Below are 72,089 nucleotides of genomic sequence, written 5' to 3'. Positions count from 1 at the left end.
GACAATCAGTAAATGACTAGGTACATGCAAGAGATACTGAGTAGATGAAAAAGGCAGTCTAACCAGGAAAGGTACAAGCAGATGTAAGGACTGAGGCAGAGGGGAGGGAGCAGAGCATTAGGGCATGGATGTCAGCCACTGGAAAGATTAGGAGGCAACTGATGAACAGTCCTGTTCAAGGAGAACCTTACAGCAAGACTGTAAAGGTTATGAAGAGCTTTAAATACCAAAAAGAGAGTTTATGTTTGATCCTGGAGGTTATAGGTAGAAGTCAGGTGATTTAATTCCAAATCCAAGAGAGCCGCTCCAGTTATAATAATAATGAATCATTAAAATAGCAATAAGAATAGCTCGCTGTTGTTTGTGTATACATACATACATACATACATACATACATACGTACATATTGGGGGTGTACTTTCCTTCCCACAATCCTCTCCAAGCTTCAGTTTCTTAATCTACCCTATAAAATAGATGGTTCCACTAGTATTGTCCCCATTTTACAGAAGAAGAAACTCAAGAAGAGATTTGCCCAAGTTCACATAGCTCATAAATCTCTGAGCCAGGGTTTAAACCCTGGTCTTCTGATGCCAAGTCCAATGTTGTTTCTACTACATCGTTTTGCCTTGGATGCTGAAGGGTAGGGGTGAGATTAGGATTAGAATTTGTGATATAAAGGGAAACTCCAGATCAGTGCATTATTTAATTCTAAGCAGAAAATAATTTCTCTATCAACTCAGTGCACAATTTCACTTAAGTGAAGGTTAAGCAAATGTGTTTCAGTAACCAACCGTGATTCTTTGCATTTCCATTCAGTACAACAAACATTTAAGAACCTATTTACTACAGGTAAGGTCCTGGGCTAGGGGCTGGGCATGTTCAGATGAATAATAACATAATACCTGCCTTTGAGGAGCTTATAATATTATATATTTGTACTAAGTTGATACACTCTTCTTTTTTTAAAAAAAAAGTATGCTTCTTTAAAGGGGATGAAAGCATAGCTCCCCTCCAAAAAAATAGAATTGATATGTATGATAATGGAATCTAGCAAAGGAGACTGAGAAGGAGCAGTCAGATAAATGAGAGCAAAGATAGGAGAGTCACTAAAATCCAGAGAGGGGACAGTAGCTCAGAGAAAATACAAGAAATACAAGCCATGAGAGCATACCTTCAAAGAAATCCAGTGAATTTTAAGGTATGGGATCTTCTTGGTGTCACCAAGCTTCAAACTCAGAATCTTTCCAAGACATCTGAATCTTCACCATATTTTAGATAAATCCATTCCCTGCCAACCCCTCTGACCACAAAAGCCAGTCTGGGTCCAATGGTCTATGATTCTATGACCACAGAGGGTTGCTCTAAGCTCTCACCAGTCAGACCAGGGGCTGAGTTCTAGTAAACATGAAAAGAGGGAGCTGGACTGATCCCCTCAAAGTGACACATCTGAGAGCCCTTGGAAAAATTTAAAGTGCCCTATAAGCAGAAGGTATTATTATTAAACCATTAAAGCTCTGGCATTGACGAGGTAGGGATGGAGCTCCTGACCTGTTAGACCCTCTTCCCTTCAGAGCAGAAAGGCCACTGGATTTGTCCCATAGTGCCTATGGCCAGTCACATCTGAATAAATTCTTCCCCTTGGAACAGAGCCATACAACCTGGAACTTTCTGAGGGGAAAAAAAAACCCCTCTGTCTTCCTAGGTCGAGTTGTGCCCTGAAGACAGGTGTGACTCTCAGTCAGGGAGAAGCAGGTGTGTCCCGCTGGGCCCTAGGCAGCAGGCTTTAGCATTCCTTTCCCTGACACCCAGAAAACCCCCCAGGGAACACAACCATCTGAAACATCAAAGGACCCTCTACAGAGTTCTGAGCACTGCCACAAAAGGCTGAGCCAGAGGAGACAGGGGGCTGGGGCAGCAAAATTCCATAGCGTTGAATGGAGCCATTCTCATCCTACAGTGGGATGTAGCATATTTTCCTGGCCAGTGCATCCGGCAGAGAGATACCCTTTTCTGTCATAATACATACACACAAGGGGGCAGAGTTAAGGTTTCTGTGGGAGGCTTAATGTAGTTTTTTTGGCATCAAGTTCTTCGAGAGCGTCTCTCCTTTTCTGCCTGTTTTAAGAAGAGAAATGGAAAAAATAGCTCTGGCTTCACATCACAGACTCTACCAGAGACTTAAAAAAGGAAAAAGAAAAAAGGAGAAGAAAAAGAAAAGGAAAGAAAAGAAAGCCTTTTACAATTATCCCTAATAACTATAAAGTAAAAAATCATCCTCTGTTTCCTCCTGCCAAGACCATGGTTCGCAGATCCCTGAGCACATTAGAGCCTAGATTATCCTTCAGGGATCTTTTCAGAGCCACACTGAAACCAGTGCCCATCATAAGAATGATTATTTCCCCACCAGATGCTTACAGCTGCAGAGAGCATTCAGTGAAAATGGCAATGTTGGATTGCACCTGAGCCTAAGCGGTAAGACTTCAGAGTTCTAGGGCTAAGTTTAATCACTTGTCAGTGGACAACTGAACGCATCCTCATTATCTTCTTTTTCCTCTTCTCCTCCAAAGTCAAATCATCTCACAAGTTGGGCACCTGAAGTCATTTCAGTACCTCTCCAAAAAGCACTTAAGCAGTCAAACCTCAAGGAGGAAGAGGAAGAAGAGGGTGAGTGGAGCAATGGAAAGAACTCCAACTGTAGAATCAGATGGCTGGCTTCATATCTCAGCTCTTTGTGTGGGCAAGCTGCTTCTGTTTGATGTAACTCTGAGCACCGAGATGGTCTGAGTTCAGATCCTCACCCTGCCATTTAGACTATAAGTGACCTTAGTCCCATCTGTCACTTTACCGGTCTTCAGTTTGTCTCCTCATCTGTAGACAGAGAGGGTTGTTCTAGATGACATCCAAGGTTCCTCACCATCAGCCACATATCCATAGCTCTGGGTTTCAGATCTTTCAACTCTAAGAGATTTTGCATCTAAGGCAAATGGGGTAGAAGCCTCTGTTAATAAGATTCTCTCACCATGCAGGGCTTGGTATGGAGTGTTAGAGAAGAACTTTAGCTAGGTGGCCAAGTAAGATTATCATGATGCTAAGCAATGAAACAGTTTCTAAGGATTCAGGATACTGCTACTCCTGCCTTCTCCATCAAAAAAGTAGAGGCTATCCCAAGAGCCATGGGTCTAATTCCCTAGAGATAGTACAACCCAGCAAGAGATTTTAACAAGGGGCTGTTAGAGACAGTTTTGGTGGCCTAAGGGGTTGGAGCCTGGGGAAGAAAAGTCCCCTGGATTAAATTAAAGCAATGGCTGCTGCTGGTGAGTTTCCAGTTCAATATCATCACTGAATTTAATGAGCATGCCAGGCCCTTCTTAGCATCCAGATCACTAATGGGGAGGTTAAAGAAAACAAGACCTGACACCCATTCTGATGGGCAACCCTCTGGACAAGTTCCCACCAACTCAATCCATTAACCTCTGCCCAGTGTCCTTCACCCCTCAGTCCACGCCACAGGGCTCGTCTCCAAGTCCATCTGAGTGACTGGAAGATTCCGGAAGGCTGCGCACTACATGCTCTCCGAGAGCTAGTATCGAACGTTACAGCTGGTCTCTTTGCTCCATCTGCTTATTGTGAGATTTTCTTTAAGTGAGAGGTCTTGTAAAGCAGGATTTTTTAAATGTATATAAACAGCATAAACCCACTGGACTTCTTACTACTATTGCTTGCCTTCACCACATACACAGATTTAATGCCTCCACTTAATAGCCTCTTTTCTCCTTTATTAATGTAAGGCTTGTTTGTTTGTTTGTTTTTTGTCTTTGTATGCTGATACCATGGTAGAGCAGAAAGAACACTGGTTCTGGAATCAGGGAACCTGGGTCCAAATCCTATCTTTATATTTACCATATGGGTGATGTTAGGACAGTCATTTAAACTCCGTTGCCTCAATTTCCTCATCTGTAAAATGAGGGAGTTGGACTAAACTACATTATTTCTATGGTCCTTTCCAACTCTTCATCTATTATCATCACATGATATGTTTATCAAATTGAATTTACCAGGAGCTAAGACTAAGTTATCCACAGAATCAGACTACCAATTATCCTTTGACCAAAAAAAAGGTTGAAAAAGAATGAAAAAATCAGTATCTTCTTTACACTCCTCATTCATCTGGAAAATATTCACCTCCTTATTTTCCTTCCCTGAGCCTCCCTCACCTCCACCCCCAATTCTCTGTGACTTTGAAAAAAACAAATAGCCATGGTTTGGGTGATTTCTTTCAGTAGGTCTGTTCCTGTGTGTTTGTGTTTCCAAATGATCCTTTATCTGCTTTTAATAAACCCATTGTATCGACAGGGTCTTCATCGTGTCCAAATCAAGAATGCCCTTTTCCTTCCATTTTTCTTGCTAGAGCAACTCATGAGCTTTACCGTTTTATAGCCTTCATTGATTTTGCCTCCTTCCTCATTTATTAATGGGTCTACTTTCCCTCTAGAGTTCTTTTTTTCCCCTCCCCTGACACATTTCAAGAGCCCTTCTCCTCCCCTCCACCCCCTTGGGCTAATATAAGTAAACATCTGCTAAATTTAGTATTTGATATTATATAGTATTTGATATTATATGGGTATAAATAAAATCCTAGGCACCTCTCTTAGCAGCCAGGGTGCCCACAGGACTCTGGGTTACTTCTTCAGCATATGTTTAATGTCTAAATTACTTTCAGTTTTAACAAAAAGTTCCCAATTTTATTTAATATTTACGAAAAGAGAATCCAAATGCACAGAGTTCACAGCTCAAACCACCCGAGAAAGGGGCATTTGCATATGCTAATCGAAAAAAAGAAGGGGGGAAAAATGTGTGAGTGAAACTCGAGAGTCCTGTAATTGGAACAAATCTGGGAGAAATCCAGATATTGTACTCCGCAGCCCTCATCCTGGGAAAGGAGAATCTGAGGTATTAAGTGAGTACACAATAGAGATTGGGTTTCAACGTTGTGTGCATTGAATGGGTGTGAAGGCAGAGAAAGAGTGCAATACAACCCAATACTCAGTGAGCGCAATCCAGCAAACAAGCATCATATCCTAGCACAGAATGGCATAAAGCATGCAGGGAGAAGGGAGGGAGGGAGAAATGGAGAGAAGGAGAGAGAGACAGAGACAGAGAGAGAGAAGAGGGAGAGAGACAGGGGGGGGGAGGAGAGAGAGAGACAGAGACAGACAGAGACAGAGACAGAGACAGAGACAAAGAGACAGAGAGAGAGAGGGAGAAAAAGAGAGAGAGAGAGCAATGAGTTCCATACATATCATAGCACAGGCCTGGTCAACATTAGCTAGTCTGCCCACCATGCTTCCATCCCGAGGGTAGGCAGATTCCAGTCTTACAGATGAAAAAATGGAGATGATACATCTGTTAAAACTAGACCACACAGCAAGCGGAGGGGTCAGAGCAGACAAAACTCTTGACATCCTTGACCCAGGCTGCTCTGCATCAAGAATGAAGCAAGGTCACTGAAAAGACCATCCTTTGGCCGACTTGTAACACTTCAACCTGCCCAAGACTCTGGGAGAGGCTGCTTAAATGCTGAGTTCAGCGTGCAGAAAGGCTCCTCTAAGCAACTCTACCTGCTGTTACTTTAAAGCCTACTGTGTGGAATCAGACCACACTGGAGACCGCTCACCTGCCAAATCCCCTCAAACCCCATCCACTGTGAGGTCTGCAGAAGATTTGTGGAAGCCACCACCCCACCCCCTTCCCTAATCCTGCAAGCTCTTACTACTCAAAAGAATGGAATTCTTTCCAAGGTCATTGGTTATATTACCTAAAACTTTATAAACTCCCTTGACTCCCAAAGGCTTCTGTAATTTATTCACCTAAATTCAGTAGAAACCCTTCCTTTTAAAGTCCATTAATTGAGATTGCATGATGATTTGGATAAACTAGACCAGTTTCCTTTTCTATGAATTCACCCAATTCACCAGAAATTTACTAAGGGATTATGCCAAGGCACTGGATATACAAAGATGACATAAAACAGAGTCCCTTCCCTTAAGGAGCACAGACTAGTGGGAGAGGTAAAAACATGTACACAACTACCTATTGTAATGAAATTTGGATTATATTAAGCAGCAAAAAAATAAATAAATAAAAATTGTATGAGAAATCTACAGTGATTTAAGCCTTGCAACACTATGGAAAAGGGAGGATAAAAGAATGAACTCATCGTATAAACAAGGATGGAAGGGGAAAGTGACCCAATTAGGAGAATAAACTATTTTCAATACCTTAGTAACAATATTTGCTTTACAATTAATGTGCTAATTACAAAGTTTGTTTAAACCATTCATCCACTTGAAAACACTTTCTCAGGCACTGGGCATTGTAACACTGTGGTTTATCCCAAAAGCAATAGGGAGTCACCCATTTTTTTTAAGTAGGGAAATGACAGTCAGATCTATACCTTAGGGAGATTACTTTGTTCTGTAAGATTTCTAAAGTATTGGAGATGGGAGATGGGATAATATGGAATCTGGGAAAATAGGAGTCTGTAACAGTAGTCTGTATGAAGGTGATTTGGATCTGCCTGAACTCTGATGAAGGCTGAGTAGATAAAAAGGGAAAGATGCCAGATAAGACATATTATAAAGGTAAAATTGACAGAATATAGCAATAGGGTAAATGTGGAAGGGGAAGGAATGGGAGGGAGGAGGAAAAGTCAAGAAAGACTCCAAGGTTTGAAGACTGGATGGTTGGAAGGATGCCATTGACAGAAATAATAAAGTTTGGAGCAGGGGTGGGCTGTAGGGGGAAGATAATGAATTCTAATTTGAACAAGTTGAGTGTGGCATATCAGTGGACAACCAGATAGAGCTATCCAACAAATATTTGAGGATATAGTAAAATAGTTGAAGAAGAGGAATTGAGGTTGGGTACATAGATTTTGGAGTCATATGCACTGAGATAATTAAACTCATAGAAGCAGAGGAGACCACCACAAGAGAGAGGGAAGAGAAGAAGGCCCAGCACAGAACCTTAGGGTGTATTTATGCCTAGAAAGCAGGAGACAGACAACGATCCAGCAAAAAAAGAGATAGTGCGGGAGCAGTCGGTCAGGTAGGAGAGCCAAGAGAACAAAGTGTCATAAAAACCAAGGGGGGAAAAGGGCATCCTGGAGGAAGGAATAGTTCCCTGTGTCACAAGCTACCGAAAGGTCAAATAATATGAAGGCTGAGAAAAGGCCATCAGATCTAGTATTTAAAAGATCGTTGATAACTCCCGAGAGAGCAGTTTCAGAAGACCAGAAGCCAGACTTCAAGGAAATGAAGAGGAGATGAGAAAGTATAGATAACACGTGTAGATTATTTTTCCTGGAAGTTCAGTCTTTTCTTGAAGATCTATAATGAGGAGCAATCCACTATCTTCCAAAGTAGTCACTTCCACTTTTGGATAGTTTCCATTGTTAGGAAGTTTTATTATTTAAAAATAATGCAATAGTACTTTTTCTCTTTAAAAAATATATACTTCAGAGTTTTTTTAAAAAATAATAGAGAATCAGCAATGTTATGATATTGAAGGAGATGCCCAGTCTGTGGGTATTTTCCTTTGTTGCCACAATGGTCTGCAAAATGAAAAATAAAATCTGTTCTCTCTCTACCTATCCCAGTACTGATTGGCAAGGAAGTTTTGACTTGTTCCATTTCCAGCCTGAGACCCTACTCCTCTGTAAGCAACTTAGGGGTCACCCATCCCCTCTCCAGAGCTCAACATATCGATGCTGAAACTAGTACAGATCAGCTTAGTCTACCAAAGTACTAGTACAAAGATCAGTACCTGATCAGCTTAGTCTACCAAAGTTCAGAACTCCACAGATCCTTTAGCCTCAGCCTCTTGGGTAGCTGGAATTTCAGGGGTGCACCACTATTCCCAGCTACCTCTGCCCTCTCCTTCAACTCCCCTAACAATGAGGTCTAGCCAAAAGTGGAATGGACTGCCTTTGGAGGTAGTAACTACCCCCTAAATGGAAGTTTTCAAAGTCAAGATGACCACTTATTGAGAATGTTGTAGAAGGGATTTTTATTCAGGTAAAGGTTGTACTAAATGGACCCCTTCAGCTCTGAGATCAGGAGTAGGGACTGGGGCAACCCCTTTCTTTATGAATTTCAACCACTATGGCAGGGGGTTCCTAACCTTGTTTTCCTGTCATGGGCCCCTTTGGCAGTCTGCTGAAGGCCAGTGACCAGTTCAAATGAATGCTTTTAACTGCTTTTAAATAAAATACATAGGATTATAAAGGAAACCAATTATATTGAAATACAGTAATCAAAAAGTATTTTTTTAAAAACCAAATTCATCATAGACCCATACCTGACACCATACACAAGAATAAAGTCCAAATGGGTACGTGATTTAGGTATAAAGATTGATACCATGAATAAACTGGAAAAGCAAGGAATAGTGTATTTATCAGATCTATGGAGAAGGGAAGAATTCTTTACTAAAGGAGAGATAGAAAGCATTATGAAATGCAAAATGGATAACTTTGATTACATTAAACTGAGAAGTTTTTGCACAACCAAACCCAATGCAACCAAAATCCGGAGGGATGTAGTAAATTGGGAAAGAATTTTTACAGCTAAGCTCGGGGATAAAGGCCTCATTTCTAGAATATATAGAGAACTGACCCAAATGTATAATCATACAAGTCATTCCCCAATTGATAAATAGTCATAATATATGAACTTCCAGGAAGTTTGCAGAGGAAGATATTAAAGCTATCTATAGTCATATGAATAAATGCTCTAAATCACTATTGATTAGAGAAATGCAAGTCAAAACAACTCTGAGGTACCACATCACACCTATAAGATTGGCAAACATGACAGAACAAGAAAATGATAAATGCTGGAGAGGATGTGGGAGAGTTGGAACACTAAAAACCAAATTCATGAACCCTAAGTTAAGAAACCTAGCTCTATGGAAAACACAAAAGGGTAACAAAATTTAGATCAAAGGCACGGGCAATGTTGATAACACATGATTAAGTTGAAGTTGAATGATTTGCCCAAGGTCACACAGGTTAAACAACATTAGAGATGAGATTTGAAGCCAGGCTCTCTAAACTCCAGAACCAATATAGGTATATTCCTGTGTGTTGAAGTGGTCAAAGAAGGCTTACCAGAAGAGATGGGGCTTGAGCTAGACTTTGATAAGTGATGAGAATTCGGATAAGAGTGGGTAGAGAGAAGGAGGGGATATTGGCAGGAAAAAGGGGCTGTGCCAAGGAGGAAATGAACCTTTCTTTTAATTAAGTAATCTCAGAATTGGAAGGAACATCAGAGGTCTAATCTAATGAGTTTAATGTCCCTGGAAACAGTTGGCAAGCAGAGGGAGCAAGTAGCTAGAGCATCCACAAGAATGCCAAAGAGATGATGACAACTTTCCAATATTTAAGTGGATCCATGATCCTATCGATGTGAGGCTATACCCCTCAATGGTGTATGACTTGGAAACCACTCACACGTTTTCATCCACTGTAATTTTTATCCACAACCTCCCATAAATCCTCAAGAGGAGGATTCCTCATTCCTTATGGGCTTTCCTCTTTTAGCATTTCATGGATGTGGCAATACCACTGCTTGACAAACTCCAAAGAGATCAAAGACAGAGGAAAAGGATACATACATACACACATACATACATATATGTATATAATAAAATTTGTTACCTATATATAATGTAATCTACTAGATTTACATCCTAGAGAACAAAGTAAGAGGGAAAGGACCTGTTTTTATACAAAAATATTTATAGCAGATCTTTTTGTGGTGACAAAGAATTGAAAATTGAGGAGGTGCCCATTGGGGAATGGTTGAACAAATTATGGCATGTGAATGTGATGGAAAACTATAATAATATAAAAAATGATGAAGGGCACAGTTTCAAAGAGTCTGATGCAAACCAAAGTGAACAGAGGGGCAGTTTGGTGGAACAGTGGATAGAGCTGGGGGATGTAAGCCCTGGAGTAAGGATGACATCTTTCTTAGTTCAATTTCAGCCTCAGATACTTTCTAGCTATGTGACCCTGCGCAAGTCACTTAACCTTGTTTGCCTCAGTTTCCTCATCTGTAAAATGAGCTGAAGAAGGAAATGGTGAACCACTTCAAGATCTTTGCCAAGAAAACTCCAATTAGGGTCACAAAGAGTCAGACATGACTGAAAATGACTGAACAAGAACAGAAGTGAGAAACGCCAGGAGAATATGTAAGAAAACAACAATATTGTGAAGACAAACAAACTGAAAGACTTGGGAATTCCAATCAACACAATAGTCAACCACAATTCTATGATGAAACCACAAGTCATTACAATTCAAGATGGAACCAACTAATCACCTGCTAGAGAGGAGAAAAAGGTGGCAGATTGAAACATTTTCCTGAACGTGGCCAATGTTTAGAAATTTGTTTTGCTTGACTATATATATGTTTACAACAAAGATTTTGTTTTTCTTGCTTTCTGGGAAGGGACTGGAGATAAGGAATGCAGATATGAAAATAAAGTAAGATTGATTATTTTTAATGGAATGGAATATTATTGTATAATAAACAAGGACAGATTCAGAGATCCTGAGAACACTCACATGAATTAATGAAGAGCAAAATAAGCGGAACTAGGAAAAGAACATATAAGATGACTAGAGCATTATAAAGGAGAGCAAACCATTTCTGGAGCCACAATCAAATCAACACTTTCATTTCTGCTAACACAGGCATAGCTCCATTCACCCTGCATGGATTTCAAACCAAAATATCTGACCATCACTCCCAAATAGTGTGGTCTCTCCATTAGAATGGAAGATCCCTGAGGGCAAATGTTTCCACTTTTCTATTTGCATGTTCATACCTTCGAGCAGTGCTAGACAGAAAGTAAGTATTTAATAGCTTTTTCATTTACTTAAGAAATCAAATCAAAAGAATGACAGCCACCACTGATGGAGGAGTTATAGGTGGGGGGAGGAAGGTAAAATGTTAAAAAATGATGCTAAAAAGAAGAAAAGAAAAGAGCATTAATGAAACATTTATAAAATATACAGTATAGCGCATAAGGGAATTCAGAATGAAACACCAACAAATAGGACAGTATTAGAATTGCAGTTAAATTTATTATATACTTTTTTTAAAAGTTGTACATAATTGATATCAATAGTTTCATATTCAATTTTTTTCTGTTCTTTGAATATGGAAATAATCACATTTGTTGATGACTGTCAAGTTCATAATGACCCCCCCAAAAAAAACCCTGAAAAAAAATTTCATGGATACCATGAAATACTCAGACTATCCATCTGTTATCCAACTCTCCTATCACATGACCAGCCTACTTCCTTACTTCCACTGGCATATTTACATCACCATGCATCTTCTTGGAGAGGCAGTGTGGTATAGTAGAAAGTGGGCTACATTTGGAGTCAGAAGACCTGAATTCAACCTTTGCTACTTACTATCTGTGCAATCTTGGACAAGTCACTTAATCTCTCTTGGCCTCAGTTCTTCATCTGTAAAAATGAGGGGGTTGGACTAAATGTCCTGAAAAGGTCCTTTCTAGCTCTGTCTATGGTTCATTGCACTTTGGGTCACTCACAATTTTCACATTTATTGAATGTGATGGTGTTCCATGACTTAAAGTGCTATAGGCTCACAACAATGCTCCTTAGCATAGTCCTGCTGCCCTCTGGTAAAGCCCACCTCATCCCCCCTATTACCCTTTCAATATATAGACAGAGGAAAAACAGTGAGATGAAGAGACTTCATGATGTGTCCAAGATGACACACCAACACCTTAAGTGAAAGGGAATTAGCATCGAAGAACACTAGTTCCTTCAGTCCCCATCCCCCCAAAATCCCTATGAAACTCATTATGTAAAAGATGGTGATTGTTCTCCATGGCTCCAAAGGGTAGAACTACAAGCAATGGTTGAAAGTTAAAAGGGAGTCAGATTTTAGTTCCACATACAAGGAAAAACTTCCTAATTAATAGAGTTGTCTAGAAGTGGAATGTACTGATTTAAGGAAGTAATGAGCTCTCTGTCACTGGAAGTCTTTCACTGAAGACTGGATGACAACTCATCCTGAATGCTAACAGAGGTAGGTGGCTTGGGGAAGAGGCTGGTGTCAGTGAGATCCCTTCTAACTCACAGATTCTACAGTTTGAGTCTTTTTAGATTTTAGTAGATTAACTGCATGCTTTTTACCATGGCCCCATTCTCCAGCCATCTCTACCCCCACAGGAAACTTGTTCTCCACCCCTGACTCCACAGGCTCTTCTCTTGTCAAGGCCTAAGGCTTCCACAAAACTCCCTCCACTCCCTCTGCTTTATAGTATTCCTTTACTTGCATTCTTCTTCCATTAGAATGTAAGGTCCTTGAGGGCAGGGGCTGTCTTGTTTATTTGGATTTGCATACCCAGAAAATACCACAGTAAGTGTAATCATACATAGTAAGTGCATAAATTCTTTCTGTTTCTCTCTCTGTGTCTCTGTCTCTGTGTCTCTGTCTCTCTCTCTCTGTCTCTCTCTCTTTCTCTCTCTCTCTTCCTTTCTCTTTCTCTCTCTCTCTTTTCTCCTGACATAAATGGGACTACCTTCAGACCCACAGGTGCTGCATATGGAAGGCATTTTTTGAAAGAGAATATGACCAGCCTCTCATTCTGTGGAAGGAGATGTAACAGAACAATCCGTTGCTACCTAAATTACGCTAATTAGTGCATTTGCATATTGACTACTCCCTTCTGAACCACTTCTGGCTAGTGAGGCTTCCTGCATGGTAGTGTGAGTACCACATGGGGTGGATATAAAGCTGGAGACAGTCCAAATCCAGCTATTGTTTCACAGATGATCACTTCTCACCTGGCTCTAAGTCTTTGCAGTTGGACAAGTTCAAACCTTCTAAAGCAAGTCTTGGGGCCAGTTCTCTCCTCATCTTGGTGCCCAGAAATAAATTAAACCCACAACCATATAAATAGTCAAAATCTATACCTAAGGAATATGACATCAAGACTGCATGGAAAGACCCTGACCTCTCCCCTCCCAAAAAAAAAGTCTAAAAAAAAAAAAACCTCTACTCCTGATGCCTGAATTTCAAACATTCCTTTGGTTCAAACCAGGGATTTTTTTTTCTCTGTTAAAATACAAAAACCCCTGAGAGGCCAGGTGGCGTGCGGCTGAGGTATCAAATGCTGCATGCAGTCCACAACACTTCGAGTGCCACTTGAACTAGATTCATATGTAATTGGGAAATATTTAACAAAGTAAATAAAAATACAATACATAGAAGCTACACTTTAAAACTAAGTCAATAGGTGGCCCACATGATCCTTATGTACAGTTAACGAACAGCCCCCATTTCTATTGGAGATTTGCACCACTGACGTAGAGAAAAGAGTTCTAAACATGGAGTCAGAAAGACCTGGGTTCTGACCTCTGGCCTCTGACACTTATCACCTGTGTGACTGTGGACACATCCTTTCTCTGAGTCTCAGGCAACTCTCGAAGACTATCTACTAAATTTTAGATAGGTTACAATTGGCACAAAACCATGGATCAATAGTAAAATGATCCCTGCAAGGATCAGTAATCTAGTGATCCTTACTATTCGGCCATCCTTGCCTCTCTGGGCCTCAGTTTCCTCATTTATAAAATGATGACTTTGGACCTTATTATCTCTAAGATTCCTTCTAGGTCTGGATCATGTGATTTTTAAACAGTAATGAATTATTTGTCATTGGAAATATGATCAGAATAAACTTAACAGATCCTTCACTGGAAGTAGATTTTTTTGAGGACAAAGGAGGAGATATCAAAAGGAATGGGAGATAGAGGAAAAGAAGGAACAGAGGGAAAGAAAAGGAAAAAAATCATGGAGAGGCTATGAATGTCAAAGCCTAGTTTTGAGAATGTCCCAGTTTTTAAATTAGAGGATTCAGTAATTAATGAATACTTGTTGATGGATTGGGTGAACATAAGACAAAGTCTAATCCAATCTCCTTATCCGACAGACAGGAGAAAGCAAGATTCACAAAAGTCACTAGTCCAAGACCACTCAGCACCACAGTTCAATTAAAGTGACTATTATGTCAAAGACACTGCAGATCAAAAGACAAAAAGAAAAGTCAATCCTTGCCTTCAAGGCACTTATGGTCTACATTGGGGGTAAGGATAAAAATTTACAATGGGTATCCAGGAAAGCAAATGGGTGGCAGAATAGAGGCTCAAACTCAGGTCCCTAGAGTTCCCATCTAGTGTTCTACCAACCAGGCTGCTGCCCACTCAGGCTGATGCAGTAGAAATATACCTCTCCCCCTCTCTTCTCCCATACCTTCCCAACTTCCTTCCCAGCCTCTCTCCACACAAGCTAGAAGGAATCTGTGTTTTGACAGAAGCAGCAAGGTGATGGCTAGGGTGCCTGAGTGCCCATAACTTGGCACACAGAGCTGGGAAGCAGACTTGAAGCATCTGCTTTAGTGCCAATTCCCCCTCACCACCTTCCGGCTCCCTCTCGCCCCCACCCTGAGCTGCAAGTGAAACTCTTTTCAAACAGCAGGCAGTAATAATACAGCAGGAAAAAGAGAGAGCAGGAGCAGGCTCTCCTTGTTAAGAGTGTCCTGTGCTGTCTAATAACACAAGGTGTCATTGTACACCAGAATCAGCGCCTGGAGCTTTATTTATAACAACTGAAATACAAGGCAACTGGCCAGGAACCGGGAGGGGGGATGTGGGAGAGGGAGAGAGCAAAGAGAGATGAGAGGAGAGTGGAGGAGAGAAGAGAGCTCCCTAACAATTCCTGTGTACCAGGAGTTTCCCCAGGACCTCCTACGGGAACACAAGAGGAAGAGAGAGGAACAGGAACAGTGGGAGAAGAGAAGGGGAGGCAAGAACAAAGTACAAGATGGGCATACTGATGTCACGAAAGTAGACCTAGATCAGCCACAGAGTTCAGCAACTCATTTTACAATTCAGGAAACTGAGGCCCAGAGTTCTGAAATGGCTGGCCCAAAGTTATTATATAGATTTTTTTCCTAGTCTTTATTGCTGAACCACAGGATGTAGAAAGCTTAGAATTTTAGAATCATAACTAAGAGTCTATATAAGTATGTATTGGAAAAGGCATTAATCTTAGCACTAGGCTTGACTCCAATACATGCCAGCTGTGTGACCTTAGTCACATCTCTTCACCAATCTGACTTTCAGTTTCTTCATCAGCAAAATTGGAATAATACTCATAGGATTGTTATGAGGGTCAAATGGATGAAATAGTAAACATAGTTAAACTCTGTACTGATGCAAGCTAAGCATGAAAAGAATGCTGGATTTGGGATAATGAAGTCCCAGTGCTGCCACCCACACATCAGTTAAACTCTGCGACTCATTTTCCTCATCTGTGAAATGAAGAGATTGGAGTAGATGACATAGAAGATCCCATCCAAGTTCTAAATATCTGGCAGAGGACGGGGTTAGTTGTTGTTGTTGATGAAGATGATGATGAAGATGATGATGATGATGTCTTCGTTCTTGTTCGTCCTTCATTTTCAAAGAAGATCAATGGCATCTGTTGTCTTGATTTGTGAATGAATCAGATTTAATGCAGCCACAGCTGTGCAAAGTCATCAGCTTCACTCTCTCCTCCAGAGTCATCAAAGTCCAATGGCAAGACAAAAGTCAAGATGGCAGGCCATGGCCTGGGAAGCAGTGGATGACCTTGGCCTTCCACAGCCTCATGAGTCAACTTCCCAACCAGTATAAAATTGTCTTTACAACCTTGTTACCCACTGAATGGGCACTCCGTCTGAACACTTCAAGTAACTAGAAATTTTCATCCCTATAATCTCCTCCAAACGATCGGTGTTCTACCCTCTGGGTTTCTACAGAAAATGTCTGCTCCCCCTTCCACATGACAGCCCTTTAGATATTTGAAGAGAAAAATCAAGCTCCCACTCCAAATCTCCTGTAGCCTCCAAAGATATGACTCCAAGTTCTGGAGACAAAGCATGGTATGGTGGGAAGCATGCTGGATGTGCAGCCAAAAACCTGGGTTCAAATTCTAGTTTTGCCACCTATGTGACCAAAGTCACTTAATCTCTCTGGCCCTCAGTTTCCTCATCTGTAAAAACAATGAGGTCGAACTAGATAGCTTCTAAAGTCTCTTTAAGGAATAAAATCCATGTTTTTCCCCTTCAGCACATTAGTCAAACATCCCCTGAGAGGACATCACAATGCAGTGCAGGCCCTACTAGAATCCCTTTCTATTTGAGTTTTGACACCAGTTATGAAAAAGAGAGTGCTCTAGAACCAATCCAGTTAGCAGGATTCTTCTCAACCTGTGGTGCCTAAAAGTGACCACCGTTTTCTGGCCACAAAATTGTATAATGGAGCTATCACATTAATCATCCTGGGTGCTGCACCTCCAGATTATATTCAAGACCCCAAGGTCCTCTCCACACCACAATGAGGCTATGCCAGCTCTAGCAGGTTCTACCTTCTAGAAAGTTTTCCAGCCCAGACATGGAGTCTGCTGGCTAAGAATCAGTCTCACTAACTGATGTGGAGTTCTTCACCAGTAGGTCAACTGGGGGTGAATTCTATGACCAAAAAAGCCTAGAAAGAAAAAACACAGCTTTTCTGAAGGCCTGTGCTTTCAAAAGGTAGGAAAAAAAAGTGATAGAGAATCTTATCAATTCCTTTGGAAGACTCTAGAAACAATTTCAATCACTAAATAGACATTTATTATTATCTACCAACCTACCTGAGGGCAAGGTGTTGAAAATTTATTGTCATTAAATCATTTCAGTCATGTCGGATCTTTGTGACCCCATCTGGGGATTTCTAGGCAAAGATGCGTCAGTGGTTGCCATTTCCCTCTCCAACTCATTTTAACTCATTTACTGAGGAACTGAGGCAAACAGGATTAAGTGACTTGTCCAGGGTCAGTAAGTGTCTGAGGTCAAATTTGAACTCAGGTCTTCCTGACTCCAGGCCCAGCACTCTATCCACTATGCCAGCTTGCTGCCTGTGTAAGAAGTACAAAGATGAAAAATTATAGTCTCAGTCCTCATTTGGCATATATACAGATCAGTAGGTTAACAAGAGGACAGCATGATAGGCCTAGTGGAAGAACAGATTCCATTAAAACATACAAAGACATAACAGAAGCAGTGCTGTAGAGTGGATTCAGGCTCAAATCTTAACTGCGATTTCAAACAAGCACCTTTCTCTCTCTGGGCCTTGGTTTCTTCAAAAAGAAAAGGTTGGATTAGACGCGGGGTTCTTAACCTTTTTTTGTCACAGATCCTATCTACAATCTGGGGAAGTCTATGGATCTTTTCTCAGATTGGTACTTTTAATCAAATAAAACAGACAAGATTATGGAGACCAATTATATTGAAATACCATCATCAAAATATTTTTTAGAAACTAGTTCATAGGGCTGGGTGTGGTGGTTCATGCCTGTAATAGTAGCTACTGAAAGGAAGCTGTAGTTGGCAGATGACTTTGATTTAGGAGTTCTGAGCTACAGGAGGGCTAAAGATGAATGGGACATCCACACTAAGTCCAGAACCAATATGGTATGAGTCCCCAGGAGCGTGGGGCCAACCAGTGCCTAAGGAAGGGTAACAGCAGACTCCTGGCTGGTGCACAAATAAGACTTTGCTGCTTCTTTTAAGTCTCAACTAAAATTCCAGCTCTCTACAGGAAGCCTTCCCCAGCCCCTTTTAATTGTAGTGATTTCCTTCTGTTATTTCCTATTTACCCTGTAGATAGTTTGTTTTGTATATATTTACTTGCATTTGATTGTAAGTTCCTTGAGGGTAGGGACTGTCTTTTTACCTTTTTTGTATCCCCCAGCACTTAACACAGTGCTTGGTATATAGTAGGCACCTGATACATGTTTGTTGAGTGACTGAACTGAGCCAGCTCAGAAATAGATCAGGTGAAAGTTGATGTGCCAATCAGTAGTGAGAGACCCAGGCTTTAAGAAAAAAAAAAAACCTTTAGTTAAGATCCGTTGGACTAGATCATCTCTAGGAAATCTTCTAGCCTTAAGCCCTATGAAGCCATGCCATGTAAGGATCAATGAAAGAAACTGAGGGATTTGGAAAGGGACAGAGTTTGGGAAGAACTAACCTAACAAAACATCACAGCTTGACAGCAGTTTTGTCTGTTCTGCAAACAATGTGTGAGGAGCATTCTTTCTAAGTGTGGTAGAGAATGCTTGTGAAAAATAATATTACTTCCTCTGACTCCCATTTGAGACTACTAGGCAAATAAGAAACCCGAGCCAAACCGCTGCAATAAGGTGCCTGAAGCCAGTTGACCCTTTGGCCCTAGCCTTCCTACCCTATCCATACTTCCCCACCCCCAATTTAATTCCAGATTCCTTCCCTATCTCTCCACACACACCCTCATCTTTACTACAGTTCTGTCCACTTCCCAAGCAGATACTCTCCTCCCCATCTCACAACACCACCACCCCACCCCCCAAAAAATTCTGCCTTTTTTTTTTTTTTCCAATTTACCACCTCTTTTGCATAGGACCTGAGCAGCCAGTTTTGCTCCAAGAAGGGCTGGGGGTTGGGGGTTGGGGAAGGAAAGGAGGGAACAAAACAGTTTCCATTCTGTGCATGCAAATTCCAACAGAAGAGAGCCAATTGGATATCAGTGATATATACTTAGAGCTAAAGTGAATGAAATTTAGCTCTTTACATATTAACTGATGAAATCCACAGCAGGGGAGGGAAATGATTCAATCAGCATTATGCCCTTCCTGCCTCTCCTACAGACTAGAGAACTGAGAAGTTAAATCAATTATCTTGGGTCAGCAGGTTAGAATTCCTAGCCCATCAACAAACCAGATACCACTCAAGATCCTCCTTCCAGGCCCCCTCAAGGTTGCAGTCCCACCTTGCCATTCCCCTGGGAGCAGAATGCTTTGAATTTGTTTGGGAAGGTTGGAGTGTGTTACATCACTGATAGTAAGTACCTGAGTCTTTAGGGAAGTCAGTGAACTCCTCAGGACCTCTCTTGCCGTATTTCCAAAATGAGGGGTTTAGAGTAGATCAGAGGTGGTCACATGTATGTGGCCTTGAGGCCACAGGTTCCCCACCCTTGCACTAGATAGTGTCTGAAATCTTTTAGCCCCAGATCTTCGATAGCCTATTTGGGGGTAGGGGTGTGTGTGTGTGTATGTGTGTTTTAACCTGGGAAAAAAGGATTAGAAGAGTAAAATTATAATCCCAACAGAAATCTGATTCTCCTTGTCCTGAAATTCCCACCAGTCCCAGTACACTTACACTACATCTTTATTGCCAGTCGACAAACATTTTTTAAGTTCTTACAAGGAACCAGATATTATCTATACCCTAGAGATCAAAATACAAGCCAAAAGAAAGAAGATCCCTGCCCTCAAGGACTTTATATTCTAATGGTGAGACACCATTAGAATATAAAACACCTCAGACACTTGACACTCACTAGCTGTATGACCTTGGGCAAGTCACTTAATCCCAATTGCCTCATCCTGGGTCATCTCCAGTCATCCTGATGAATATCTGGTCACTGGATTCAGATGGCTCTGGTAGAGAAGTGAGGCTGGTGACCTGCACAGCCCTCCCCCACTCAAAACAAAGTCAAGTGCCAGTCATGTCAATCGTTTCTCTGATGGCATGGTCTTCTTCCGCAAGGAGGGATGAACACACATTCTAATGGTGGAGGAGAGGGACATAACACATAAAGGGAACTGGAAGGGGATTGGGGGAGAAGGTACCCATATAAGGTCATAGTGGTAAAGTCCAGCAGGTCAGAAACAGAGCTGGAAGAGGAATGAAAGACTGGGTCCAGGAGGAACTCACCAAAGGTTGAAAGACCCTGCAAATTCCAGAATGGGAAGGCAACAGCAACTGAGAAAAGTTCCAGGATGAGAAGACCTCTGTGGAATGGTGAGAAAGTCCCTAGGAGAGGAAGTTGAGGCAAATACTTTTAAATACCTTAGAAGTATTTAGATTTTACAAACAAATGAGTCTCTTCACATTACTTTCTGTTTCTTTAGATGAATGAATTGGAAAATATAATCAAAAAGAGAAATGCTCAATGTTGGAGGGACATCAGAGAAGACAAGGCACACTCATGCACTGTTGGTGAAGCTGTGGATTGGTCTAACCTTCTAGAAAACATTTGATACTGTGCAAGAAAGTAACTGAACTCTAGGCCCCAGGATCCCACTACTGAATATTGACGTCAAAGAAATCAAAGATGAAAAAGTCCCATGTATACCAAATTATGGGCACTCTTCGTGATTACAAAAAGCTGAAAACAATATGGGTGTCCACAGATTGGGGAAGAGCTGCACAGTGACATGTGAACCTTGTAGAATATCATTCATTGCACCATAAGAAATGACGACTATGAGGGATTCCAAGAAACCTGACATACAGCAAAGAAAGCAGAAGCAGGGGAACCATAGGCACAGTCACCAGTAATGCACATGAAAACAGCACTGATGGCGTACTGAACTCAGATTCAATGAAATAATCAAACTGGACTCCAGAGCACAGATGATGAAACACACTTCCCTCCTCTTGGGTAGTGGTGGATTGGCTACATTTGCTGTTTGATTCAGTCACTGAATCATCACTTTTTCCTTATTACAGGGAAGAGTCAGGGATGGATGGTAATACTAGGAAATTACTATAGTATAAAAACCAAAAGGCATCAGCAAATATTTTTAAATAAATATAATCAATGAGATGGATGGAAATGGGAGGGAGTTAGCTAAGATTGGTAACTCACAGGATCTCCTCCCAATTTGGCTAACGGTGTGCTATGGGACTGACCCTTATTTTCCTCCTCTGTAATACCGCCTATGGATACTTCATGAACTAAGAGTCAAGGAAGGGGCAACCTCTGACATAAACACTATAGACACTCCCCTAATAACCATCTCACCAGATAATTATGATAAAGCCCTTACAAAAAGGATGAAATAGGTAATCCAAAGGATATTTGGCAAAGGCAAAGATCTGTGAAGAAGATGATTATTATTCAATATATGCAACCACATTCTAAACATAAGTTGTTGTTAATACAAAGTCCCCCAAAATAGAAGAACGTTGTTTTTCCATAGACTTCCATCATAAAAGTGGATGTTTTCTCAGAGGAAAAGATAAATCTTAGGAGAGCAAGACCCTAACATGGCACTCATAGTTCAACCTCCTCTTCTCAGAAGGGTATAGAATTTAGAGATGCACATTTCAACGTAAATTCCATATAGCAATAAAATCCAGTGTGGATTGGTATACATGGAGTTTTTGTTGTTCAGTCACTTTTAGTTATGCCCAACTCTTTGTGATTCCATTTGGGATCTTCTTGGCAAAGATCTTGGAGTGGTTTGACATCTTCTTCTCCAGGCATATATGAAGGGACACCTGCAATGAGATTCATCCAGTAATAGACAATGCATCAATATTTTGATGGTTCTGTGATCTTACCAACATAGATATTTCCTCCAATAGCACATGCATGTGTACCTTCTCATACTGATCTATTCTTGTCCATTTCTTCCCATAGATTGTCCACACAAGTCCACCCTACATTTGGGGAGGTTCTTAACCCTTTTTGTATCATGGACCCCTCTGGTGAAGCCAATGAACCCCTCAAAATAATGGGATTTTTTTATTCATAATTTAAAGAAATTCTAAATTTCAATTAGTGAAAATATATTTTTCCCATCCAAGTTCTGAAATCTATCCATAGGCACTTTAGGTATCCACGGACCCTAGGTTAAGAACCCTCTAGATCCTTAGATATTGTGGGGATATCAGTGAAGAGTAGTTTATCCCAAGCTCTAACTACCTAACTGTCCCACCTAATTTTCCAGCCCTATAGCTCTCTGATGATATCCTTCATGAGGGATATGTGGCAGATGCTTCACACCTACCACATACCTCTCCATTATCCTTCAGGTGAACCACAGCTTTAATTCTTTGGAGACTGTGGTATTCCATGATGTGCAGAATACAACATCACCAGAAGAATACTGATATTGAAAAAATAGACCTCTGTTTCACGGAGAACCTTAGGGCCATTAAAAGTACTGCACACTTTCCCAAGCATCATCCTGGTCCCTCTCCTCTCCCTCCTATTCAATTCTGGGCTCAACTAATCATCCATCACAGATAATATACTTTTTAAATAAACAAAATAACTTCATAATGTCCTTAACATATCCAAATAACATTTATCCTCTCAAAAGGTTAATACCTAGAAGGATTCACCTTTAAAAAAAAATCAACTTCTAGAAAACTGGGTGGGGGGAAGGGTTGTACCAGATCATCTTTAAAGTCTCGTTTATTTCTAAATCCTGTGATTCTAGAGCTCAGACTTTCCAAGTAAAATAGGGAGACTCAACTAATGCCAGCCTCTGAGAGGCAACTATGGTCTCGTGAGCAGAGCACCAGATGAGGAGAGAGAAAATCTTGGTTCTAGTTCAGTGGCTCTGCCACATACTGGTGGCATGGCCTTGAGTGAATCCCTTCACTTCAGACTGTTTGTGACACTGTTGAGAGGCAAGCTGGTGTGGTGGTTAGAGGACAGCCTTGGTCTCAGAGTTGAGAAACCCTAGTTTCAAGTCTGAACCTCTGGCACATACTGGCTGTGACACCATCTCAGTGCTCTAAGACCGTAAGTCAGAGCAGACACCCAGCCCTTCTGCTTTGGAGGAGGGAGTGCCGTCACATGGATTTCCATATACCCATGAAATAAGAGGTCCAACAACCAGAAACAAACAAACATGGACAATAATCGCTGCTAAGTTTACCTCTGGAGCTACAACATATATTTATTGATTCTAAGGGAGATAAATAATGGGAAAATACTGTATAAATTGTACATAAACCTAAGACATTATTGTTCACTGGTGTCTGGCCAGATGCTGATAAGTGGGGGATGGAAGGGTAGCCTGGAACCTGTCTGAAGTATACGTTGTGACCCAGTTCAGGCCCAGTGTGCTGATACTATGCTATTATGAAAGTGAACTGTGCCACACTGGCTACCTTCTATGTGTGGAGGAATTTTCTTCAAAGCATTTTCCGTGTGGTCCTTACCAATGCAGGTGCAATAAAAAACCTAGAGAGCAAATGTTTGAAATAAAAATTGTGAGGAAGAAGAAAAATCAAATGAGAGAGAAAGAGAAAGAGCAGAAGAAAAAGGAGAAGGAAGAGAAAAAAGGGAAAAGAGAAGGAGGAGAAGGTGAAAGGAGGAAGATCCACAAGTGTGCAATTTCTTGGCCATAATTTCACACAAGTGAACGTTGTCATTTGAGAAATGAAGGCGAGGGTCTCTTTAAGGTCCTGGTCAAAGATTGTGCCTTTACACAGAACTAATGCTCTGTTCCTGGCCAGTTCCTGTTCAGTGGCAGGAGACTCACTGACAGGTGGTGCCTACTTTGTGTCACTGGGCCTCAGGGTGTCTGATAAAGTTACCTGGCTCCCTGAGCACCAATTCTTTCTCATGGCATCCAGTCAAGCAAAGACTGAGATTCTTCCGTCCAGGCAGGAACAGACTCCACCATAAACCCCTTTAGAAGCTCTCCTTACACCAACTTCATACCTTCTCAGGTTTTGTCTAATACCTGGGCAAACTGGCTTGCACACACATGCCTAGGGAAACTTAACTCACTCTCACTGTAAGACCCAAGAGCCAGCTGACAGCACACAGCATGGGCTGGAGAGGGAGAAGAGGATGGATTATCTGCAGTGAGAAAGTTCCACTATCACCAGATGGCTCCCCACCAGAAGCAGGGCCCCTTTCCGGAAGCTGGGAGATAGCAAACAAGAGCCCAAGACAGGCTGGCTGGATTAATTATAAGGTGAGATACTGGCAGTTTGCAGCCTTTGTCTGAGCCAGCTGCCGGCAGGGGCAACTTGGGAAGTGGTTTCGTGGATGTTACCGAGCTGAGACTATGACTTGGGTCTCGTTCCCCCCACCAAACACTTGCCCTGGCACCTGGGGTACTTCTTTCACCCCTTTTATCTCTGGGCCAACTCAGCAACAAGAGGTTACCAATACCTCCCTCCCAGATCTATCTGACCAGAGCTACTTTCTCTCTTCTATAAATCACAGACTAGAGCACATATACAGGTAGCATCTGGCTTATACTTCTCCAATGGCATTTATCACATTCTGCCTTCATTGTCCACAAATACAAATCTTATTTCCTCTTGCTACACTATGAGCCTAGAGAGGGAAGGCAGCCATACCATGATAGAAAGAACACTGGCTTTGGAGTCAGAGGACCTCAGTGACCCCAATACGAATCCTGCTTGAGTATCTAGGTGACCTTCGGGCAAGTCACTTAACCTCCTTGGGCCTCAGTTTCCTCATCTGTAAAATGAAGGAGGTTTGACTGAATAGCTAAGTTCCCTTCTAACTCTATGCTCCTATGGCTATACCTTATTTATTTATATATATTTACTAAGTGCCCACTGTGTGAGATTTCCAGTGTAAGGGAAGATACAGTGTTTGAATGAAATATGGTTCCTACCTTCACAGTCTAGGACAAGAGTTCTTAATTTTTTGTGACAGGTACTTTCAGTCTGGCAAAACCTATGAATCCCTTCTTAGAATAATGTCTTTAAATACATAAAATAAAATGTATAGGACAACAAAGGAAAGCAACTATATTGAAACACAGCTCTAAAAAAAATTTTCTTTAAGTCACAAACCCCAAGTTAAGAACCCCTGGTCTAGAAGGAAGATAAGACCCAGATCATTATCTGGAGCCCAAAGGGATCCCTTAGGCCTTCTAGACCAGTCCTCTTATTTTACATATGAGGAAAGGTTCAAGGTCACACAGGTACTTAGCATCAGAGGTAGCATTTGAACTCAGACCCTGATTATACCATGCTGTCTCATCAATACAGACAGTTATATCACACCATATTTCATGACAAGAGAATGATTTAACTTTGTACCCCTTACAGTTTCTAAGTAGTTTCTAAAGTAGTGTCTTTGCACTCACTGGCTGGCCCCCATACCTAGAATTCCCTGACTTCTTCAAGACAGCTCAGATTTCACTTTCACCAGGAGATCATTCCCGAACCTCCACCCCCAGCTTCTAATGCTTTCCCAATTCAGACTACTTTCACCTGCTCGCTCTCATAGTAGGTGCTCAATAAATTTGTGTTCAGAGACACAGTAAGTACTAGATAGTATGGACTAGGAGTCAGTGAGAGAGTCTTGGAATTCCTCTCCACAGACTCCCCAAGACCACAAACAGATTCTCTAATACAGCTAGGTCCCTCTTTGTATGAATAACAAATCCCATTCAATGGTAGCGTTTTACGAATCTGCACTACATATTTCTGCTGGGCTGGAACTAAATAGAACATATCTGAATTTAGGAAAAGGCTCACCAGGCATGTGCCTAGGGGTCACCAGGGCTTAGGGGACTTAGAAATGGTTAGCCTAGGGCCTTCTTCTCATGGACAGAAAATGTTCCTTTTATCAGGTAGGGGTCCCAAAAGCAAGAGTGTGAGAACCTGAGTCTCCTGCCTCTTTCATCTCAACCCTAGAACCTGAACCCATTCATTCCAAGGGAGAAGGAGAAAGAGATGGCTAACCATGAAGAACTCATGGAATAAAGCTAAGAGAAGGAGGAGGAAGAAAGAAAAGGAAAGGATAGAGAAGAGCCTGAACTAGCAGGAAAACAACAGAAAAGTGCATTAATCATGACATGCTAATATGACGCCAGAAGTTTTGCTGAACACTTCATATACCTCTGATCTCTGTTTTGGACAAGGACACCCCATTTCCTTTTTCCTCAGCTTTCTACAACAAGAGCCATCTTTATGGGGTTGTCAATTTGGAGCAAGAAGGAATATCAGGGATCACCTAGGCCAATCTCATTTTACATTAGAGAAACTCAAAGACATGTAGGGACTCATCAAATGTTTCACAACAGCCAAACCCAAATTTAAACCTTTGATTCCAAAACCAGTGTTTCTTCCGGTGGAATATGCTGCTTGTCTGTCCTCTCCACTATGGCACTCACAAAGAAAATGAAGGAGCTCTCCCAGGGTCTCAGTGCCTATGTGACCCAGGCAGTCTGAATCTGTCACTGACTCAGGAAGTGATCGAGCTAAGGGGTCTAGAGGTGTACACTGAAATAAATTATAGGACAAGGGCAGTAGACACAACATGCTGAAAAAATACTCCACATGTCATCGTTTCACCACCATGATAAAAACCAGACCTGAAACCCCATTCCTCCTTTGCCATGCAAAAAGTCCCATCTATTCAGGTGACTATACCTCAGGAGGGGCCTCAGGGCCACGAGTACTTCTGCTGGTGATTTTCATGGAACTACTCCCACTTAAATTTTTTCTTTATGCTCACTTTGGTAGCATCATAATTTTTGCTTTCTACCCATGCATTCCCATGACCATCCCTTCTCTACCAAAGATGTTCAGGAGAAAGGAAAGAGACAACATCAAGGGACCCAAGAATCTCTGGGTTGAGTAACACAGGGTTTGAGGGATCTCAGAGAGTGTGTGTAGTATAGTGGACAGAGTACACTATTCATGTTTAAGTCCCAGCTACGGCACTTAAGTGGCCATGTGCAAGTTACTTCTCTGGCCTCGGTGTTTTTCATCTGTAAAATGGTACTGATTCTTATAGTATCTTCTTCACAGAATTATCTTAAGGAAAGTGCTTTGTCAACTTTAAGGCATGACAGTAATATGAGTTATTGTTATTGTTTCAGTTGGACCATAGATCAGAAACTGAAAGGAGCATCACGATTTTGCTGACCCATTTAACAGAGATTTATTGTAGGCCTACTATGTACAAAGCTCTGGGAGATGACAAAAATAAATAAGACATAAAAACTACTTTAAAGATTTTATTATCTGATCAAAGTGATAAGAATTATACACTTAAATATCGTAGAAATTAAAATATGAAAAGTGCATGAGAGGAGTAAAAATACCTGCTCCATACTGAACTGAGAATCAACCCAAAATTTAAACTCCAAAACTAAACAATTCAACATTTGGTGATTTGTATATGTCTTAAAACATTCAAATCAAAACAAAACAGGAACAATCAAATACTTTCTAAACCGAACCTGAATCAGAGAATTAATTCAATTCAAGTCCCTGGATGACCTCCAAGCTGACATTTGGAAAACACTGCTTCAAACTCAGCTTGTCAGCATCACAACTGGCTAATATTCCAGAAATTCTGAATGTGGACAGAAATGCCTCAGTCTCCAGAGAGCCACCATCCCTCACGGACCCCATCTCCTAAGCTGGGATCCACAAGAACCACATTTCCTTTTTGGACACCCAGGCAATCAATCAGTATTGATCAGTTCATACAAGGTGCTTAGCACTGTTATAATGCTTTAGAATGCCCACTAGGGGTGGGTCACATTTCTTGTCTCTAAGGAGTGTTCAGCCCAAAAGGGTCAGAAGCCAGAGTGTTCACAGAATTGCTCATAGGCCATAGAATAACATAGATAGAAGGAACTTTAGCAATCTTCTCATTTTGTTTCTGGGTTCTTAACCTGAGGATCATGAAGACAGGTAGATAGATAGACAGAAAGACAGACAGACAGACAGACAGACAGACAGATAGATAGATAGATAGACAGATAGACAGACAGATAGATAGACAGACAGACAAACAGATAAATATAGACATACACACACATATATATACATATATACATGCTAGACTTATTGAATTCCAGTAGAATGGATTTCTTTGGAATCCTAGTATTTTATTTTATGTATTTAAAAAACTTATTTTGAGAAGGGTCCCACAGACTTTACCAGATTGCCAAAGGGCCCCATCACCCAAGGAAGGCTAAGAATCCCTGATCCAGAGATGTGTTGGCACCAGCTCATACTGGCTCACAAGAACGGATTGCTAAATTTTCAGTGAGAGCATTTACCCCCTAGAAATAAATGTTACAAATCAGGACTTGATTGATTGCTTTGTTGATTTCCCAGACTCAAGAAAGTGATAGAGATTAAGTTAGAAGTATATCCTGCCTACGTTTTTTTTCAGAGAGCTGGTTGTTAAACATTTACCAGCATTCCCCTGCCCTGATCTAACCAACCCTTTCATTTAACAAATGGGAAAGCTGAAGCAGAGAGAAGTGAATTGACTTATCCAAGGTCACACAGTCAGGAAAAGAGTCAAACTGTATTTGCTCCAGAGGTATAACCAGGAATTCCAGTGCCCTGAGAACATTTAAACAGGGCAGAGGGGGAAGTAGCCCATTTTGAGTGCAGAAGAAATAGTAGAAGAAGCCAACTGGCCCTGTAGCGATGGGAAAAGCAGGTCTCAGGAGAGTGGTACCATGGTGACAGGACTATTGGGGGTGGTAGCCCCAGGCTGAGTAAAAAGAAGAAAAATGGTGGTGTATGATAGAGGATCACCAGAGGATGATAAGATAAGGGTGTGGGAAGTCAGATGGCTGCTATTGGGACTAAGTTAGTCCCTTGGATGTCAGCTAGCCTCATCATCCTAAGAGAAAGTCCCTGTTGCTTCTTCCTAGTTCTAGCTGTGGCTGTAATGGATCATCCTGTAACATAGCAGGTGTCAACTGTGTTTAACTTATACTAACGTCTATCATTTTAAGACTACAAACAAGATTCTGAAAAGACTTATTTAAATCCATTTTAAAAATTGAATTGAAATGCACTAGGGAAAATTATTATTTAAAAGGAATCACAGTATAGGTTCTTCTGTAAAAGAAAGAATCCTTTATAAAGCCAAGTCAATATTACATAGTGAAAAGATCTTTTTGAAAAAGTCTAGAGGCCCAACACTGATAGTAACATGAGGTATCACCTTGGGTGATTTACTTCATCTGAGTTTTTATGTATAAAACAAAGGGGTTGGACTATATGATTTCCAAGCATCCTTCCCAGTTCTAACACTCTATCTTTTATGACAAGTCCAGACTTTCATATCTGGGGTCGCTTAAAGAATTTTGCTTAAAGGTAGACCTTTGGATTTAAAGGACCTTGTTGTTTAGTTGTGTCCAAATCTTTGTGATCACATTTGGGTTTTCTTGACAAAGATATTGTAGTGGTTGGCCATTTCCTTCTCCATTTTACAGATAAGGAAACTAAGGCAAACAGGGTTAAGTGACTTGCCCAGGGTCACATAGCTAGTAAGTGTCTGAGGCTGAATTTGAACTCAATCTTCCTGACTCCAGGGCTGGCACTGTATCCAATAGCCTTAGAGATCATTTAAAATTAAGGAAACTAAAGCCTGGAATGGAAAAGTGATTCACTCAAGATCACAACAAGTAATGGAATTTGACCTCAAACCCACATCTACTAACTCAGGAAATCAAATGGTTCATTGAAAGAGAAGATGGACTTTAAGTCAGAGGACTTGTGTTCAAATTTTGCTCTTAACCATTAGTTCTTAGAAGCCTGAGTTTTGTCATCTATAAAATGAGAAAGCTGGATTGGATGGCCTCTGAGGTTCCTTCCAGTTTTAGAATTAGGAACTAATGCCTTTTCCAGCACTATACCTTAGCCCCATTATCCTTCTTGGAAGGGAAAACAGAAATTCTTTATTGTTCTCTCCATATCTTTATTCTACTCTTTGTCTCTCTCTATCTCTGTCTCTCTCCGTCTCTGTCTATTTCTCTCTCTCTGTCTGCTTTTCTCTCTGATGCTGTCCATCTGTCTCTTCTCTATCTCTGTCTGCCTCTCTCTGTCTGCCTCTCTCTCTCTCTGCCTCTGTCTCTCTGTCTCTCTGTCTCTGTCTCTCTGTCTCTCTCTGTCTCTGTCTCTGTCTCTCTGTCTCTGTCTGTCTCTCTCTGTCTGTCTGTCTGTCTCTCTCTCTCTCTCTCTCTCTGCTTGTGTCTGTCTCTCTCTGTGTCTATGTTTCTCTCTGTGTCTCTCTCACCCCTTCCATTCCCCAATGGAAGGTCTGAGCAGGGAGGGAGGAAGAGAGAGAGTCAGGGAAAACAGGCATTTCTCAGTCATAGTCACTATGTGTCAGAAAATCATCTTGTTCATTTACTCTCTCAGTTAATCAACAAGCATTTATTAAGCACCTGCTGTATGCTGGGTATTATGCTAAGTACTAGAGATAAAAAGACAAAAGCTGAACAGTCCTTTCCCTCTAGAACCTTACATTCTATATCTCTGGGGCTCATTTCCACCCATCATTCACCATCGTTGGTGCCAAGATTTGAAGACCGGAGCTTCACTGAAGCAGCTAACCCATCTGACTTGTACGGTAGCTCTTATTCCCCTGTGAGTTCCACTTCAGTCCCACAGAACCGTGCAGGACGAGATTCAGGCACCCAGGGATAGTGGGAGTTGCCCTGCTCTGGCAGGATGAGTTGAGCCCTGCAGCTCTGTTCACCAGAGGCAGCTCCATGCAGAAGCCAGGCCAGGTGGCTCAGGTGGAAGGACCAAGAGGCTCCTGTCTCACTTGCAGGGACTTGCCTGACAAGAGCAGCATCTGTCCTTCCCATTCCGTCTGACTTTAATCTCACTGAGGGGAATTAAGAAAGGTGTAAACACAGCTTCTCTAGCTGCAAGCCCTGGCAAAGAGACTATGAATGAAAGAATGAAAAGAGGAAAAAACAGAGGGAGGGAAAAGGGAAAAAAGGAGAGAGGAAGCATGCTAGCAAGAGACAAACACGGGAGTGAGTGGGTCAGAGAAAAAGAGGGGAAAAGCATGTGTCCATATGAGAGCAAGAAAAATGTGAGCTTCTAGCACAGTATCCTGCACATAGTAGAGATAAGGGTCCCAGAATTCCAGCATAATCATTATTACTATTATCATAGCTGGCAGACATATAGTATTCTCAGAGTTGCAAAGCACTTTACATACATTATCTACATTATTAGGGATGACAGATCTGGGAAGGGCCACAGATAAATTGTTGAACTGACTGGAGAAGGTAAAGGATTATGGCAGCAATGAACTAGACTCAAATCCAACCAACAGAAGCTGGACAAGGCATGGGGATAGGCAGGAAAACGGGGGGATTTGACATAAGCATGGGTACAGAGACAGAAACGCACAGGTATATATGGGGCAGAGGGTAGAAAGGAACCCAGTTTTTAGGGGGCACAGAGGACAATAACAGAATGGTATGAATTAAAATTGGAAGGGCAGGGTGGTGCCAGACTGTGGAAAGCATGTAAAGCTAGACTGAAAAATTTAAGTTTTACCCAGTAGATAGGGAAACTGTGTGTCCTAGACTTTTTCCTTTGCCCACAAATCATCAAGAGATCCCACTGATGCTCTTCCAAATATTCCATATATATGCCTCCCTTTCATATATTTTTAAAAATTATCTTTGGATAAAATCTAATTCATATGATATCCACAACAATCCTGGCAAAACAAGTATCATTATCCTCATTTTACATGTGAGGAAACTGAGATCTAGAGAGGTTAAATGGCTTTCCCAAAATCAGATAGCTAAGAAGTACAAGGACCAGGACCAGAACCCAAGTTTCAATCCAGTGGATTTTTAAGGGGCTGCTAAAATTCCAGTTCAACTGTCTAATTTGTAGTTGACAGCCGAGCCTTTCCACAGTCTTAGGGTTTACCTCTTCTCTTTGACTGGGCTTTCCATTAATTTTTCTTTAAATTTTTCTCTTTTCCTTCAACAACCTCTTTCCACTCTGCTATTTAGTCATATAGGGGATTTTCCCCCCACTTGCCAGGTGTTTCTGACCTTTGGCACAAGCTTTTCTTACACTTCCAAAAAAGTGTTTTTCAATTGTTTCCAAGCTTCTTGTAGGCTATTGGTTCTTTAAAATTCTGCTTTTCGATTTTCTTCCAAACTAATGCTCACATCTTGTCCTGCCCCTCTTTTCTAAAATTGGATAACTATGTTGTTGATGGATTGGGGAGGGTTTCCCCTTTTTCACTAAGATGTTGAATCTAATTGTATTTCATTCACTATTCCTTAGTGACTCACCCCCAGTCACTTATTGAACTAGTTCCTGTTTATCAGTCAGGCTTAAGTCCCAAATATTTCCTCTCCATGTGACTAACTATGCCAGGAAGCGGCTGTCTTTTGTCCTCTCTAAAAACCTCACCTTCACCTCTACTCCTGATGAGGCATTCTGCCAATCTGGGTTGAGGTAATTTTATTACCTGCCCTGATTTTGCTGCTTCTCCAACTTCATTTAATATTTCTCTCTCAGTCTGATCATTCTGATCAGGTGATCTATAACAGGTTCCTATTTTTACCTTTTTTATTATAGGAGTGTGGAATTTTCACCCACAGACACTCCACAGAAGTTCTGTATTCCAAACAAACTTTTGTCCAATTGCAGCACATTGACTCCCCTTCCCTCCCACCTGTCTTCAGATAAGGTTTGAAGCTCAGAATCACTGGATCCCACTAATTCCACTTGTACCACAAGATACCAAATGCATCAAGGCCTTCACTGCTACCAAAAGAAGCAATAATAACTCCTCTCTGCATATCATTTTAAACTTTACAAATCACTTTTCTCCCAACACCCCCAATTGATCCACTTGATCATTCAAGTTCAAACATGGAAAACTAACAATTCAGTAATCGAATCTGACATTTTTGTCTCTTCCCACACTTGCTTAATGATATCAAGTAGCTTAAGACAACCCCAGGCTTGTCTTGCTTCAGTTTAATATGAGAAAGAAAGTAACAAACTATTATTTCAGTACCATTCTCTTTAAACCCCATCAATGGGAGAATAGTTGTGCTATCTGATTGCACTGGGACACTATAAGAAACAATAAGCAGGATGCTTTCAGAAAAACCTGGAAAAACTTATATGAACTGATGCAAAGAGAAGTGAGCAGAACCAGGAGAACACCGTACACAGTAGCAACAACGTTGCACAGTGATCAGCGGTGAATGATTTAGCTGTTCTCCACAATACAATCATACAAGACAACTCCAAAGGACCCATGATAAGAAATGCAATCCACCTTCAGAGAAAGAACAGATGGAGTCTGAATGCAGATCAAAGCAGACTACTTCCACTTTATTTTTAAAATAATAATAATAACTAGATGCTCATCCTCAAAAAAATAAAATATAAACCTCTCAGATGTTCACTGGATGACCACAAACGCACAAATTCAGCAACTCACCCCTTTTGGATACACTGTACCATATCACTTGGAAAAGGGAAGTGCTTATACCTTTTAATTCCTTAAAATATACCACTTCCAGAGCTCACCAGTTATTAGTACTCTCTTTCTCTGTAAGTTACCTTAGATTTATTTTCTGGAATATAAATTTAACTCCTCTCACTGCCAAAAAGAAATGGAAGTAATTTGAGGACAGGTATGGTTTCATTTTCTATTTGTAGCTACAGCACCTACCATAGCATCTTGTGTGTATCAAAGACATAAATGTTTGTTGAATTGAATCTGGAAATTCTAACTTGGAACCAAGTGAAGCCACCTGATCAAATTTCAATTAAATATTTGATTTTTATTATTTTTAACCTTTTTTTCAATTACATGTCAAAAAATAAGATTATTTTTTAATTTTGAGTTCCAAATTCTCTCCTACTCTCCCTACCCTTCCCCCTCATTGAGGAGAGCAATTTGATACAGGTTATACATGTGCAATCATGCAAAACATATTTCTATATTAGTCATCCAACTTTAATATTTGTTGAGAAAAAATGAAACTCAATGCTGTGAAATTACAGTGACCTACTACCCACCCCCTGACATGGAGGTGATGAACTCAGAGTGCAAAATGAGGCATACATTTTCTGAATATTACCAATGCAAAAATTTGTTTTGCCTGACTATGTTTATTTCTTTAAAGGGTTTTGTATTTCTTTTTTGGCAAAAAGAGAAACAAGGTGAGACAGAAAATAATGGACTTTTTTGTTCATTAAAAAAAACTTTGTTTTTAAATTATAATGACCAAAATTGTCTGGCTGTCAATAAACATTTATTAAATGCCTACTATGTGCTAGGTATTTTGCTAAGCTCTAGGTGTACAAAAAGAAGCAAAAGACAGTCCCTACTCTCAAGGAGCTCACAATTAATGGGGGAGACAAGCAAGCAGATAAGTACAAACAGGTTGTATACAGGATAATTAGGAAATAAGAGAGAGAAGGCCCTAGAATTAAGAGGTTTAGAAAGGCATCTTGTAGAAGATGGGATTTTAGTTGGGACTTAAAGGAAGCCAGGAGGCAGAGATGAGAAAGGAAAGCATTCCAGGAATGGGGCACAGCCAGAGGAAATGCTTAGAATTGAGAGATGGAGTGTCTTATTTAAGGAAATGTCACTGGATTGAAAAATACATGTTGTGGGGCAGGGGGAGAGTAAGGTATAAGAAAAGTGCAAAGATAGAAGGGAACATGGTTATAAAGGGCTTTGGACACCAAACAAAAGATTTTGTATTTGGGGTGAGGGTGGGGCTGACATAGATCTGTGCTTTAGAAAAATCACTTTGGTGGCTGAAAAGAATATGGCTTGGAATGGGGAGATATTTGAAGAAAGCAGATCTACCAACAGGCTACTATAATAGTCCAGGTGTGAGGTGATGAGGGCTTGCACCCATGGGGCAGCGTCAGAAGAGAGAAGGAGGTATTTCAAAAGATGTTACAAAAATGAAATCAATAGACCTTGGCAACAGATTGGATATGGCGGGGTGAGAGATAATGAGGAGTCCAGGATCTACATTGTGAACCTAGGGGACTGGGAGGATGATGTTGCCCTCTACAATAATAAGGAAGATAGGAGGTAGGGAGAGTTTAGGGAGAAAGATAATGAGTTTGGTTTGGGGAATGTTGAATCTAAGATGTCTCCTGGACATCCAGTTTGACATGTCTGAAAGGCAGTTAGAGATGCGAGATTGAAAGTCAACAGAGAGGTTAGACAGAATAGATTTGAAAATAGTCAGCATAGAGATGGTAATTAAAATCCATTAGAACTAATGAGATTAACAAATGAAGTAATATACAGGGAAAAATAAAAGAAGGTTCAGAACAGAGCCCAAGAGACGATTCTTTGCTGGATCTTTATTCAGCAAAGAAGACAGACGAGAGGTCAGATAGGGAGGAAAAGAACCAGGAGGGAACGATGTCCCAGAGAACCTAGACAGAAGAGAGTATCATGAAGGAGAGGGTGATCAGCCATGTCAAAGGTTGTGAAGAGATTGAGAATGATTGAGACAAGACTACTGAATATGGCAATTAAGGATCACTGATAACTTTGGAAAGAGCAGTTTTGGTGGAAATATGAGGTCAGAAGCTGGATTGTAAAGGGTTAAGAGAACAAGAGGAGAGAAAGTGGAGGCACCTATCACAGATGGCCTTTTCAAAGAGTTTAGCGACAAGAGCCAGAAGAATTATCAGGGATGGAAGGATCAAGTGAGGGTTTTTAGAGGATTGGGTAGGCATGTTTGTAGACAATGGGGAAAGAGCTAGTTTAAAAGGGAAAATTAAAAATAAGCAGTAGAATGGTGATGACAGTGAGGGACAATATGTTGGAGGTGACATGATAGAATGGGAGCAGGGAGAGGGGTTAGCCTTGCTTAGGGGTAAGGCAATCTCATCATGTAAGACAGGTAAAGAAGATTAGTCCCAAAGAAAAGATATGAAAATGTCCCTTTCTCTTTACTTTGCCAAAGAGGGTCAGTGCCCTGGAATACTATGTGCACGGAAGATTCCATATAATGTCAGATTTTGTTCCAATATTAATTGAGTTTTTAATTTCTTTTTTACTCTTTGTTATAAGGGATGGCTCTGTGAGAGGTAGAGGTACATACTGGAATAGGAAGATTATTTAAAAACAAAAGATCTCAACAAAAATTGAAAATTAACCAGTATCTTCTGATTGTCCATTATGATTTTAGCACTAAGAGAGACACAAGAAAAGTCAAGACTTGTGACAAAAGACAAAGAAGCTTAAAATCTGCTTGGGGAGAGAAGATATACCTGTATAAAACAATTAGATAATATACTTGCTTCAGAACTTCAAGGCACTAGAATCCACTGATGCAGATTTGAACTTCTCCACACCTTAGTAGTAATAGAAAAAAATTCATCTCCTGACAGCCCATCTTCTGATGTTGGGCCACTTCAAACTCAGCTAAGTTGTTCCCAGGGCAGTGTTGGAGCCAGGTCAGAATGGTTCATGAAAGCAAAGCGTTATAAGTTTCAAGATGACATTTACACCATGCTGCCAATCAGTGTACTTTTGTTGGTGGTGGTAGTGCTTCATTCTCCAGTTGACTATTCTGTTGATTATCTAGACTTAAGAAAGTGATTGCGAAAATGTCAATAATACAAATTAAATTTAAAAGTGTATCCTTCACACTATTTCTTTTCAGCAAACCAGTTGTTAAACATTTACGAGCACACCCTTGGTTGGTCCTCAGGCAAAAGATATACAGCTTGAAACCTAATCCTGATTCCATACCTTTCCAACTTGATAGGACCTGTCTGATCTTACACTCTACTAGCACAGCCTTCAAAAACCCAGAGTCACCTCCATATCACAATGAAGTACTGGAGGAGCACGTAATGGAGGATCATGCTACATCAGTACCAAAATGTGTGCTGCAGACATTAATCAGTCAAGAAGAATTTGTTTCAGGCACTATGCTAGGTGTTAGGATGCAGATATAAAGATGAAACAGTCCCTACTTCCCAGAAACCTCTATTCTTTCCAACAAGATAATATACATACATATAGGAATACACAAATACAAGGTAATTTTAGGGTGGAGGGACTAAGAGCTAGAAGGGAGGTGTCAGGAGAGGTGTCATATAGGAGAGGGTAAAGCCTGGCCGAGGCTTTGAAAGAAACTAGAGGTTCTAAGCAGCAAAAGTAAGGAAGGAGAACATTTCAGTCATGGAAGACAACCTGTACCAAAGAGAGAAGTTAGAATGTCATGTGTGAAGAGCCCCAAGACATCAGTCTGATTATTCAGCAGAGTCTGAAGGACATAGTACAGCTAGACAGGTAGGCTACAGTCAGGTTGGGAAGGGCTTTAAGTGCCCAACACAGCAGTTTGGATTTGATAGGGTGGATGTGCGGAGGGGTAAGCTAGGTGGCACAGTGGATATATTGTTTGTCCTTCATTCTAGAATGGAACCAATAACATCAGGAGGGTGATGTCTTGACTTGCAAGTGAATTGGATTTAAGTGAGGCAGAGCTGTACAAATCATCAGCCTCATTCTCTCCTCCAGAGTCATCAGAGTCCAATAGCAGGTCATAGATCAAGACAACTGGTGATGACCCCAATATAGTGTGAAGTCTTGGCCTTTTTAAGTTAAGGTCTTTCCCAGGTCTCTATTTGCCTGAGGCAATGCCCATTTAGTAATTAAAAGCTTGGTGAAAATTGAGGCAAAAGATGGCATAGCTTGCCTTCACAAAAGAATCAGTCTGGGAGGGAAGATCCTCAGAATTTCTGGCCAGAACATTAACAATTTCTTTACATTCACTCTGAGCTATTAAAACCCAAGGAGCAAAACAGGCTTGAACTGGGAACTGTTATTGGCCAATCAGTGAAAGCCAGAGTGATTTGGGTTTAAAGGCATAGTCAGGTAGTTCCATAATATCAAGTAGCTTTGAGATTATCACTTTGGCAGCTATGTAGAGGATGGACTGGAGAGGAGAAACTAGATGCACAGATAGGAAGACCCAAGTGAAAAGTGATAAGGGCCTGAATAGTCTGAAAATTGTCCATGTAAGTAGAGAGAAGGGTAAAGATAGGACTATTATAGAGCTACAATCAACGGACTTTGTGTGGTTCTACTAGATATGTGTGGTGAGGGAGAGTGAGAAATCAAAAATGACTCTGAGGTTGTTAACCTGGATGATCAGAAGAATGGTAGTGCACTTAACAGAAATTGGGAGGTTCAAAAGATGGAGTGAGAGGTTTTAGAGAAGGGAGATAATGAGTTTTGTTTTAGACACATTGAACTTGAGATACCTATGGAATATCTAGTTCTAAATGTCCAGTAGTTGGTGGTGTGAGACCGGAATTCAGGAGAAAGACTAGAGCTGATATATACATATGAGAGTCATCTGCATAAAAATGGTTTTGAACCCACAGGAACTGATAAGGTCACTAAGAAAGAATGTAGAAAAAGGAGTGAAGGTCCAGGATAAAACCTTGGGGTACACAGAGTCAGCTGTGGGATATGGATAATAATTCAGTAAAAAGGACTGAGGAGTGGCCAGAATAGTAGGTGAAGAACCAAGAAAAAATAGTATCCCAAAAACCCAGAGAGGAAAGGGTAGTCAATCAAATGCTGAAGAAAGGTCAAGAAGGATGAAGACTGAGAAACAGAAGTTGAATTTGATCTTGTTGGTAACTCTGGAGACAGCCATTTCCATTAAGTGATAAGGTTGAAAGCTAGTCTGCAAGCTTTTCCCTGGAATTTCACTGTAAAAAGGAAAAGAAATATAGGATGATAGCTGGGGGACTGGGGGAAAGGGCATGGTGAGTTTTTAAGGATGGGGGAGACTTAAACATGTCTGCAGGCTCAAAATGAGCTAACACCAAAGGAGAGATTGAAGATTACAGAAGAGACAGATGATTGTGGGCAAATCTGCTAAAGGAGAATGGAGGATCTAGAGACCAGAGGTTGTTGCTAATGAGAAGACAGGCCACCTTTTCATCAGAGATTGGAGTAAAGGAAGAGATAATAAAAGATGATGTCAAGGGTTTTTGAGATGAAGAGCGGGGGAAGAAGAAAGAGCTCAATTGCCAATCATTTAGGAATCCCTACTCTACACCAGGCACAGTGCTAGGTGCTGAATGAATGAAACAATTCCTACTCAAAAGAAGCTTACCCTCTAATGGGGAAGATGACAAGTCTATGTAGAAGTATATACAGAATAAATATAAAAATAAAAATAAATATAAAGAAATACACAGAAATAAATTAGTTTAGAAGGGAAGGCACCAGCGGATGGGAGGATCAGGAAAGGCTTCATGTAGAAACTAGCATTTGAAGTGCATCTTGAAAGAAGAGAGAGAATCTTGAAGGCAGAGAGGAGGAGGGTTTAGGAAGATTGCCAGGACAGAGGTATGGAGATGGTAAATAGTATCATATGTGAAAAACAGTGAAAAGGCCCTTTTGGTTGGATCACAGAGCATAAGAGAGAGAGCAGAGTTCAATGAGGTCAGAAAGATAAGTTGGGGTCAATTTGTGAAGGGCTTTAAAAGCTAAAAAATGAGTTTCTATTTTGTTATAAGGTGTTATAGATCCACTGGAGATGAACGATTTGGGAAGTGATATGATCAGAGCTGTGCTTAAGAAAAATCTCTTTGGCAGCAAGATGGACTGGAGTAGGGAGAGACTTGAGAAAGGAAGGTCAATCAAGAGTCTGCTATGGCATATGATTGTGATGGAATTCTACTGTGCTATAAGAAATGATGAGCTCAATGATCTTAGAAAAAACATGGAAAAACTTGCACAAAATAAGAAAGAGCGAAATGAGTTGAACCAAGAGAACATTTACAGTAACAACGAGTGTGTGTATGTGTGTGTTTGTCCTTTATTGCCGAAGAAGACCATGCCATCAGAGAAAGGATGACATGACTTACACTTGACTTTGTTTTGGGAGGGAGGGCTGTGCAGGTCACCAGCCTCACTTCTCCTCCAGAGCCATCTGAATGCAGGGAACAGATATTCATCAGGATGACTGGAGATGGCCCAGAATGAGGCAATTGGGGTTAAGTGACTTGCCCAAGGTCACATAGCTAGTGAGTGTTAAGTGCCTGAGGTGAAGTTGAACTCAGGTCCTCCTGACTCCTGCACTGGTGCTCTATCCACTGCACCACCTAGCTGCCCCTCAGTAACAACAATATTGTTTTAAGAATGACATTGAGCAAATAAGTCATTTTAACTATTATAAATATCAAAATTAATTATAATCGACATCTGAAGAAAGATGCTATCTACATCCAGAGAAAGAACCAATGAATAGAAGTATGTATAGAATAATTTTTCATATATGTACCTATTTGTGTCTAATGGTAGCCATCTCTAGGGTGGGGTGGAAAGGGAAGAAGAAAAAGGGGTAAAGAAATTTACATGATAACTTTATTATAAGTTTTAAAAGAATAGCAAATTGTACATAATAGATTTGCAGTTTCATGTGCAATCATCTTTTTTATGTCATGGAAATGCTAGCTTTATTCTATAAATTAAAAATAAATATATAGATATATTTTTTAAAAAGAATCTGCTGAAATAGCCTAGAGGTAATGGCTATATGAGTAGAGGGAAGGGATCAGATACAAGAGATGTTATGGAGGTAGACATAGCAAGAGTTGGCAACTGATTGGATATGTGGAGTGAGGTAGTGGGAGCAGTTAAGGATAATGCCAAGGTTACGTACCGAGAATGGAAGGATGGTGGTGCTTTTGACAGAAAAAAAGGAGAGAGGGGTAGATCTCAAAAAGAGGGAAGGTTTTAAGAGGAAAAATAATGAGCTAAGTTTTGGATATGTTGAGTTTGAGATGTTCCTGGAACATCCATTGAAATATCTAATTGGCAATTGATGGCACATTAATACAGAGTAAAGGAGAGACTGGGGCCAGATATGTAGATCTGGGAGTAATCTGCATAGAGATGATAATTAAGCCCACAGCAACTTAAGAAGTCACCAAGTAAAAATATATAGAGAGGGAAAAACTGAACACAGAACCTTAGGGTATACCTACAGTTTATATGGATAATGACTCAGCAAAGGAGCATTCCGACAGGTAGGAAGGAATTTTAGTCCTGTCCCAAATTTCCTCTGCCCAATCCAGTGGTCCGTTCTTTCTAAAGGACATGAGGACTAGATTTGTGGCTACTATAGATGGTCAAAACTAACAGAAACTTAGAAATTATCTAGTTTAACTCGTTAATTTTATAGATGAGAAAATTTAGACCCAGAGAGAGAGAGAGAGAGAGAGATTTCATCAAGGCAAAGCTAGGTGATGCAATAGATAGAGCATTGGGCTTGGAATCAGAAAGACTCATCTACATGGGTTCAAATCCAGCCTCAGATACATACTAGATGGGAGATCCTTGGCAAGTCACTTAACCCTGATTGTCTCAGTTTCCTCCTCTGTAAAAATGAGCTGGGGAAGGAAACAGCAAATCACTCTAGTATCTTTGCTGAGACAATCCCAAATGGAGTCACAAAGAGTTAGGCACAACTGAACAACAGTCACATAATCCAGTTAGAAGGAAAACCCAGGCTAGAATCATATCCCTCTCCTCTCCGTTCAATGCTCTTCTACCATACATACCACCTTGCTTCTACTTGTGCTCAGTGAGTTCATTTTATTGGCCATCTATTTATGGTGCTTGATTTTCCCAAAAGGTCAGTGTGAATACAAGAGAGGGAAAAGGAGGAGCTGACAGGATATGTGAAGCAAGGAGAAAGTTGGATGAAGGGAGAGGAAAAAAGAAAGAGCATCACAAAAGGAGTCAGCTGGATAGTCGTAGGGATTCATTGTAGCTGCAGATTTCTTGCTGCCTCCAGAGCAAAGCACTTAGGAACATAGGTGATCAGGAGCTGGAAGAAATACTGAAAGCCATTTAATCCAATCCCTTCATTTTACAGCTGAAACAACTGAGGTTCAGAGGGGTTAGGTGACTTGTCCATGGTCCCACAAGTAGTAAGCAGATTGAAACCGAGGTCTTTTCATTCTAAATCCAGTGTTCTCTCCACTTTACCACATCACTTCATTTTAACCAGAGAGCAATTTTCTAAATCATAGATTCTCAGAATTAGAAGAGAGCTTGGAAGGCATCCAATCTAACTTGTACCTACCCAAGAATCCCCATTTCAGCCAGCCTCTGCTTGAAAACTTCCAGAAATAGGGAGCCTGCTACCTTTGAAAGTAGCCAACTTCACTGATAAATAACTCAAATGCTTAAACCTTTCATTACAATCATCTTATAACTGCATCTCTGTATTCTCCTTCCCCTAACCTTGTCCCTGCTTCTGCCCTCTGGGACCAGACTAACCATTGGTCCACATGGCAATCCTTCAAATACTTGAAGTTAGCCAACATATCCTCCTTGTCTTTTCTTCTCTAGACTAAACATCCCTAGTTCATTCAACCACTCCTCATACTATAGACTCCATTCCTCCTCTCATCCTGATCTAGATGGACTCCAATATAGTCCTCCATGTTCTTTTCACCACAGTGATTCATCAGATGGAAGTTGAGACTTTGTTATATATGTCCAAGGTTAAGAATGGACTGGTACAACCCAGAGGCCCTTCAAGGGACTGTCTTTTGGGTTAATATAATAATTATTATTGACCATACTAACATAACATACTTTTAAGATTTACAAAGCTCTTTCTTTATAACAACACTGTGACTAAAGAATACAAGTGCTGTTATTCTCATTTTACAGTTAGGAAACTGAGTCCTGTGAAGGTTAAGATTTGACCAAGACTGTGATAAAGGTGGAACACAAACCTAGCTGACTCGAAATCCAGTGCACTTTCCACAATATCTGCTTCTCCAGGATCAACTTCATCATTCAAGCATGAACTAAGCAAACCCTTTAAGGAACCAGCTTCCCCTCTTTCTAATCTCCTCTACTTCCCAATAAAAATCCACCACCTTAGCTAGGGTAGTCTCATCCCTGTACACAAAAAATTTCTTAGCATATTCTTTATCTCTCTTACTGAACTGCCCTCCCCCTTCTTCTCTGTGTTATTCAAGTCCTATTCTTTCTTCAAGGATAAACTCAAGTCCCACCTGCTCCAGAAAACCTTCTTCAACTACTTCAACCCTGAACAATCTCTCCTTTCACTGAATTCCCATAATACTTAGTGTCTGAACCAATCCTTTTGTCACTTAGTCCCCAACCATACCGTTTTGCCACTGTTTCCTGTGGCACATCTTATCTCCCCAACAACAGAGTGAATTCCATAAGGTTAGGAAACATGCTTTTGCATTCTTCACATCACCTTGCACATAAATGCTCAATAAGTAGTAATTGAATTGAGGATGGGTGTAAATTATATGGTCTCCATAAAGAATCTCTCTCCCCTGCCCAGTCCAAAAATTCTATAATCCCCTTCCCTAAAAGTAATCTCCCTACCATCAGTTCCCAAACCATCAGTTTTGCCAAAAATAATTTTATTTTCATCTCACCCATCTCCTCTGATAATAACAGAAAGAAATATGAAATGTGGTATAATGGGGAAAGTAGCTATGAATCAGGAGTCCTGACTCTGCCACTGGCGCTCTCTGTAACCTTGAGCAAGTCACTCACCTCCTCAGCCTCAGTTGTACTTAAGTGATCCCTAACTCTAGCATTTTATGCACAATATACTATTCTAAAGTCACTCGATCTTGTTAGACCTGTGATTTTAAAGGGCAGGGTGAATTACAACCACCTCTCTCTTGGCCAGCACTGGGAACAACATAAGAGGGTTTTTTGTAAGCCTTTTTTAAACAACCAAACTTGAACTTTTATTAGGAGCAACAGGATTTAAACCTCAGAGAAGGTGTTTTTGTTGCCGCTGTTGTGGATTTTTTTTTTTTTGAGAGGGTAGAGGAGGATAATTTTGAAGTCTAATAGTAACACAACAGCAGCTGAACAAACAGAAACATTGTGTGTGCTTTCAGGCGGGGGACTAAAGATGAGCTGACATGATTTTTCTACGTTGAGGGAGAAATAAGACTGGGGATAGATTCCCTGATCTACATCATTTCCAACCAAACACAGCAAATTTCTTTGCCTTTTTTCTTATTCTTTAATAGGGAAAAAATCAGCCTGTTCAGTGGATAACCTGATGGGGGCAATCCCAGTTCCCAGGACACTCTAGATTTTCCTTCCCGTGCCCTCTTCCTCCTCCTCTTTGTCTCCTGCTTCTCGGATCACGCGCACCTCATCGCACCCAGGCACACACACAGTCTCCCTGTCAAGTTCCTGGCTGATCCGGAGGGACATGTGTCGGGGAGACGGCAACTTCGCCATCCAACTGCTCTTCCCCGGGGCCTCAGGAACTGCGGTAACCATAGAAACAGCAGCCAATCCAAGGGCTCTGCGGCCAGCAGGGGCGGAGACAGACCACTTAGACACACACAGGTAGGAACAGGAAAGGAAGGCTTTTCCATCGCGCCACCCAGCAGCCCACATTAGGATGGGGAGCGCTGCCTGCCGGGTTTCTGCAAACAGACGCTTAGAGAAGGTCAGAAAACTAAACTTTACTTGCAGCAAGCACCTTCTGCCCCAATCTCCCCCTGCCAGCTCTAAATCCAAGATCCTATAACTCTTTCTTCCTGAGACCTCTACACGCACCTTATTGTGGGCACCACATCTTTTTACAGTCTTTCAATTCTACATTTTATCAGAAACTGTCTCCCCCTCATAGGTTGGAAGCTCAGATCTGGACGGGACCTGAAAAAAATCATCTCATCCAGTCCACTCATTTAACAGAAACAGAAACTAAAGCTCAGAGAGAGAGGGTGATTTGCCCCACTTCACACAGGTAGTTAGTTACAGACCCAATATGGAACCTAAGTATCCTGACCCTGCCTCCCCCAGAGCCCAGGGATATCTACTACACTACATTTCCCCTATCCAAATCCTGTCTTCCCAACTATGCTATAATATCTTTGACAGTATGCACCAGATGATAATTTTGTGTCATCTCCCATTCCAGCACCCAACACAGAACTATGCATGTAAATATTAGTTCATTAAATAATAGGTTCTCCAAAAAGGTTTGTGGAATGAATCTGGATCTGAAGCATTGCTTGGTTTAAAGAATGTAAGACATCTTTAAAACATTATTTTGAGTTCTTTGCTTTAAGTGGCTCAGAATAGTTCAACCAGTCACACAGAACTGAGAATTCCTCAAAGCATAGCACAGAACTAGATAATAAATTAATAATTGCTGACCTTTATTTAGCATTTTATTGTTTATGACACATTTTTTCATAATTTTTTTCATTCTTCTTCACAACAACCTTATGAAGTAGGTAGTACAAATATTATCATTCCCATTTTACAGATAAGGAAATTAAGGCACCTATAGATTAAGTGATTTACCAAGGACACACAGCTAGGAAGTGGCAGTCAGGAGTCCTACCAAGGACCTCTGACTCCAAATCCAATTCTCTTGACTCTGGGTCTCAAATATTGTTTGATTAATTAGTTTATGAGATGCTTGCTAACCAGTAACCCAATCCCATGACCTCTCCCCGCCTTTTTTCTTTCTAATACCAAAGGAAACCTCAGCCTTGTTCTGTCTCCTCACTCTCCTTCAACAACCCTGATCTCCTTCTGCCCAGACTGGGCCAACTGGTCTTTCAAAGTTTTCCCTGAGGGGATCCTCCAGTTTAGCTGAACCTCATAGAAAAGAGGACTAACTGGTGTCTAAAATCCCTTCCAGCTCTCCCGTTCTATGAGCTCACAAGAGAGGCAGACAGTTGATTCACAGCTCTGTTGGGGTTATGGGGCCCCATGTAAAATGGTGGTTACAGAACCTGTTTGGTGAGTAGACTGGGGAAGCAGCTTCAGTTCCCAGGCCCCTGAGGCTGAACAGAGTTGCCTGACTTCCAACAGAATATTTGCTCAGGGCCACTTTTCACCTAAAGATTTTGGAACTGTAAGGTTCCCTGACCCTCATCTCCAAAATCAAAACATCTCAGGAAGTCAAGATTCCAACCAGTCTCTTCATTCAATGGACATGTATTGGATGTAAGCTACAAACACCTAGCCCTGAGCTAAGCAGCCATAGAGAGATACAAAAAGTTTTTCACATGGCCCCCAAGCTCGAGGAGTTTATAATTTAGTTAGGGAGAGAAGATACATGCTCAAGAAAAACGGAAACAATAATAGAAGGGATAGCATATGATGAGTACCAAGTGAGGGATAAGCAATAAACACTATATGAGGTAGGGGTACATATGAAAAGAGCAGTGTTGCCCAGTGGTTCCAAATCCTAACTGGACTCCTTACACACCTGGGTCTTTTCCATAACTAGTCATTTAACCTCTCAGCTTCATTTTCCTCATATAAAATGAAGGTATTCGGAGTGAATGACTGAATATATTATGGCACAGGAATATAATGGTATAATACTTCAAGTAAGAAATAATCAACATGAACAATTCAGAGAAGACAGGAAGAATTATGTGAACTGATACAGAGAGAAGAAGAACCAGGAAAGCAATACACACAATGACTTAGATGTAGATAAAGAAAAAGGGAGGGGGAAAAGGAAATTAATTATAGAAATGAACCCCAGAGAAGGGTTAAGAAAACATGATTCCTTCTCCTCTTTGGGATCTGGAAATTTGCTAGGAAGTCAAACACTGCGGATGTTTTGATGAGTTTTTTGATTTATTCTTTCTTTTATATCTTTGCTACAAGGGATAGATCACAAGGTAAGAGAAGTGACGGAGATATCAACAAATGGTTGTGATGTAAAATAAAGGATATCAATAAAAAGAAGACTTTTTATAAAATAAAATGAAGGGATTGGGCAAGACGATCTCCAAGTTCCTTTCCAGTTCTTAGTATGATCCTAGATCAGAGTTTACTATGGGCTGGGGTGAGGGGTCAAGAACTTGAGCTGGTTCTTGAATTATGGGTACAATTCAGATAGAGAAAAGGAACAGAACTGCACTTCAGATAGGGAGAATGTTGTGAGCAAAAGGTTCAGATGTAGAAGGTTTGTTTGGAAAGAGAAAACAAGACAGATGAACGCTGGTTCTTGGCCCAGTGGTTCCTACTGATAACATGATAAACATGGAGATCTTTCTCAACTCTAAACCCCTTCTTTTTCCTCCTCTCCAAAGTCCCCTTTCCCCAGTCCAAGGAAAGTATCAGATGAGACCATCACTTGACTTAGCTCAGGTGTTTGGGAAATCTTCTCTCTAGAACATACTTGATTAGAGTTGGGCTGAAGCTAGGGTTTCTCAGAATTCCTGCCATAATGACAACATTCCAACACAAAAGCATTCCTTGAAATGATCCCTCTGTCCAAAGATGTCCACAGTCACCAGAGGTTACCACGCGGCTCACAACCACTTGGTCCCTCTTCTCTAGAGGTCATAGACTGTGCTTAATAGTCAAGGGATTTAGGCACGAGGTTGTGATTTTCGAGGTTCTAGTCTTCAACTTACTTTTCACTACTGAGACGTCAGTATGTCCATCTCCAAAATGTAAAAAAATGCCTCCAAGAATTTAAAAGTGTTTTATAAAATGTTCCACTACAATACTATTCTAATGCCTAGCTTTAAATATGTAATACAAATACAGAAGCCTCAAAAACTGGAATGTAATTTGCACTTTACTTTTAGGCAAAGACAAACTAATTTTAGAGATTTTTTTTTTTAGAGGGGAGGAATCTCCTCCAAAACATACCTTAGTGTAATAGATATAGAACTAGAAGGGACCTAAGAGGTCATCTAGTCCAACCCCTCATTATACTGGTGAAAAACTGAAATTCAGTTAAGTGACTTGTTCAAGGCATAATCAGGATTTGAACCCAGGTATTCTGGTAGCAGCTCAGTTTCAGCCATCATTGAGCCCTTCTCATACATACACCTTCTACATCTAGTCATTCATTAATTCATTTATTCATTCAACAAACATTTATTAGACATTGGATGTGTTTGGAGCATTGTCCAGGTACTTAGCTAAAAATTCTAAAGAAGACACACTTCCTGCCCTCATGTAGCTCCTAGTCTAGTAGGGATATAAAAAAAACCACAAATGAATTAGGAAGCTGCTAAACAACATTCTATGGAAAGTTCAAGGGTGGAGGGGGGCGTCCTTCATTCATGAATAGGAGAATCCAAGGAAGGGCTTATGGAGGAAGTTTAAGTTGGGTTTTAAAGGATGATTAGGAATTCAGCAGATGAAGGGAAAGGTGGGCTGGGGGAGGGGGGAGAGGAGAACAATTCAGGTATAAGAAATAGTATAAATAAAAGCAAAGAGTCAAGAGAACACAAAGCCAGTAAAGAGATCACTGTGTCTGAAGTTTGGTGGGGAGGAGAGGGCCACACAATAATTGGAAATGAGGCTGAAAAGGTCATCGGGTCCCAAATTGTGGAAGGCTCTAAATGCCAGGCAAAGGAATTTAAACTTTATTCAATGGGAAATAGGGAGCCACTGAAGATGTATAGTCTTGTATAATCATAATTTATGTTCATAATAATGACCTTGGAAGGACTGCAAAATCCTGAATCATCACCAAATATCCTATTAGGATTGATTGTGGAAACAGGAAAGCAAGCAATTGCATTTTAGGAAGACTTAAGGGACTCCCAGGAGGGCCCAGACATCCCCAAATAAATCACTCTAGGTCCCCAAATGCCCCAGTGTTGTTATGATCTCATTCCCATTTAACCTCAGTCAACCAGAAAATCATATTCCCCTTAATATTATTATTAATTTGGAATTCCAAAGGAGGTCAAACTGATAATTTGTGTGATGGCAACTTATTTTTTAATCTTTTATTTTTTTCTGATTACATGTAAAAATAATTTTTAACATTCATTTTTTTAAATTTTTGAGTTCTAAATTCTCTCCTTCCCTTCTCCCCTCCCTGAAACAGCAAGCAGTTTGATATAGGTTATACATGTTCAGTCATGCAAAACATATTTCCATATTAGTCATCTGTAAAAGAAAAAATGACAAAATAAAGTTTAAGAAGTATGCTTCAATTTACTTTGAGACTATCAGTTATTTCTCTGGAAGTGGATAGCATTTTTCATCACGAATCCTTCATAATTGTCTTGGATCTTTGTATTGCTGAAAATAGCTAAGTCATTCACAGTTGATCATCATACAATATTGGCATTACTGTATACAATGTTCCCCTGATTCTGCTCACTTCACTTTGTATTAGTTCATATAAGTCTTCCCAGGTTTTTCTGAAATCATCCTGCTCATCATTTTTATAGTACAATAGTATTCCATCACAATCATATACCACAAATTATTCAGCATAATACATCAGTTGATGGATATCTTTTCAATTTCCAATTCTTTGGGGTTTTGGGAGGCAGTCAGGGTTAAGTGACTTGCCCTGGGTCATGCAACTAGTAAATGTCTGAGACTGGATTTTAAGTCGGGTACTCCTGACTCCAGGGCTGGTGCTCTATTCACTATGCCACTTAGCTGCCCCTTAATTTCCACTTCTGATGGTAAGTTATTTTTAAGAATAAACTAAAAATTGTACATAGGATTAAAGAAGTGGGGAAAGGGGGATTTCTTTCATCTTATGTATTACTTATTCTCAAGAACTTGGGTTTCATGATCCTTATGAACTATGAAATAGAGAGAAGATAACTACGTGCAAAGTACTCAGCTAGAGGTACAAAGATTTGCCATATTACCATAGACTTCAATTCAACAGACATTTATTTAACACCTACCATGAGAAGAATGCTGTGCGAGGCACTGAAGGAAAAGTTTTTTGTGTTCATCCTTCATTGCCAAAGAAGACCATACCATCAGAGAAATGATGACATGACTTGCACTTGCCTTTGTTTTGAGGGAGGGAGGGCTGTGCAGGTCACCAGCCTCACTTCTCCTCCAGAGCCATTTGAATCCAGAGACCTGATATTCCTCAGGATGACTGGAGATGACCCAGGATGCACTGGGAGACTTTGGCCTTTTTAGGCCAAGATCTTTGCAGGTACTCACTTAGGGTGAGGCAATGCCCATTCATTGAATAGGAGGGCATTGCTTCACCCTAAGTGAAGGAAAAGTATGTTTTAGGAGGAGAAGGAAGAAGAAGAAAAACTACTACTACTACTACTACTACTACTACTACTACTACTACTACTACTACCATTTGTATAAAGGGTTAAGGTTTAAAAATCACTTTACAACAGTTATTTCATTTGAGCTCCACAATAATCCCATGAGGATGGTATTGTAGGTATTATCCCCATTTTACAAATGAAAAAATTGAGGTTCAGTAACTCACCCATAGGCACACAGCTGTCGGTTATCAGAGGTGGAACATTTAACTGTCCTTGTGAAACTCATAGTCTAGCAGGGATATAAGACATACACAGGTAATTCTCCATCGAGACTTCAGAAGAGGATGTTTATAAGCATATCACTGTGGGTCCTCCATCCACTGATACAGGCTCAGGAAAAGGCCAACCTCATGACCTTGCTGGTGATGAGACACAGGTAACTTTAATACACTGTTACACAGAGAGAGATATCGGAGAAGGGTGAAACAAAGCATTTTGTGAGACCCACCAAAGAGACCATATAATGTGAGAATGAAAGTCAGAAAGTCTGGGTTCTTGTCTTGGCTCTTGTTGCTGACTTGCCGTGAGACTCTGTACCCAAAAATCTTCTATGAAGTCTTCCCAGCTAAAAACAATAATAACCCCTCCTTAGAACTCCTGGAGAACTTACCTTATTTCCTTATTGATAGAACCACCATTCTCCCAGGCATCCAGACTTCTCAGTTCCTCATACCCCACATCCAATCCATTTCTGAATCGCATTCTTTCAGTCTCCACAATATCCCTCCAATTTGTTCCCTCCTCTTCACTCTAACTATCTCTACTCTAGTTGAGGTTCTCATCTCATCCGATGTGATGAATAGTCCTTTCTCCAGTACATCCTCCAAAATAACCTTCCTAATTCATAAGCTTAACCTTCTATCATAATTCTTAAAATATATGACTTATCTACCTTCCTCATTCCCATTAGACTGTAAGCTCCTTGAGAGCAGGAATGTATTGTTTCTCATTGGTGTACCCCTTGTAACAGAGTTTGTTACTGCACATAATAAATGCACAAAAAATATTTAATTGAATTAGTTAAAACCATTTATTTTACACTGATCACTTGATGCCTTATACTATAGCTATTTATTTTATCTGTCCTATGACAGACAAGGACTATGTCTCATACTTCTTTATGCCCCTCTCCCTCATGTGTCATATGAGTAGGGCCTCAATAAATATTTGTTGAGTGAACAAACATCTATCTGAATACACCAGAGTCCTGCTAAAGGAGTTCAGGGATTTCAAGCAAGGTGTCTCCACCAGTATACTGCTAAGGTTTCTTCCTCTTGCCAACCAGCCATGTACCTCTCAACTCATTCTACTGAACCTGGCACCATCCCTCCAAGTTTGCACACCCACACAGACCTACAGCCTCAACTGGTTCCAGAAGCCAGCTTGAAAGCCTGTTCACTCCTCTAGGCAAGATCCTTCTTCTCAACCCCAACAGCACGTGGGAAACCATTCCAGCACATTTGGCTTTCGATGTATTTTTGGTTTCCAGCAACAAATAAAAATAGTTTCAAGGACATGCGTGGGGGGAGGGGAGAAGAGGGAGACCTAGTCCCATAAGGTTCCAGGATAAAAAATAAAAACTGCACATGCACAATTCCCCATCTTTCTCCCATTCTCTCCAAAGGGGCCAGCGCTGATTGGTTGATTTAGTATTCAAACCTGATTTTGGTAATTCTCCACCCCGCAACCAAGTCACATTCTTAGCACTCTAAAGCTAATGATATCAGTCAGTAGCCCCTCAGCCTTAAAAGCAGACAGGCAAATGCCTGAATGATGCAAAATGTTGTACTCTGCCCCAAAATGTCTTACTTCCTGAAAACATGCCTGAAATCTCAACATTAGTGATTTATTTCACTGAATCACAAAGTCTGAGAGTTATTTTAGCAACCATCTAATCTAACTCATAAACAAAAGGAATCCCCACTACACCATACCCAGCAATGAAAAGAAATCCACCACCTCTCAAGGTAGCCCATGCCAATTTTGGCATGGGCTCATTGCTTTGGCTCTTGAAAGTTAGTCTCATCCCGGCAGCTAAAATGGAATTCCACCTCAAAATTTGTATCGCACATTACCTTTTGTTCTTATCATGACATATTGTGTCTAACTTATACTTATCGATGACAATCCCTTCCTCTCTCCCTGTTTGATTGTAAGTTCCTTGAAAGCAGAATTCTGCTCCTTTTCCATATTTGTATCTCAGGTATACTGCAGATGTTCAGCTGTATCATAGTAAATTTTACGTAAGAGATATCATGGCAGACATGTAAGATCAAAAAAAGAAGAGGACTGGTGATATATTGAGAGTGATGAATCAATATGTGATAGTACCTACCTCCCAGGGTTACTGTAAGGAATAAAATGAGATAATATTAGTATTTTGCAAACCTTAAAGCACTATATAAACACTGGCTATTTTTATTATGGTTATTCAGAAAGAAGTCCAGAAAGAGATGGAAACAATCAGGGCAGTATAATACATACTTTAAAAAGTCCAAGCTGCACATAATAGATATTCAGAGTGTCATCTGCAATATTCTTTTCCTGTTCTTTGTCTAAGGAAATGTTCATGTTTGTTGATTTTTGTCAAGTTCAGAATGATAATTTTTTTTTAAGTTTTGTTGGGGTTTTTTTAGAGAAAGTGAATGCCGACCTTGTTCTGACTTCTTGAGGGCCTTGAAGGACAAATATTGATGATGAAGAATGGTGTTGGGAAGCTGAAGGGGAGAGAAGATATAGATGGATGGAAGGAGAGGACTGAGGAGCTTCCAGACTTTGCCAGTTCTGCAAGGGTCAGCTCCTAGAGGTCACCGGGATCCCAACCCCCCTGCTCTCCATTGCTCCCCAAGGGACAAATATATGTCAAATAGATATTGGGGATAACTGTTGGGAATGAGGGTGCTCACTCAAATATGAGAGCCTTGACTAGGTATTACAGCAGGGAGAACACACAAGTTTTTCTGACTCCTAACCATTCCACTATGGTTCAGTACACAAAGTCAGCAACAGAGCAGGGAGCAGGGAGGGGAATAGTTGCCAAGGTTCCTCGCCACACCCACCCCTGCCTGAATAGTTCCCTTCCCTTCCCAAAAACAGGAGAGAAGAGGCTGGGAAGAGAAGATGGAAAGGAAAACTTCCCTAGCATACCCCTCTGACTGCCAAAACGATTGTATTTCTCCTTCATTTTTGAAGAGGAGGACCATGATATCAGGGAAATGATGATGTCACTGGGGGAGGACTGTGAAAGGTCACCAGCCTCACATTGTCCTCCAGAGCCATCTGGATCCAGCAACCAGATATTCATCAGGAAGACTGGAGATGGCGCAGGATGCAATGGGAGACCCTGGCCCTTTTAGGCTAAGGCCTTTTCAGGTACTCAGAGTGAGGTAATGCCTGTCATTCCAAAGGCTACCCCTTTCTCTCAGAGACTTCCCCAGAGACTTCCCCATTCCCATCTCCTGGCTGTAGTGAGAGACTGCTGGTAGAGTTCGCTCCATCACTGCCCTCTTGCCCCAAGTAAGGTGTGAAAAGAACGCAGAACCTGGAGTCAAAAGACCTGGGATCAAATTCTAGCTGAGATTAAGAGTTGTATTAATCTGGACAAGTCACTTGACTTCTCTGGGCCTCGGTTCTCTCTTCTGTAAAATGAAAGTACCTGGAATAGGTTAACTCTAAGTTCCCTTCCAACTCTAATGTTGTTCCATGATTTTTTAATTTTAATTTTATTTTTTTTGCAGCCTAAAAGTAATGTGAATTTGTATTTCTATAGAACTAGAGAAAGTCGTACATGTGTCATTCTATACATATGCAAAAGACATTTATTAAATATCTACCATATGCAAAACAATGTGCTAGATGCTGGGATAAGAGATTGTCCCTTCTCTCAAGGAATTTATAGTCTCTTAAAGGGATAGGACACCAACTCAAATGGCTATAATATACAATATTACAAGTGTAATACTAAGATCATAGGTTCTCCAAGCCAGAGCTGTAAAGGAACCTCAGAAGTCTTCTAGTGTAACCCCCTCTTTTTACATATGAGGAAACTAAGGCCGAAGGAGGTTAATTGAATTGCCCACGGTCACACAGGGAAGTATTCAACCAAATATTGTATCAGATTTTCTTATTTCATAGACATCTGATACCCTACCTTCCACCAGCATTGAGAAAATATGGAAGATTCATGTCCATTCATTAATTCATTCAATAAATATTCACTGAGTGCCTACTGTGTGTGAAGTATGAAGGATAGAAAAAGAAGAATAATTCTTTCATTCATTAAACAAACATCTGAAGTGACTGTGACATGCATGATTACAAGACTGACAGAGAACAAGAGGACAGCCCCTCATTTCATAGATGGAAAAACTGAAACTCTAGAAAATTGAGACTTCAGAATAAATAACAATAAATAAATAATAAAAAAAAAGCAATAAATCTCTCTCAAAACCATGGAGGTGGGAGTGCAGAATAGTAAGGGAATTCCATCCTGAGTAATATACATCAGAGACATCATGTGCCAAGAGAATCAAGGGAGCCATGGAAGCCTGGCAAGAACCTTAAAATGTTGGCAAATTGAGCTCTGCTGATGCCACCATTTGAGTTAGTTATCCTAGTCAGCTCAACACAACTTCTCCTAAAAGTGAAAGAAATCGATGAGGTGGCCAAGGGTTGCAGGTTGGCCCTATTGGAAACCATTGTGATGATCACCTTGACACAAAATGTAGCAGAGCACGTGGCATTCCTTCACGTCCTGCCCCCCTCAAAAAAAAGGCAACATTGTCCCCCAACAAATCAGAAATACCCCACCTCCTGGAAATGCTTCAGACACCGTTGACCACCAATGCAGGCAGGAAAAGGACTGGAGACATTAATATTATCATTATGCTCCAATTTTATATCACAATAAAATTAGAAATAAAGCTTATAAGTTTTATTCCATTTTTTGGTCAATAATGCCCTTGGCTCCAAAGTCTACAACAACTTACTGCAGGCAATCATATGTAAGAAATTACTTCATTCTTGGGCCTAGATTAAATGAATAAGAGATGAAAGTGAAGAGTTACTAAAATCTAGAGATAAAAAGTTAAAGAACTTGATGTCATTGAAAAATTCTCTCAACACAAACTTCAAAAATTACACATGATAATGACGATAACTTCCATTTATAAAATACCTTTATGCTTACAAAGTGCTTTATATATGTTATCTCATCAATGTTCACAACAACCCCATGCCATAGGAAATATAAGCCTTATTCTACCCACTTTACAGATGAATATACTAAAGTTTGGAGAAGCAAATTGACTTGTCTATGTTAAGGACCAGAGAGGAGGTATTCAACACTAGCACTAACTCTCAAGTCCAAGGACTCTTTCATATGCTATCTTCTCTATACCAAGGGAAATTACTTTCCCAAAGACACTTGCCCAGCCAGTCATTGGCCGAGGTAAACCTAGGGCTCCTTCCATTCCATCATGTCAAAGGTACTTCCCCACCCTGCTCCATTTCTAAAACCTCCAAAATAGATTTGCTTCCCTGTTTAAATTTCCCTCACCTCAGTTCCATAAATATTCTGTAGAAGACCAATCCAAACACAAGACTGGTCCTTCAGGAGCAGAGCAACAAGACCTAGAGATAGCCACCAGACACCTATTTCTGGTGCAGCTTGGTCTAAGCTGAACAAGCAGCCTTCAGGCAAGGAGAGCCTAAGCCCAGCCTAGCCCTCAATGGCACCATTGTTTGTGTTTGGAACTCAGCTGCAGGAACCTGGCTCCTTGACATGCCAGAGGGTTTGGGGTCAAGAGCAAACTGGGGACACCAGCCATCAAGGCTGGGTGGCTGATGGGGGTGGGAGCCCAGCAATAGGGAACTGAATACATACAAATGCCTCCCAGGAATGACACTTAGAAGGCAGGAAAGAGAGTGGGCATAGAAAATCATCCTGAGGGCGGAACCTAATGGAGGTACACACACACACACACACACACACACACACACACACACACACACCTCACATATACAACAAAACCTACTCAAAGGAATGTCTTCTGCTTTTTCTCTCCAGAGGGTCACATATTTCCCACCACAGCACCATAGCAGACCTCATAGGTCTACAGCAGGGGTCGAATCTTCCTGCTCAGTTTAAAATGAAATCACCTTCTCATCATAAGATGGTAGATTTAGAGCTGGAAGGAATATAGAGGTCACCCATTCCATTTCACATTTCACAGACATCTGAAGCCTCACCCTACCTCCCACCAGCACTAAGAGAAAATCTGGGGGATTCAAGTCCATCCATTCATTCAAAAATATTCACTGATTTGTGAGGTGTAAAGGCTAGAAAAAGAAGGATACTTCTTTCATTCATAAAACAAACATTTCTGAAGTGACTATGACATTCAAGGCTCCTGGCCTTGAACTGTGGAACTGTGGAGTACACAAAGATCAATAAGCCTTGTAGTGGTAGCTCCCAGTCCACAACAATTAATGATCAAAGAAGCAGCATGGAAGGTGAGAAGACCTCAGTTCTAATCCCATCTCTGACATTTACTGTCTGACTTTGGGCAAATGAATTCACTTCACCAGACTTCAGTTTACTCATCTGTAAAATGAGAAAGTTGAATCATGTGACCTTTGAAGTGTCTTGCTGCTCTAAATCTATGATCCTATGGCACTGAGGCAGTTTAAAAACACCCACCCACAAATTATTGATAATCACTCTTAAACATCATTCAACCTCAAACTCCCCAATAATCAAAGGCATGTAAATTAAAACAAATTTGTGAGGCTATCTCATGCTCATCAAATTTCCTCCCCCCCAAAAAAAAAATAAGAATTAAAAAACAACAAAAATAACACTGACAGAGTTGTAGAAAAACAGGTACACTCATTCCTGGGGATATTACAAACTTGTAGAATCTTTTTGGAAAGCAACCTGAAAACATGCATAAAAATTACAAAAAGAATTCTATCTTTTGACTCAATGATTTCATTATTAGGAACATACCCTGAAAATGTTATCAAAAACAAACAAAAAAAGAGCTACCTATTCTAAGATTTCTACCACCACGTTATACATAATTGTTAAAAAAAAAAAAAAAAGAAAAGAAAGAAAGAAAGAAAAAAGGAACCTGAAAGCAATCTACAGTAATTGCACAACAATAGGTGAATTGTTAAATAAATTATGGTACATGCAGATAAAGATCTGATGAACTCTGAATGCAGAGCGAAACATATTTTTTTCACTTACTTTATTCTTTGTCATAGTTTTCCCCTCTTTGATCTGTTTCTTCTTTCATAACATGATAGCACATGTATAACCTATATCAAATTGTCTATCATTTTAGGAAGAGGGAAGGGGACAGAGGAAGAGAGAAAAATCTGGATCTCAAAATCTTGTAAAAATGGATGCTAAATATTGTCTTGACAGATAATTGGAGGAAAAAACAAGATACTACTAAAATAAATAAAAGAGCGATACAAAAAAATAATAAATTGTGGTACATTAATGTAATGGCATACTGTAATGAAATTCAGACCAACAAGAGGAGGAATCTGAAAAGACCTTTATGAAATCATACAAAATGAAAAAAGCAAAAGCAGAAGAATGTAGGACACACCACTTCTGCCCAGGGAAGAGGAAAACCGAATGAAAATAAAGGGACAAAGAATTCTAACAAGGAGTTAGAGTGACTAAAAGTTTGATACTTTTTGCATTAAAATTAATTCGTTTGAATGTAAATAGTTACTAAGTTTTGTTGGACATGCTGCTGTTCAGTAATGTTTAAGACATTTAATAAGCAGAAAAAGATGAATAGGACAAGGGATCCTCCCTGCTACATAATCAGGAGATAAAATGTATATTAAATAGAATATGATTATTGTTGTGTTTGACCATGACATCAAGATGATGAGACGACTTGCGGTTGACTTTGATTTGAGGGAGGGAGGGCAAAAAAGTGTAGAAGTAGAAATGTGTTTGGGAAACTGGAGAGATTACTCTTTTACTATGGAAAGAGCGCTGTGTGAAAGTCATCCTTTCATGGATATCTGCAACAAAGAGACGACCCCAAGGTTATACTAAAGCTGCGGACACAAGTCCCATGACAGATTTCCTGTCTGTCATACAGAGTAACGTGATTTACAAAATTACTGTTTGATAACTAATACATAATGAATGACCTATCGTCATCTTTTTTTTCCAGTGAGAAAGGCAGTATTGACATAGTAACCAGAATCCTGGGTTCTGCGTCCAGGAAAATGTGAGTTCAAATTCCACCTCCAGTTCTCTGAGCCTCAGTTTTCTCATCTATAAAATGGGGATAATAATACATGTAAACTCTACCTCAAAGGATTGTCAATAGGTTCAAATGAGATAAAAAAACCACTTTGTAAACCTTAAGTTCAGCTATATGAATTCAGCTGTTATTATTAGCCCCCTAAAATCTAGTTCATATACTGCCTGCAAACTATCATTTGACAACATTCAGGTTCCTGAGACATGTTTACCTTATTGCAAACTCAAGCCCATCTCTTGAAATTTTAAATGCACATTAAGGAGACTGAAAAGCTAGACAAAAGAATCAGAATGCAAGCTAGCTCCCACCAAGCCAAGCTATCAAATACCTTTAGAGCAATCTCTCTGGAAATGTCCTGAAATAGTCACCCCATGTTTACCAAATCAGAGGACCCATTTTTCTATCTGAGCTAAAACCAACTCTGCAGCTTTTAACAGTGCAATGAACCAGACTAAGAGAGTTGAAAGTCCATTGGCTCTCTCGGGCCAAAGGAAAATTCTTGCCAGCCCCTCCAACACAAATAGCCCCTGGAAGAATACTGGAGTCCAAACTTCACTGAAAAGATCTCAAGTCCAAAATATGCCCTCTATTAGCCAGAGAGGAAAGGGGCCAGGGTTTTCTTGGACTTAAAACATCCCAGAAACAGGCAGACAGAGCCCAGCAAGAGTCTTATCAAGATAATTTTGTAAACACTGTGCCAACGCATAGCTCATAACAATTCTCAATGATACCAGTGCTCAATATATTGTTCCATGTGAATTCTGTGGTATTGTGACCAGACTCCCAGGAAAATCTGGTCCCCCAATCCAGCACCCAGAATCTCTAAGGGGACTGACCTAATAAGTTGCAGAATATTCTGAAAGTAATCCCAGATTTCAACCCATTTTCTGTGAATTTTACAATAGTTCCATGTCTTTTCCATGGCCCTGATCTCCATGGGGGAAAGCAGCTTTTCAGGAAAATACTTCCTGACTTTCCAGCAGCTACTCTTGCAGTTAGTTTGGTGGTTTATAAAAAGGAAGGTATTCCTCCTCTATGACACAAGTACCAAGTTTATCCTCCTTGCCCAAGGCAATAGCCATCCTACCTGCTATAGGGCAAAGTCAGGGACCAGACATATTTTTAACCATTTTCAATGAACATTTTCTGAATTTCAAATGTATGAACATTATTCATTCATTCAGTGAGCATTGATTAGGTACCTATTATGTGCCATGCACTGACAGCACTGGGGACACAAAGGCAAAAATGAGAGTCACTGCCCTCAAGGAGCTTATATTCTATCAGGGGGAATAATGTCTGTTATAAGCAATGTTGTAACATTTGTTGTAATTTGTTACCAGACAAATAAATATAAAATGTATAAGTAGGGAATACAAAGTAATATGGAAGAGAGGACATAAATAACCAGGGGATCAAAAGCAGACCTCACACAGGAGAAGATGCTTGAACTGAACTTGAACACAGTACCCAGTAGGAAAAGTACAATTCCATTTAATACGTTTCAATCCAATTTGGTTTTATTTTTTATTTTTGTTATTGTTCTTACACCAGACAGTAAGACTGCTTAGATAGTATGTGGATTATGCAGGTGACTTCAATAGGAAAACATGACCTCTCTATATTCTTCAGCAACAAAAAAGAACCAGCCAATCAGAGCAGCTACCATTGTTTCATAAGTGCTACCTGATTGATCCTTACAAAGTGCCCATAAAGAAGGATTCAAGTGTTACTGTTTATCATGGGGGGTCTGGCCCAGGCACTGAGCACCTGGGATGGCATCTCTCCACATGGCAAGGCTAAGGAGTTTGCTTCCAGGAGAATCATGATGATGGATAAGGAAAAAGCCTTGGAGGGTCTGTGAAGCACGCAGAGACATTCTTTAACTGGCTCCAGTCAGCTAACCACAGTAGTGAAGTAGTTCTTTGGTTGGCTGTGGAGACATTCAAAAAGATCCATCAACATCAGCCATTTTCACTTTTGCTTCATTCACTCTTCGGGAATTTTATTGACTCTCACTTATATCATATGGTGAGAGACCATGTTGTAAAAGAAAAAGCCTAGAGATCTTCTCCCACTCTGAGACCATATGGCCTGGTAAAAGGGCCTTGGTCTTTGGTTACTGTGTTTGTCCTTTTCCATTTTAGGAGAAGAGAACAGACTCTCTATGACCCTATAAGTCTGAAAGGTCCAGAGGGACCCTAGCCCAGCAGTAGCTGAGACAAGGACTTGAGATGCTGCCTTTGTATACGAACTTTGTGGAGCCATTGCTACGTAGGAACTAAGCTAAGTTATGAGCTTTCTCCTTTCAGAAACTTAGGTGATACAAGAGAAAATATGTCCCCAAGGTATTGGAGAAAATGTACTTTGTTCCTACTAGGTCTACAATGTATATATTCCTTTGTAAAAACTAGTTGAGGTGAAGTGGTTAAATAACACCAACTCCTGGTCACAGCCCCCCCCAGAAAAATTAGGGGAACACAGCTGGTAAGGGCTCAAGCTAATGGCAATTGAGAAAAGACCCTGAAACCTCTCAGAGTACCCAAGAACCCTGAAGAGGGAGATAGAATAGTCTAGCTCTTCTTCGAGAGTGAGCCAGAGAATTCCCATTAAACTGTACTCAGGTTGCAGAAGGGGAAATGAGACTAGAGAAGTGACATAGTTGGCCCAAAGTCTTGCCAAAATTAAGAGTTAAAACCAAAAATAGCTCCTTGTTCCAAAGATATGAAGGACATAAAGTAAAATAAAGTACAATCAGATATGGTTATGGATTTGATCATCTCTTCAAGATATATATTCCTTCCCCTAATGCAAATTGCAGCCCAACTCCACCTTTTCATCCTATGTGATTCTTTTCCATATCCATGTTTTACAAGTTCCATGTTCTATATTCATAGGGCTTTTCTACAGTAATGAATTTTCTGGTGTTGAATAAGGTGTTGAATAAGACTAGACTAGACTAGACTAAGGCTAGACTTTGGAATAAAAGTTTGACCACACTAACTATCAATATAAGGCTTTCTCCAGTATGTATCTGTAATGATGAATAGACCAGGCATTGTGCCTACTACTGAAGCTACAAGGAAAAAAACAAAACAATCTCTCACTTCAAGAAGCTTACATTCTATTTGGGAGGGAAATAAGTAGAGGATCATGTAACCAAGTTTTCTCTGTAGTTATATCAATTAAGAAATCTTGTGTGATCTTAACAGAGTTTAGTTTAACTTCATTGAAAAAAAATCTTTAAGGCTGCACTTAGATCTACCAAGTCAAATGCTTTATTATAATAAACAATAAACCAATGAACCAATAGCATCTTTCAGTTCAGTCAGTAGTGGGACTGGAGAGATGCAGTCTGCTGGAGAAAATCAACTGGTAAAAGTCCATGTGTTTCCGGGCTCACTTTTTTGCCAAGGATACCTTCACTATGTGCATAGACCACGTCCATGAAGATTTCATAGAGATAAGTAAGTAGGCTTATTGGTTAGTAATTGCTGATGGCTTCTTGTCCACCCATTTTTGTGTCCACATTCTGTGACCTTTTCCATTCTTTAGTTATCTTCTTTCCATTGAGGTGTCTTGAAAGTCATTCCATGAGTGCCTGTAATTTTATGTTGTCTTCAGCACAGATATCTTCTGTCTACATAAGGCAGGCTGCAGCTCCTCTTCCTGATGTTATCTTCTCAATGCCATTTCCACTTCCTCAAATATGGTAGCTCCAGTGTCACCAATGATGTTACTAGCACATTACAGAAATGCTTTCAAATCTGTTCCATTTTGCATCGATGTGTTGCATTCTTTCCAGTTTCATCTACAAATGTTCTGGGGAATATACAATTTAATTTAATCTCATATCAAGATTTCTGCAAACACTTGCCAAATGGAAAGACATGTCAGTCAAAGAAACTCCCATAGAGAGTGTACACTCATCTGTGAAGTACTGCAGATTATAAACATCATCTCCTGAAATCACAGCAGCAAGCATGGGACACGGGGCAAGATGAGCCATCATTCCAATTGGGAAGCAAAGTCAACCTTCAGGCTGTATAAACTAAAGACATGTCAATCCAGCAAGCATTTATGTAGTGCTACTATGAGTAACTAGGGGCAGCTATGTGGTAAAGTGGATAGAGTGCAGGTGCTGGAGACAGGAAGACCTATGATCAAATCTAGCCCAAGACACATGCTATCTGTGTGACCCTAGGCAAGTCACTCAACACCTGTTTGTCAAAAAAAAAAAAAAAGGAGGAGGAGAAGGAAGAGGAGGAGGAGGAGGAAAAGGAGAAGGAGGATGAGGAGGAGGAGAAAGAGGAGAAGAAGAAGAAGAAGAAGAAGAAGAAGAAGAAGAAGAAGAAGAAGAAGAAGAGGAAGAAGAAGAAGAAGCCTGTCCTGGATTACTGCCTTGTTGTGGCAGAGAAGCTTGCATAGCTCAATGAAACTACAAGCTATGCCATGCAGAGTTACCTAAGATAGAAAAGTCATAGTGGAAAGTTCTGACAAAAAAAGCGGTGATCCACTGGAGAATGAAATGACAAACCACTCTAGTATCTTTACCACGGAAACCTCATGACAAAAATAGTCCATGGGGTCATAAATGAACAACAACAATGAGTAAGGCACTGTGCTAGGCACTAAGAATACAAAAATTAATAAATGGCATTCTCTACCCTCAAGAAACTTTTGTCTCCGCCATGCCTTTGCATAGGCTGCCTTCCATCATTGGTATGCTCTCTCTCTCTCCTCATCCTTGACTCTTCAAATCCCTAGCTCCTTTCAAGGCTCAGTTCTTGTAGCACTTCATCTATGGGTCTTGCCTGATGTATACAGTTGTTAGTGCTCCCTCAAACCACTATATATTTCTTTTGTACACAGTCTATATTTCCTTATCCATGATCCAAGATACATATTGTATCTTCCTAGTATAATATAAGCTCCTTGAGGGCAGAAATATATCATTTTCTTATTTGCATATGCAAATAAGGTATGCATTAATAAAAAGATTGATGATCAATTGATTGATCAGGGGTATATGACTTACACAAATAAGTTCAAGAGTGAGAGGGTCATTGTAAACATAGAGGCAAAGTCTTCTAAGACAAATTGATGAGGAAAAGAATGTTTTCATCTGGAAGGATCAGACAAGTCTTCTTGGAAGACATGTAACCTAAGCCAGGTCTTGAAGGAAGAGAAAGATTTCAATGAGCAGAGATGAGGAAAGAGTGTGTTTCAGTCATGGAAGACAGTCTGTACAAATTTACTGGTGATTAGAGAGGGCAGGATAGGATTAAGCAGTCCAATTTAACTGGAACTTGATTATGAGAAGGGGAGTCATAAAATAAGGCTAAAAAGATGGGTTGAAGGCAGATTGTACAGGACTTTAAGTGAGTAAGCATACAGTAAGGGCTACACTAAGTTTGTATTTAATTCTATATACAACAGAGAGTCACTGACTTTTTTTTAGAAGGAGAGATATCTAATCAGACCTGAAAATTAAGAAGACTATTTCGGTAGCTATGGGAAGGACAGACTGGAGAAAAGGGAAACTGGAGGTATAGAGATCAATTTGGCAACAAAATAATACAATTGTTCCAAGAATAATATGATAAGGGTCTGTACAAGGGTGGTGGCTGTGTTAACAAATGTGAAGGAAGAAGCAGAAGAAGTTGGCAAGCGAATAGACGTGGGATTAGGCTCAGGTGAAAGAAAAAGTCAACAATGAGGCAAATTTTCTAGCCTGGATGACTAGAAAAATTATGTCATTATCAATAAAAATAAGAGAGTTGGGAGGAAGGGCAAGTTTAGAGGTAAGGTCATAACCAGGGTAATGTGACAGGAGCATTATCTCAGGACACCAGAAATTAGCAGGTGCTGAACAGCACTCATGCTCAGATAAGGTCAGTACCTATTTAGGAAGAATAATTAGCTAAAATAAGAAGTTCTCAGACATTTTTTCCTAGTGCATCCAGGTAAACTCCTCCCAAGTCCAGTCCAACCCTGCCCTCTTCTCTCCCCCAGAAATTGTCTCCCCAGGAGTGGTCTCATGATGTTTCAAAGTAACTAACCACAGGAATCTCTGTTCTATCTCTGTTCTGCCTTACATAGGGCCTTGTGACCAAAGTCTTCCCAAGGTCTTCCCTCAGTAATTGAATTTGCCTTAAAACGTCGAGATAGAGGTATTTTTCATACTTCTTACCCTAAGAACTTAACAGAACTTAAAAGTTATGGCTCTATTGAGAGTGGAAGATCAGGAGTTCCATTCTGGACATGTTGAATTTAAAGCACCAGTGGAACATGTATGTTCCCCCCAAAAAATGATTTTGAAGGGTTCATTTATACCAATCTGAGGCATTACTAGCTACCTAATGGGAAGTTTATTTTGTATACTATATATAGAATAAGCTTTCCTTGAGTTCAGAGTTGCTTTTAATCTTTGTATCTCTAGCACTTAGCAGAATGCCTAACTCATAGTAAGCCTTTAATAAATGTTTGTTAATTGATAGATTGATTTGTATTTTATTTTTCAAACTCATTATAAATTTTGCGAATGAAACAAAAGTAAACGTATGTGGTACAGGAGCATTCAAAAGAGAACTTGACTTTAGACACATTTGTCAGCATCAATGTTCAAAGCATAAGAAATTTCTTACCCACCTTTCTATTTCCAATCCAAACACCAGTTCATTTACCTAGAATTACAAAGACAGCCCAGAGGAATGCATTAGATCAGAAACTTCATTAGTTCCAAATGCCACCATACAAGTGAGGTAAGCAAGGCACTACTTGTCAGACTCTATGGTTTAAACAGAGGAGGGGGAAAGAGAGAACAAAGGGGATGGGAGAGGAGACAAGGTAGGAAAGGATGTATATGTGTGTTCGTCGTTCGTTGCCAAAGAAGACCATGCCATCAGAGAAATAATGACATGACTTGCACTTAACTTTGTTTTGAGTGAGGGAGGGCTGTGCAGGTCACCAGCCTCACTTCTCCTCCAGAGCCATCTGAATCCAGGGAACAGATATTCATCAGGATGACTGGAGATGACCCAGGATGAGGCAATTGGGGTTAAGTGACTTGCCCAAGGTCACACAGCTAGTGAGTGTCAAGTGTCTGAGGTGAGATTTGAACTCAGGTCCTCCTGATTCCTGCACTGGTACTTCTATCCACTACACCACCTAGCTGCCCAGGAAAGGATGAAGAAGAAGAGGAGTGGGAGATGGAAAGGAAAAGAAGCTAAATGTGAAAGAGAGGCAGGAGAAAGTAAAAGAAGAGAACAGAGGGAGAAAGGAGTAAAAGGGAAAGAGATAATGAAGGAGGAAGGAAAAGAGGAAGAGGAAAGAACAAATGGGGGAAGGAATGACAAGAGAGGGAAAGGTTGGAAATGAGGAAAAAGAAATTAGAAGAAGGGAGAGAGAGAAAAAGGAGGAAGAGGAGTTTTCCCACCCTTGACTCTAGTGACCTAGCCCACTTTAAACACTTGAGGACAATAGACTGAAGAAATAAATAGCCAGTGCCTTCAGACACCATGGTCTAGCACCAAAAAACACTAAGCTGAATGTCAGAGACTGGGTTCTTCTTGGTTGAACCACCAAGTCACCAGAACTCCCACACATCACTTGAGTGGAGTGGAAAGTTAACTGGATCAGAGTCAGGGCACCTGGCTTCAAATTTCACCACTGTGGACCTACTACCTGTGTGACCCTTGGCGATCAGTTTCATCAGCTATGTAATGAGAGAACTGGACAAGCTGGCCTTTAAGGTACCTTCCAGTTCCAGAGTAATGGTTGTATGACTACTACTCAACTAGGACTCAGCCCTTGAGATTCCCCCAGTTTGATTCCAAGTGTAACCAAAGAGAAAACTTCCTAGGTTAAGGATCCCAGTTCATGAAGCTATATAGAACATGAGGCCTGAAGAAAGAAATGGCAAACTACTCTAGTCTTTCCCAAGAAAACCCCCTGAAATGACTGAATGACAACAACAGAATATAAGGTAAAACAGGAGATAATCTTTTTACCCTCAACCTAATAAAACAGCCTTTTCTCTAAGCACCTGAGTTCTTATGAAATGGTATTATCAATTTGGGTATGTCATTATTATCTATAGAAGAATATATAGACACTCTCATTTAACGAAAGCAAAATGCTTTAAATATATTGTTTCATCTTACCTCACCCAAGCCCTGTGAACTAAAATTATTTCCATTCTGTAAATGGGAAAACAAAAGGGAAATTTCCCCTAATCCCAAAGAAGATAAGAAACTGGCTAAAAGTCACTTAGCAAGTAAAATGGGTAGTAGAAATGGAATACAGTCTCTGATGCCTGTCCAATACCTTTTTTAATTAGTAAAGCAATTGTATGATTAAACAAATCATCTCCACCTTCTGCCCCCTCAAGCTATTGTCCTATATCTCTCCATCCTGTCTCAGCCAAAAACCTAGAAAAAGTTGTCTATGTTGGTTGACTCTACTTCCTCTCCTCTCCCTCCTTAGCCCTTTTGCAATCTGTCTTCCAATCTCACCATTCAATTGAAAGTACTCTCTCTAAAGTTACCAACCATCTCTTAATTGTCAAATCTTACGATCTTTTCTCCTGATTCTTCTGTCTGTGACATTTAACACTATAGACCACTCCCTTTTCCTGGATATTCTCTTCTCTTTTTCATACTACTACTCCTCTGGTTCTCTTCCTATCTGTTTGACCACTCTTTCTCAGTCTCCTTTACTGGTTCATCATCTGTATGACACTCCCTAACCATGAGTGTTGCCCAAGGCTCTGTTCTAGGCTGTGTTCTCATCTCTCTCCACATTCTCTTGGGGCCCTCAATGGTTCCCATGGGTTTAACCATCATCTCTGTGTAGATGATTCACAGATTATATAGATCATCACAGATCTATATACCCAGCCCCACTATCTCTCCTGAGCTCCCATTCCTATTGGACATTTTAAAGTGGATGACATCTCAAATCTCCCATGTCCAAGACAGAACTTAGCATCTCTCCCTCAAAACTGATCCTTCTTCCAAACTTCCCTATTTCTGTCAAACACCCTTTCAGTCTCCCAGGTTTGTAACCTCAGCTCCTCACCCCACTTCACTCTACTTATCCAATCTTGCCACTTCTACCTCCACATCTCATGGATCTAACTCCATCTCTACTCACACAACCATCCCTTTCCTATAAGCCCTCATCACATATCACCTCAGTTTTTGCAATGGCCTTCTCCCCATTCCAGGTCATCTGCCCCACTGCTGCCAAAGTGATTTTCCTAAAACACCATGTCACTTCCCTACTCCATCAGCTCCAGAGGCTCCCTACAGCATCTAAAAGCAAATATAAATACTTCTGTTTTGTTTGGTTTTTAAAGCTTTTTACAATCTGATCCAAACCTCTCTTTCTAATTCTGTTCCCCCTCATGTACTCAGTGATCCAGCCCAACTGACCTCCTCTCCATCCCATCCTTTACTCAGGATACTCCATCTCCCATCTCTGTGCTTTTGTAGGAGCTCACATCCTCATGCCAGGAAGACATTGCCTCTCATGTCTGTGTTACAGAATCAGTAGCTTTCTTCCTTCAAGATGAAGTTCTGATAGTAGCATATTCTTCTTCAAGTCTTTCTTGATCCCCACAACTTCTAGTACCTCTCCTCCCAAACTTTCTGGTTGTTGTTCAGTCTTTTCAATCATGTCTGACTCCTTGTGACCCCCATTTGAGGTTTTCTTGGCAAAGATACTGAAGTGGTTTGCCATTTCCTTCTTTAGTCCACTTTACAGATGAGGAAACTAAGGCAAATAAAATTAAGTGACTTGCCCAGGGTCACACAACTAGTAAGTGTCTGAGACTGGATTTGAACTCATGAAGATAAGTCTTCCTGATTCCAAGCTCACCTAGCTGACTTTGTATTTACTTGTATATGTTCTCTTAATAGCCATTCTGCAAAAAATAATAAATTGTTTCATTCTTTGTATTTCAGTTCCAGTGTCTATCACAGTTCCTGGCACATAGGCAGTGTTTAATAAATGCTTGTTAACTGACTGAACAAAATACCAAAGAAATACCAAATGTAGAGAGCTGGGCTAAACTTGGAATGAAATTAATTTCCAAGCTTTAACCAAGGCTTGGGATGATCTGTTGATGACACATAAAGTCATCCAGATTCTGAGGGGAGAAACAAGTTTCTCATTTTCTTCAGTTTTAAAAAAGCATATTACCAAGAGTCTGTTCATGCTAGTAGAAGTGCCATCCCCTTTACCCTGAGGGATGGATGGAAGAGGACCTCAATGGAGAGAACATCCCACATCTACGGAATCCCAACCAACTTTGTGGGCTCTGTGAGAGGATCCACTGTCAGTGGCAAGTAGGAATAGAAAATGCTTTTGCCTTTGGCCTATAGACTAAGGAGACATGATTCAGTGGGAGGAAAAGATGAACATTTTGTGGGTAGTGATATTAAGAGGAACACAAGTGGAGCGAGTGCACATAAATCACAGCAAGTCTCTACCAATATCCTGGCTTTGCAAAGAACTTGCTGTGAGATGTTGGGAGGGTCCCTTTACCTCTTGGGCCTCAGTTCCTTACTTCAGGAACTGGAAATTACATCGTACAGTGGGCCTTCAATCTAAGATTGAATCCTGCCTGAGACACTGTGTGCCCCTGGGCTAGTCACTGAATCCCTCTGTGTCACAATTTCCCCATCTGTAAAATGACGTTAATAACAACACCTCCCTCACCAGGTTGTTGTGAGGATCAAATGAGTCAACCTGTGTAAAGCACTTTGCAAACCTTGAAACACTATATAAACGCTAGCTATCATCATCATCATCATCATTTATAAAATGAAGGAGTTCTTGTGGACAGTCTCGGAGGTCTCTTTCAGCTCTGACATTTGGTGATTCTGTGTGGGAGGAGAGAATGAGAAAAGTCTTGGAGTGAGGAAATTAAGGGATGTGTGCAAAGAAAGAAGAGCAGTTCAATTTAACTGGAATGTAGAGTAGAAGGGAAGTAGGAGGAGCTGATGCTGGAAGGGTATGTTGGGACCAGCTTTCATGAACTATGTCTTAGATATCTCTATAAATCCAAATCTAGCACAATGACATATACATAGTCAGTGCTCAATCAGTGTTTGTTGATGACAATGCCAGATGCCTGCCTTTCTCTAAGGCAAGTTTCTCTTTTTCATTCAAATAGAGAAAACAGTCATCTAAATTTGACCTGTATGCAAGGGTCATAGAGGGTGATAGAGACGGAGGAAAACTAGTCTGCCTCCATCCTTCTGGCCTTTCACACCTTTGATCTGAGAATCCCAAACAGTAATTATCATTCCTGCAAATCCATGTGGGGGTGGTACCATCCTGGGAAACTGAGGTACCCAGAGGCAAATACTGCACTATCCTGGGAACACACCTCACACCTTTCTTTGGAGATGCTATTTCCTTCCTTTTCTACCATCCCCACCATTTCACAATAATAACAATAACTGACATTTACATGGTACCTAAGGTCTACAAAGCACTTTGCATCCATGATTTCATTCATACTTCGCAATAACTCTGTGAAGGACTACCTGTATTACTCCCCCCCCATTTTATAGATGAGGAAACTGAGACTGAGACAGAGTAATGTCACAGATAGTGTTGGAGGTGGGATTTGAACCAGGTTTTCTTGACTCCAATTCAAATGCTCTATATACTAAATGAAACCCAAACTCCTTACTTTAGAGATAAGGTAATAAGTCCCAGAAATATGAAATAATTTTCTCAAAGACATAAGTAGTAAGGAACAGAGCTAGGATTTGAATCCAAGTCATCTGACTTAAAATCTAGATCTCCTCACCACTATACCACACTGCTTCCTATCCATTCTTCAAGACCCAGCTCAGGATCCTCTTCCACCATGAAGCCTACCTTGATGTTCCCAGCAGAAGGGAGTAACTCCTTCCTATGAGCTCCTTCTTATAGCTCTTTGTACATCTCTCCTGGCCCACATTCTTCCATACTCTTCTCATCCTCCTCAATAGATTGTGGGCCCTCCAAAGACCAGGAATATGTCTTTTAAAATCATTTTATCCCTGCAGTACCTTGTAGAGTAGGTGTTCAGTAAATGTCTACTAAATTAAACCACCTGGAATTCATTTATGCAACTAGCATTTATTAAGCACCTACTATGTGTCAGGTACTGTGCTGGGTGATAGAATACAAAAACAAAAATTAAATAGTCTCTGCCCTTAGGGAATTCATATTCTATTGAAAGGAAATGACATTAACCTAGCTAACTATATCAGATTGCTTGCATCTTGGGGAGAAGGGAGGGACAAAAAAATTTAGAACTCAAAATCTTATAAAAGAGAATGTTCAAAACTAAAAATAAATTTAAAGGAAAAGAAAGAAAAAGTAAACCTATGTAAATGCAAAATCTACAAAATAAATGAAAGGAATTTTCAGGTAGAGAGAGGGCACCAGCAATTGGTGGAGACGGAGAGGTGTCAGGATAGGACTTGGGTAACAGATAGCACTTGAGGTGAACATCAAAGGAAGCTAGGGATTCCATGAGGTAGGAATTAGGAGGGAGTGTATTCTAGAAAAGGGGGTCAGTCAGCTTAAAGGCAGAGAGAGGAAACACAATGTCTGGTTGGAATGTGGACTGTGTGAAGGAGAATAATGTCCAATTCACCTGAAAAAGCAGACTGGGACCAAATTATAAAGGGCTTTAAATGTCTAAGAAAAGAGTCTGCATTTTATCCCAGAGGTAATTAGAAGTCTCTGGACTTCTACCATCAATTTGATAACTTTGGAAAAGATGGATTAGAGGGAGAAAAGAAGAGGCAAGGAGATCTCCTAGGAGGCTCCTATAAGCATCCAAGAGGTGATGAGGACCTGAACTAGCAAGCTGACCATTAGAAGGAGAAAGAAGGGGACAAATGGGAGAAATGTGAAGAAAGAATTGACAAGTTTTAGTATTGACTGGCTATTAGGGGATGAGAAAAAGGGAGGACTAGAGGCTGACTTTTGAGACTGCAAACCTTAATGGCTGGAAAGATGATGCCTTCAACAGTCATAGAGAAACTAAAAGAACAGGCATGGGGCAAAAGATAAGTTCTATTTTGGACATGTTAAACTGGAGGCAGCTATAGGATATCCAATTAGATCCCTGATAGGTGGCTAATGAAGTGGGACTGGAGCACAAGAAAGATCCCTTTTAGGGATGAATTTATAAATCTAGGAGATATCTACACAGAGATGACAACTGAGCCCTTGGGAGCTCATGAGATGATTGAGAGAGGGTGAAGAGAAAGAAGCCCCAGGATAGAACCCTGGGGCACACCTACACACAAAAAAGGCTGGGAAGGAGTAGCCAGATTGGTCAGAGGAAAATGAAGAGGAAGCAGTATCACAAAAACCCAGGAAGGAAAGGAGGCTCAACTGTGTCAAATGAAGCATAGGAATCAAGGAGGAAGAAGCCATCAAATCTTGACATGCCCACCTAGGAACAGAACTTAAGCAGCTAGACTCTCAGATCTGCCCTCAACACAGCTTCTTCCCCCTACCCCTATCCTTCAATACAAGGGGTACCCACAGAGGAAATATGTGCTTCCGGTCTGTACCTCAGGAAGCATCCAAAAAGCATGCTGCCTGAACCACACAGGAGGCAGCTCCCTGTCCCTGTGTTATCTGCCCCCTCCCCAAAAGGTGAGTCATTTAGAGCTGCTTCCTTAGGCATACTGATATCCTCCCTCTTTCTTGGGGTATGGGGAAATCTCCATCCATTCTGAAGCCTGAGAAATTATGAGAAGACAAACTGCCAAACTCTGGTCAAGGAACTATGCAACCTCCTCAAGAGCCTGGAGTCTCTTTCCTGTTCAAGCTGTGGGGCTATTCATTCTACAATCCATGTAGGCAGAAATCTGTGGGCTGAAATTCCAAGAGAGGGTGAGTCACATTCACTCTGCTCTCTCTCCCTCTTCCTCTTTC

At 40.5% G+C, this 72,089-nt stretch overlaps 1 long non-coding RNA gene across 1 annotated transcript; it reads right to left on the bottom strand.

Moving 5' to 3' along the window:
* Positions 1-48,461: 48,461 nt before the first annotated feature.
* LOC140519545 (uncharacterized) lies at positions 48,462-58,536 on the bottom strand. The gene is made up of 3 exons (XR_011972224.1): positions 58,456-58,536; positions 49,992-50,217; positions 48,462-48,673 (listed from the first exon to the last, which is right to left on the bottom strand). It is a non-coding gene; the product is annotated as an uncharacterized lncRNA (long non-coding RNA).
* Between the last annotated feature and the right edge of the window lie 13,553 nt (positions 58,537-72,089).

Source organism: Notamacropus eugenii, chromosome 1 (assembly GCF_028372415.1).
Source record: "Notamacropus eugenii isolate mMacEug1 chromosome 1, mMacEug1.pri_v2, whole genome shotgun sequence".
Taxonomy (NCBI): Eukaryota; Metazoa; Chordata; class Mammalia; order Diprotodontia; family Macropodidae; genus Notamacropus; species Notamacropus eugenii.
This window is presented reverse-complemented; position numbering and strand designations above follow the sequence as displayed.